General features: G+C 50.3%; 2 protein-coding genes across 10 annotated transcripts; one reads left to right on the forward strand and one right to left on the reverse strand.

Moving 5' to 3' along the window:
• Positions 1-3,395: 3,395 nt before the first annotated feature.
• TCF7 (transcription factor 7) lies at positions 3,396-35,943 on the forward strand. Of its 9 annotated transcripts, none has more exons than XM_032837752.1 (11): positions 3,396-3,662; positions 3,828-3,894; positions 4,399-4,523; positions 26,210-26,321; positions 27,109-27,199; positions 28,657-28,749; positions 30,253-30,372; positions 30,930-31,092; positions 31,179-31,286; positions 31,807-31,855; positions 34,220-34,420. In XM_032837752.1, exons 1-11 carry the CDS (start codon positions 3,411-3,413, stop codon positions 34,297-34,299), a joined length of 1,260 nt encoding a protein of 419 aa, XP_032693643.1. In that variant the 5' UTR covers positions 3,396-3,410; the 3' UTR covers positions 34,300-34,420. The 9 variants fall into 9 exon arrangements, with proteins under 9 accessions (XP_032693643.1, XP_032693645.1, XP_032693637.1 ...); XM_032837746.1 differs by lacking the exon at positions 31,179-31,286 and adding an exon at positions 32,932-33,004 and having other exon boundaries at positions 3,505-3,662; positions 34,220-35,943; XM_032837745.1 differs by lacking the exon at positions 28,657-28,749 and adding an exon at positions 32,932-33,004 and having other exon boundaries at positions 3,507-3,662; positions 34,220-35,943.
• Positions 35,944-42,959: 7,016 nt separating this feature from the next.
• SKP1 (S-phase kinase associated protein 1) lies at positions 42,960-58,558 on the reverse strand. The gene is made up of 6 exons (XM_032837552.1): positions 58,479-58,558; positions 55,227-55,323; positions 49,954-50,027; positions 46,162-46,305; positions 44,520-44,660; positions 42,960-43,860 (listed from the first exon to the last, which is right to left on the reverse strand). The coding sequence occupies exons 2-6, from the start codon at positions 55,321-55,323 to the stop codon at positions 43,825-43,827; spliced, it is 492 nt and encodes a 163-aa protein (XP_032693443.1). The 5' UTR covers positions 58,479-58,558; the 3' UTR covers positions 42,960-43,824.
• Between the last annotated feature and the right edge of the window lie 2,241 nt (positions 58,559-60,799).

Consider the following 60,799-nt stretch of genomic DNA (forward strand, 5'->3'; position numbering starts at 1 on the left):
CTCTTGGTTTTAGCTCAGGTCGTGATCTCATGGGTCATGAGGTTGAGCCCCAGGAATCAGGAGGTCCTGACTGGCTCCACACTAGGCGGGGAGGCTGCCCGAAGATTCTCTCCCTCTGTCCTTCCTCCCACTTGCACATGCCTGTGCCCACGTGTGTGTGCACCCACTCTCTCTCAAATAAACAAATCTTACAAAAAAAAAAAAAAATCTTTAGCTCTGACCTGGACTTCATGGGTGCAGAAGACTCCTGGGCCTCCCTGCAGAATATTCTGGCCCTCATCCTGAAACTGCCGGGTCACATCCGGAGCGGCAGTCACAGTAGATCCCACTCACCACCCTGTGGGGGAAACCCAGGGCCATTGTGACTGTATGGGATCTGAGTTGGTGCCCAGAGCACCAGTCTACCTCTCTAGGGTGGGCCCAGAGATGGCACAGACAGAGGTCTGACTACAGGGAGATGCTCTGGGCCCTCCTATGTAGCAAAGAGCTTGAGCTACCCTATACAAACCAACCAGAGAGATTCCCTAATCCTCCTGGTGGTCCCTCCAAGCAACATGAACCACTCGGAAAGTCAGGACTCTATTAGTCACAGCTCATTCATCACTATTTGTCTGCAGAGACCACAAAGCAGGTAAGAACCCCCTTCTGGAATTTAAGAGGTCATGATGGAACGCTGCTGTTGGGCCACGCCTGCCTTTGGTAGACAAGCCTGAGCTCTTTTTCCTCTGTATCTCGCCAAACTTTAGAGCCTTCCACGTCCAGATGAAGTCTGCCTCCTCCAGGAAGCCCATCTGTCACTCCAGGCACATTGATTCCACCATATCTCCTTCTGAGCTCCTTCTGCCCATGGTCTGCATAGACTAATAACCAACAAATTCGGCTCTAATAATTTCTCAGCTTCTCAAGCAGACAATGCCTTCTGGAGAACAGGAACTCTACCACTGCCTCCCCTCTCTCCACAGCCGGATTCCTGGGTTAGGTACATAGGTGATTCTCCCTAGCAGACATTCAAGCTGATTTCAGTGTGGCTATAGATATCTGATACTCAGCTTGCTTCTCCCTCCCTTACCTCTCCTTCCTCACACCCTTATTCTCCCTGCTCACCTGCCTCCTCCCCTGGTTCCACCCAGTAGGACATGATCCTGTAGCATAGTGGTTCCCAGACTTTGGGATTCCACAACCCTATAAAATGTCCAAAAAGATTTGGGGGTGGGAGAGAGACAAGGTTTTCTTCTGCCAAATAAGGACGTTTTAAAAAATCAATCTCCACCTTTATTTTAGTAAAGAAAGGCTGTTTTTACACCAATAAAGCAGAAAATCCATAATCTCTGATTAAACGCTAATACTTTAAGCTGAAAAAATTCAGCCTTATTGAGAAGAACAAACCACCTCACTGTTGCCCTGACTTCTCTCCTTTCTCCATGGGCTCCCACTGTCCTGTGTCCACTCATGGTTCTGAGGACCTTTGTCCTGGAGGAGGCTCCTGCTAAGCTGGGGTCACCCTGAAAGGCAAGAGGACCCCCAAAGCCTTTGAGTTAGGCAGATCCATCTTCCCATTCAGCTTTCCCAGAGGAGGCTCGTGCCCAGTTAGATCTTATAACCTCAAGGGCTGAGGAGGGGGAGGGCATGAGCCCCTACTCCTATACCTTTTCCCCTCTCTACCAGGCTAAGATTTGCTGGGGATCCCCAGTAGGGATAAAGTGAGACTCAGCAGCAAGCTCACACCCAGAAAAGGAAACTAGGGGAACCTAATGGGCAGGCTTTTCTCCACATCTCCATCGCCGAACTGAGCACTAGGAATCCCCACCCCCAGCCCCCGGAAGGGAGGAAAAGTGGGCACTCCAGCCATGCAGTAGGAGGCCCAGCCGCCCCGCTGAGCGGCCGCAGATAGGATCTGAACTCCGAGAAGGACGGCCCTGGTTCTTTGATCCGCAGCCAGCCAGGCTGGGCCCGGACCGGGAGGGGCGGCGCGGCCCTCTTCCGGCCCGGCTTTGCGCCGCTGCCAGGGGTCCCGTGGGCCTCCGAGCAGGAGAGGCGTCCAAGACACCCTCCTTCTCAAATACCCACTGTCCCTGTGCTCTAGGGAGAGATGGGGAAGTCTACACTGAATCCAACTCAGAAACCAGCTGGGGGGCTGCGGTTCACTGCACCGCGACTCTAAAGGACGTGTGTCTTTCGCAGATACAGTGGTGGAGCCGAGGCCAAGCGTGCTGTGGAGGCCTGCGTGGACATGGCCCCGGGTGCATTGTAGACATGATGGAAGCTGGCGCATGTTCCCGCTCTCCTCTGACCCTAATGGAGCCCGTAACCTGGATCTTGCGAGAGTCCGCGGGCGTCAGGCTCCGAGTCCATTGGCTCCATGGGAATGCGACTTCCCGTGTTGAGTTGCTTCTGATGACCCACACCTCGTCGGAATCCCGCGGCCCACGTGTCCGCCCAAAGCCTCCCATCCCTGGGCCCCAGGTTCTAGGCTTAGAACTGAGTTGGGAGGGAGGGAGGGAAGGAGGGGGTGGGTGGCTGAAGGATCCTCACGAGGTTTGGGGGATCCTTCCTCCTTGTTCTCTTGGCTCTGTTCGCGCCTCAGAGATGCCACAGGGCTGAGAGGCACGTCACAGATATGTGGTGCACGAGCCCCGCATGCAACAGGCATTCCATAAATGTGCGAGGGGAATATGCTCGTGTTAGGGTTGTATCTGGGCTGCCTGGAAGGAGGTCCCAGACCGGCCTAGGGTTGGAGAACAGGACAGAGAACGGGAATTTGAGGAATCCTAACCCTGAAAGCCGGGGTTCGCGCAGTCTCCAACAGCCTCCGACCTCCAGGAAGCCTCCAGTGTCAAGCCCTGGACGCACTGGCCGGCTCGCCGACGCAATTACACCTTGGCTTGCGTTCCAGCTCCCGCCTCAGGGCCTAGGGGATCCGGTCCCTCGGCACTTGGGGGAGAAACCTGGGTGCAGAGCGGGAATCCCTTATTGTAGGTGAGGAAGCTGGGTGAGGAGTCTCCTTTAGAATTCCCACATTTCGGAAGAAAGGTCCGGACGCCAGAGTGACGCCGGAGAGAGCGAGCCCTTTAAGATCGTGCGCGCTGCTCGCGTCCCAGCCTCTCCGAGGAGAGGAGGGGCTGGGCGGGGCGACTTTGCCCCCCGCCCACCCATAGGGCCCGCCCCCGGCGTTCCCGCCCCGCCCCCACCGCACTCGGCCCGCGGCGCCTTTGATGTTCGGACCCGCCAGCTCTAGGAGCCGCTCAGCCTGGCGCCCGCGCCCGGCGCCCGCAGCCCGCCCAGGCGGAGTCAGCCCGCGCTCCGCCCGCCGTGCTTCGGGTTCGGAGGTCCGGACTCCGGGCTCGCCGCCTGCCGGGCCGGTTCCGCGCCCCGAACTCCCGCGCCCCGCGCCCGGGCGGGCGGAGCGCACCATGCCGCAGCTGGACTCCGGCGGGGGCGGCGCGGGCGGGGGCGACGACCTGGGCGCGCCTGACGAACTGCTGGCCTTCCAGGACGAGGGCGAGGAGCAGGACGACAAGAGTCGCGACAGCGCCGCGGGCCCCGAGCGCGACCTGGCCGAGCTCAAGTCGTCGCTGGTCAATGAGTCCGAGGGCGCGGCGGGCGGCGCGGGGGTCCCGGGGGCCGGCACCGGGGCCCGCGGCGAGGCGGAGGTCGGGGCTGAGGTGAGCGCCGGCCCGTGCCCCGCGCCTCTCCCGCGCCCGCCGTCCCCCGCGCCCGGCCGGTCCCGCCCCGCCCTCCCGGGCCCCCGGGGTACCCATCTCTCAGACCCCTCCTGCCCCGGGCCGCGAGCTCGGCGCCCCTCACGGCCCCTCTGGATCTCCCCGCAGGCGCTCGGACGGGAGCACGCTTCGCAGAGACTTTTCCCCGACAAACTTCCAGAGTCTCTGGAGGACGGTGAGTTTCGGCCCGCCTCCCCTCCACCCGCTAAGGGTCCGGGTGGGACAGGGGGGCCTCGGAGGACGGGGTTGGGGGTCCGGAGGGCCACCCCCCACGGCAGATCTAGGAGGCGGCAAAGCCAGGGCGGGGGGGAGTGGGGGGCGGGTTTCCCGGGCGCCGCCGGGCTCGAGTCACTTCCGGTGCCCTGACCTTTATAGGAGTAAACAGACCCCCGCCATCTCCGCCTCCCCTCCTGCCCAGGTGACTGCCTAATCCCCAGCCTTCAGGAGAAAGCGTTGGCTCAGGTTCCTTGGCCAGAGGGCGGGCTGGGGGTCAAGTAGGGGCCGCCAAGGGGAGGCCTGAACTCGTGGTCCTTCGTCCGAACTGAGGCACCCGGGACCCGTGCCTTCTCCGGTCACACACGTGAGCGGGACCCCTCGGCAGTTCTTTCTCTGGAGAGCAGACTGCCTCCAGCCCGAGCCACCCTGTTGGGCACGTCTGACCCAGCTGTGGTTTTTCCAGGCCTGAAGGCCCCGGAGTGCGCCAGCGGCATGTACAAAGACACCGTCTACTCCGCCTTCAATCTGCTCATGCACTACCCTCCCCCCTCGGGAGCAGGGCAGCACCCCCAGCCGCAGCCCCCGCTGGTAAGTGGCCCCGGCAGCCTGGGGCAGGCCTTGTGCCTGTTACCTCCTTGACCAGGTATGTGGGACATGGGCAACAAGTGACTTCCGACTAGAACAAGATAGATGAGAACTGTTCTGGTGCCTTTTCCCTTACACACCCAGTGGGATCTGAACCAGGAGAACTTTGCTGAAGGAAGGAGAGAGACCACCCTAGGCACCCCCTTCTCTCCAGCTGTTGGCTTTTGTCTTCCTAACTTGCTCACAAGCAGGTGCAGGCCCTTGTCCTGGTGCTAGGTAATGCCAGGGTAGAGTCTTTTCCCAGAATTTTTGAGCTAACACCATCCCCTCCCTTCCCGAGGGTGGTGTTGGTAGTGTGATCTTAGCTGTGGGGTTTGCAGTTTGCCTACTCCCCCAGCCTAAGCCCCAAGCCTGGGTGTTTGGAGAAATGGGCAGAAAGGCTAGTGTGTTTCAGAGCTCCTCCTTGTGCAGGAGAAACAGGCTGTACTCACTCTCCCCTTATTGTCATGAATACCCCCTTGCCAGAGAAAGACCCTGAACGCTAGGTGTAGAAAGCAGGCTTTTATGAGACTGGTTTGCTTTCATAAGCTCTGGGAAGGGTTAGCAGAGGTATGTCAAATCAGGGGTGTGGGTAAGGGGCCCGTTTAATGATTTCACTAATTGAATATGTTTAAGCGCTTCAAAAAGATTCTGTTATTGTTACAAACCATGCTTTTCTGCCTCATTGGTACAGATGATCTAAGGGGTGAAGAGCCTATTCTGAGTGCATTGGAGCAGTACAGCTACACTTAAAAAAAGTTGAGATTAGTGGTTCAGACTGTCCTCAGCTGGCCTAAGTCGAGGGTGAGATTAGAGCGCCTGGAGTACACCAAGTGTTTGGGGAACTCTGGTGGCTGCAAATGGAGGCCCAGTGCGGGAGGCTCCCATGGCTCGTTGGGGGGGTCACCCCGAGGGAAGAGGATGACTGCCAGGCTGTTTCAGATCGGGAGGGAGGAGGCTTGCTTCTGAAAGCTGTTTTCATGCTGAAGCTGCTGGGAGGTGAGAAGACAGATTGAGGCTTCTCTCTAGAAACCCCAGAATGGAAAACTTGGTTAACTGTTGACTATAGAAATGAGCTCCTTGCCCCTTGGACTCCACGTTTCCTCATAGGCAGAAGCAGCATGTTGGTTGAGTGGTCCTTCTGCTCTAGGGTGGCTCTGTCTCTGAGGTGCTCACTTCTTGCAAGTCTATGGGGCGAGGGGTTGCCCTCTGACCTTGGCACCTGATGCAGAGCCTCTCCCCAGAGACCTCCACCCTACTCAAGCGGATGCTCAGCATAGATGCTTCCTGGGTTTCTTAGAATGTCTAAACCCTTAGATTTTGGGCCAACTTGATCTAACACAGTGCTGCCAAATTGCTGGCAGGTGAGTTGCTTGCAAAGGGTGCTGGGGTCACCGTGACAGCCTTGGGTAGACGAAAGGCCTAGGCCCTAGAACAGTCCTAGGAGGGGCAGCTCCCCTCCAGGCTCTTGTGATTCCACAGCGGTCCAGGGAAGAGGCAGGATTTCTGTGTTCCTTTCATGGCCTGGGCCAGTGGGAGAGTGCCCAGAGTGGGAGGGCCTCGTTCTCTTTAAGGGTGTGGTAACAGGACCATTTGGTGTCCTTAAGCTCACACTGGTCATAGTGTAGGCAGACGGATGGCCAACTCCAACAGTAAGGATTGGGGTGGGGGGTGAGGGCAGACACATCACTATTACCCTGGCCTGTGTCATTTGTTTTTTCAACTTGGGCATCTTTCTTAAGCTATAGCAGAGGCTTTTCTGTATATTACAGTCTCCTATAGAGGTAAATTCCCTTGCCCTACTCCCCACCCAACTTCAGCCTCCCACTGCCTGGCTTCTGGGAAACACTGGAGGAGGAGGACAAGCTCTGGAGCTGATGTTCCATGTGCTGAAACCAGCTGTTCTGTGGGGCTGGGGACAAGGATAGAGTCAAGGGCCTAAGTTGGGGTGACACCGGGTGGTGAAGATGTCCATGAATATAGGGGAGCCTCTTTTAAGCAAACCTGATAGTTAAAAGTGAATAGCAATATAGGGTAGTTGCTTGTATTAACCTGAAAAGTTGTGTGGACGTTTAAAATACTGTTGGTTTTAAAACGCAAATTTGATTGACTCGATGTTTTGGGAGCACATGTAACAGAAAAGATACTCTTATAGTGGGTCTGGAGTCCATTGTAGGGCCTTGAGGAAAAACTGCCTTTGGAGGTTTCTTCCCAAGCTCTGCTTTCCTAAACCCCTCTTTAGGGGGACGGATGTCATGCTGTCCAGCCCCTGCCCGTGGGAAACTAGGCCCCCGGCCCCCTTTGCCCTCTCTGAGAGAATCCAGGCAGTTGACAGTTGTGCTGAAGAGTTCTTAAGACCAGTCGCTTAACCTCCCCACAGAGTGGGGAAAGCCCATGCCAGGGTCCTCCTCTACCCGCTTGTGGGTGGCATGCCCACGTGGTTACCATGTTGGATGTGTCTAAGTGGGCAGACTCAAACCTTGCCGGGGTGGCGGACCAAATGACCACCTCACAGCCAGCTGCCAGTGGGTAGAGGAATATTTTTTTTCCTAAAAGGGTGCTTCTTTTCTGGTACGTGGCTTCTAGTGAACTCAGTTTTGGGAAGGGAGAATTAGGTCAAAGTTTATTTCATGGCTGATGTTTGTGAAGCATCTAATGTGGGCTTGCAGACTGTTCCTGGCCTCAACCAGTAGTCGCTCCTTGTTTTGTTTGGTCTGTTTTGCTCTGAGATTGGGGGTGGGAGTAGAAGGGCCAGTAAGCTTGTCCTGGGCCTGACTTTGAGGAAATCCTGGGATGAATAAGGCATCGCTCCCTAGGAAACTCAGCCTCTTGGATGGGAGAGACTGCCGGACTGGCGCAGATCTTCTCAGAAAAAAGATGAGGGCCAGTTGCTCTTGTGGTCCTTTCTGTGGGCTCCACTTGGAGTCTATGGCCTGGAAGGCTGCTGAGCCTTTTGCCGTTTAGATGAAATGTCCAGAATAAGCAAATCCGTAGAGATGGGGCACAGATGAGTGGTTGCCAGGGGCTGAGCGAAGACGGGAATGGGGGGTGATTGCTAATGGGTAAGGGGTTCCTTTTTGGGGTGATGAATGTGTTCTGGAATTAGACGGTGGTGATGCGTACACAACCTTGTGAATACACTAAAACCGCTGAACTGTATACTTTTAACAGTAAATTTTATGATATGCAAATTACATCTCAGTTGAAAAAAAGGAAAAGGCTGAGCCTTTTGGCTCTTGCAGAGACTTGGGCCGTTCCCCAGGCCTGACCTCTGCAGCTGTCCCGGTGTGTGTGCATGCCCCCCAAGCCATGGGCTTGGGCATCAGTTCCAATGTGGGGGAACCCAGGAGGCAGTGGATCCATGGTTGGGTTCCAGGCCATTGAGCTCACATTCCCAGGCTCCAGGGTCTGAGGTCAGATGAGGGCTGTGCTAACAAGCCCTGTGGGGAGCAGGAGGTGCAGGTATGAGCAAGACTTGAGCAGAGGAAGGAAGTGCTGCTGACACAAGCCACCATGTCCAGGGAAACTCTGCAGAGATGCACCCACCCAGCCCTCCATAACCTCAGAGAGAGGGAGCAGCCTGGTGTTGGTGGGGATAGTTAGTAGGGTTGATCATCAGCCCTGGTTGGAGTGAACCTTGTTAGAAGGGGTCTGGCATCAGGCCGGGCACCTGAGAGATCACAACCAGCCTCTGCCCCTGGGAGTGCCTGCTGAGTGGAGGAGACAGATGACCAGACTGCCCCGGTTGGCGGGGTGCTGTCACAGAAGGCCCTGCTGGGGCATCCTGGGTGGAGCTGGCCCCCACATGGGCTGTGGGCTGTGGAGGAGGGTCTGCCAAGCAACTTCCTGAAGGTGCAGATTTGGCCAGCACATGAGCACAAAGAGTACCAGGCTCTCCTCCAAACATGCCAGATCTCCCACTTCTCCACTTTAGTCTCCGTCTAAAGTCCAGCCTCGGCCATCACTCACCCAGAAGGCAGTAACGGCCACCTCAGGGGTCCCTCTGCCTTGACCTTGGCATCCCACCCCAAACCCCTGCCCTAACCCCCAACCCAGGCTCCACACAGCAGCCCAGCAAGAGAAGATCCCTTCTTCCTGGGTGGCCAGCCCTGCGGACGGCACCTCCTTGTCTGCACCATATTCTTCCTCTCTCCCTAAATAGCAGCTACTGCACTGTCTCCCTCTGCTTCAAACCCATCCTGTTCTTTCCACCTCAGGACCTTTGCACTTGTTCTCTCAGTTAGGAATTCTCTTCCCTAGCTCTCACATAGCTGCCACCTTCTCATTTGTCATTCAGGGCGGAATTCAAATATCACTTACCCAGAAACACCTCCTGTGAACGTCCAAGTGGGGCCCTATATCATTCCCCCAGGCCTTTGCTGTGTCACCCACCTTGGTTCTCCAGGCCATAGTGGGTGGCCTTGCTTTATGATGTACTCGTTCGTTGTACTGAGGCCAAAGGCAGCCCATTTGTCCAAAGTGTCTCTCTACCTTAGCTTCCTCATTCACACAGTGCGAGTGGTGAGCCCTCCTCCCAGAGTTGGAGTGTGGAGTGGAGGCAGCAGTGCCTGCATGTCCTGGGCTTGGGAGGTGAGGGTTTGGCCATTACTGATCCCTTTTCCCTTGCTCTCATGGCTCATCTGGGGCTAGTGGTGGCTCAGTGGTTAGACTCCCATCTGGAGGGTTGTATCTCTACTTTGGGCCCCAGGGGCCTGGGGGTCAGAGACCTGGGGACCAGCTTGGGACAGGGACACAGGTATATAGGCCTCTTTCTTTCTTTCTTTCTTTCTTTCTTTCTTTCTTTATTCTAAGAGAAAGAGTAAGCAAGAGAGCGGAGGGAGGGGCAAAGGGAGAAGGAGAGAATCTCAAGCAGACTCCCCGCTGAGCAGGGAGCCCCACATGGGTCTGGATCCCAAGACCCTGAGATCATGACCTGAGCTGAAATCCGGACTCAGACAGTCAACCAACCGAGTCACCCAGGCACCCTGTGTATGGGCCGCTTTTTTGCTTCCATACCTCACCTAGGAATTCTTGGGAGGGGGAAGTACTGTTCTTGGAGCCAGGATGGGAGCCCTCACTGCTCAGTCCATCCTGAGATCCTCTCCTACCATGCCCAAAGACTCATCTGAAAGGAACCCCCCTTCCCCAGCCATCTAGAAGCCCTTTGTGTAAGACGTTACCCAGACCGTTCTCAGACCTTGGCTCACATGGTCACCCGTGCCTGCACCCTGTCATGTCTTGCCCCAGTTCTTCCCCTGGTGTGGGGGTACATATTTGCACCCCCAGATGGTGCCCACCGACAGCATCTTTGTTATCTCTCAGGCAGCTTCTAGTTTGCTCACAGCTTGCCTTCCTTGCCAGTGGGAATGATGCTATATACAAATCACTCCTTAGTTTCCTTTTTGATTATTTTCTTGGAGCAATACGCTGAAGGAAAATTACCGGGTCAAAAGGCAGGAAAAATCGGGGGTGTCTGGCTGGTTCGGTGGGTAGAGCATGAGACTCTTGATCTTGGGGTCGTGCATGTGAGCCCCACACCGGGGGTAGGGATTACATAAAAGAATAAAATCTTAAAAATAAAATGGTAGCAAGAGTTAGAGCATTTTGCTCCCCTCTCACGCCAGTTTGCTGTGGGTTCCTTGCAGTGTCTAATCACTCAAAGTCCCAACATGGAGTTTCTTCTTTTCTGTTGTTCATTTAATAGGTTCATGGTGGGAAATGGGACTTAAAAGTTATTTTGACTTGCATTCCTTCCTGACTTGAAAGGCTGTGTGGTATTGGCTGTGGTATTTGGAAAATCTGCAGCCCCCAGGGTGCGGCTTTACTTTCAGGGTGCCATCTTGCTGCCTTTCAGGGTCAGGAGAGCACCACAAAGGAGGCTCCGCCTGCAGACCCCTGCCGCCACCATCCCCAGGGGCTGCAGTTACCAACCCCTGCCCACTCCTCTAGCTCAGTGGGCTGGCGGGGCCAACAGAGCCCTGGGTTGGTCACCAAGGCCCAGTAGTCTTCACCCAGTTGTCTTAAGGTTTTACTAAGCCAACTTCCATAGTTCTGCCTCCCTCCCCAGGTGCTCCGAGATGCAGGTGTGAGTGGGGCAGAAGAGGGACGGGCTTGATGGCAGCCTCCCCGAGGCTGCTCTCGACCCATGGCCTCCTGGGTCTCCTGAGTCTCCTAAGACCATAGCCCACCCCTTGCCCCTGCAGCAAAGGAGTTTCAGCTAAGCTATGAGAATGGACTCCGGGGGCCCTGCTTACAAGTCAAATGACTGCTGAGGTCAGGCTGGATGAGGGTGGGTCCAGCTGCAGGGAGGAGCAGGGGTGCTGCTGCCTCCCTAGGTCCTGAAGCCATACAGTGACACTCCCTCACGCCTTGTGACTGGCTGCTTCCTGCCGCTGTGTACAAACAAGACTCTGGTGGAGGAAACAGGTGTTTTATCAGGTCACAGGGCCCCCCTTCCCCAACAGTATAGTGCACAGATCTTTGGGTAACCACCTTCCTTCTCCCAGTGGGGACAGGAGGCCAGGTCAGGGAAGGGACCTATCCAAGGCCCCTTAGAGGCACAGAAAGGGAAGGCATTGTCTGGAAGACTCTTCCTCAAATACCATATCTGCCACTCCTTGGCTGAGAGGCCCTGCGTGAGTTCCTTAACTGCTGGAAGCCTGAGTTTCCCCAACTAGAAACGAGGAAAAGGAGGGTTCTGACCTCCTTGGGTTCCTGGGGCATGGATGGAGGCAGTGTGTGTGGTGTCCCTGGTTCGCGGCCGATGCTACGAGTGTAAGCACTGGGGCAGGGGCGGGCTACTAACACGGGGTAGAGAGCTCTCCTGCAAAGGGTGTGGTGCTAGGTGTCGGGGGGCCTTCTGAAGCTGAGCTGGGACGCAGCCCCCTCACCTGCTGTCCCTCAGCTCAACAGCTGGCTCCCCTGTGGCGGCATGGGGCACAGTGGCGCCAGGGCCTTGGCTCGCCTGTGACAGAGTGGCTGCTGTATCTAGAATCCTGGTTCCAGGCCCTTTCTCGCCGTTCTGAGCCCCTGCATGCTTGGCCTTGGCTCAGTACAGAGGGGCGATAGTCTCTACCCCACCGAGCTCAGTCCTCTTGAGGCAGAGACTCTCCTGGGGGCTCCCCATTAACTTCAAGGTTCTGTCCAAGTTGAATGAAAGGCAACAAGGAAGGAGAGGCTGGTTGGGGGGCAGCCAGAAGAGCTTCCTGAGAGGACAAGCTGGAACCCTGCGCACGTGAAGTGGGAGAATGCTCTGGGGGCTGGGCAGTTTGAGCAGAGAACAGAAATGAGTATGTTCTTGGTCATTGGAAGGGCACTGCAAAGCCTGGGGTCCATGAGGAGCACGAGTGAGGCTGGAGAAGAGCCAGCAGGGAGGGCCCAGCATGTGACCTTGATATGCTGGCAGCATGGTCCCACAGCCCAGGAGTGGCTGGTGGGCACATGCAGTGTGTTGGCAGCAAGAAGAGCCAGGCGGTGACTATTGGCCAATGGTATGAGTTGGACATGGATGGGGAGGCAGACAGGGCCAGCAGCTGGGGCAGAGTGGATGCTGGGAGGCCCCGAGCTGGTAAGAGGAGTGCGAAAGGTCAAGGGAGGGGGTAGGCTTTGGGCAAGGGAGACCCAGCGTGCTGACACACACAAGGCAACAGAGCCTCAGAGGTGGATGTTTGCATTTTCATTTGACTCCGAGTCTCTCTCTTTAGAGTCATGAGCCCAGAGTCTTGGCCTCCTGTTGACTGAGAGGAACTGAACCCCAGAGGTCAGGTCCCTTGGTCCGCTGGTGATTTGGCCAGGGCATGGAGAGCTCCTCTTCTCAGCTCTGTCTTTAGCAGGACTCTGGTCTGGGCAGGGTCTCTGAGAACCCCGAACATTGACAGCTTCTTCCTTCAGGCATGGGGTCCCAACACTGACAGATCCAGCATGCTTGGGTTTTGCACCTGGGCACCACTGCCCCCCCTTGAAAAGATGTGGCCTTAGCATGCATAGTCTCTCAGGTGGGTCCTGCGTGGGTCTGTCCTGGTCATAAGGTTTGGCCTGTTCTGGTCCTGCTGGAACCTTGGGCTCCCCTTGGCGCAGTCCCCTCATGCATGGAGGGTCAGTCCCTGCTGGATGGGGGCCATGGCCTGGGCTAGGGCCAAGATGGGTGTGAGTCTGGCCCTTTCTTGTGGCGGGGCTGCCGGTGGAGCTTGTTCTGTGGAGACTGACTGCCTGGGCTTTGCCAGAGACATGGCCTTAGAGCCCAGAGGAAGATTGGTGACAGAGCTTTTGTGCCATAGCCCACTCCACAGCCAGGGCTCCCTGGAGGTCAGAGGAAGCAGACTTTCTGCCAAATCCCATAAGCTTCCTCTACCCCTCCCATTAAGACGGCCAATTATTTCTCTCTCCAGAGACAGGAAAGTTGTTGGGGCCTCATACTGTCTGCTTCTCAATGACGAATGCATGGCTAAGGCACGGGTAGGCAGGACATGGCCCACCCCAAGAAGAGTGGGCTTTGGGGATTGGCAGGGCTGCCCCTCCCCACCATGTGTGGGCTGCCTACCCAGGTTTGGCACATCTCCCCCTCCCAGAAAGCCCAGTTTGCCCCTAAGGGCAGGAAGCCAGAGAACAGGGCCACCTTCCCTCCTGGCTGTGTGATCTCAAGCAAATCTGTTAACCTTTCTAGGTCTCCGTTTCCTTCTCTAAATTGGGAGTGGGCTCCCTGGCCAAGAAGGATTTCTGAGGTTCAAAGAAGTGTGGGCTGGAGACACCTGCCACTCAGGTGGGCCTCAGGGGGTGCTTGCTGGCCTTGCCAGGACTGCTCCAGGCCAGCTTCCCCATCAGGCAAGGAAGATGGGAGGAGGAGAGGGACAGGTAATGGGAGTCCAGGCTGAGGGCATTCTGACTAACTCTGACCTGGCTCTGGGGGTAGAGACCCAGCCTCCTGGTCTGCTGGGCCGCCATCTGAAACGCATTACCGATGCTTTGTAAACTCCACATCATTTGGCCACATGAAAGCCTAGAATCTAAAAATAGCCACTCCCAGAGGATGCCCCGCATTGGTGGGGCTCAGCTGACCTCTGCACGCACACCCACCAGCAGGCCACCTCCCTTGACAGGGAGCCCTGACTGGCAGGGCCACACCCACCCACCCTCCCAGTGTGGGCAGCCCCTGCCTGGGGCCACTTTATCTGGGCACAGATCTCATCCAGCTGGTCAAAGCTTCAGGCCCCAAGGCTTTACCCAGGGCAAAATGTCTGGAGGAAGCAGGAGGGAGGCAGCTGGGGCTGTGTTGGTGGCTCCAGGACCCCATTCCCAGCTCCGTACATGCCTGGAATGTCTGTGGGACACTCATTGTACCATCTTACAGATGAGAACACGGGGGCCCTGTGGAGGGGGAGTATTGGCCACTGTCAGGTGGTGGACAGGAGGGCCACTGGCTGATGTGCTGGCGTGAGAAGGGTGGGAGCCGGCCCAGGCCCCATAGTGTCGGCGGAGGGCTGGGCCCAGCAGGAAGGCAGGGCAGCTGCGGATCTCCAGGCTGCTGGAGTTGACTCTTTGCCCTGCTTTCTGTGGGTTCCTTCTCCCTATGGTCTCTGTGACCAACTGTAAACCACTCTTTTCCCTAAAAATAAACATGCTTATGGGATTGGGGGAAGCTTTGTAGCTATCAAAGGAAATAATAGGGTGTTTAAGAAAATTACATTGCGTTTTAAATAACCAGCATGAAAGTCATTAAGTTTGAAGTTTCATTCAAATCAGATGGCTCTGTGGCTGGCCCAGTGGCCAGGCAGGCAGAGGGTGGGTGGGCCCTCAGGGACGCTGAGAGACAGCCTGTAGAGAGCTTTGTGGCAGCAGCAGTGAGGTCTCTGCTGGGTCCAGCCAGGGTCCGGGCAGGGCGGCTGCTTGGGGTGTGCCAGGCTGCGGCAGCCACCCCACAGTTTGCTGGCCAGCTTGAAGCATTGTGCAGGCAGGAGCCGCCCAGCTGTGGTGGGCAGCCCCATGGGTGGGGCTCGGGGATGACCATAGTCTGCGGGGTGTAGGGACACATGAAGCTGTGGTTGCCAAGGCCAGGAGGGTTGATGGCTCTGGTGGTGGGGTTCCAGGGATGGTGATTTGGGTCAGAAAGGGCTGGAGAAGACCTACGGGGCCAAGGCCACATCTGTCCTCTCCCGCACTGGCCTCTCAGTCCCCGCACAGGGCATGGGATAGTGCAGGTGCTCAGCAAACCGTGGTTGAGGAAGTAACGGCAGCTTTAGTGGTCCCTGTGTCAAGAGCTCCCCAAGGGCTAGCCGGTGCCCAGGACTTTGGGTCCCAGTATGGAGACCCTTACAGGAAGCTGAGAAAGTGGTGACTGTTACTGCTCTCTCATTTTCCAGATAGGGAAGCTGAGGCTTCACCTGAGAAAGGTGAAGGATGTGCTGGGACCCGGAGGAATCGGGGCTTAGATTTGGGTCTTTTTTACCCCCAGGTCCATGCTCCTCAGTGCTCTAACACTTTGTTCTCAAATGTGTGGAGATGGGGGCACTGCAGGCCTCAGCGCTGAGTGGAACCCCCCTCACTGGGCTCGGGAGCTGCGTCTAGCTGGGTTCTCTGGCTCCAAGGACACACTTGGCCCTCAGTGCCCCTCACAGGCATGACCTCATGGCCCTGGGCCTGGGTCAGGGCAGGGTACTTTCCTCCTTGGACATCTGACAAGTCAGGGTTGTTAGGACCACGGGGGTTGTGTTTCGTGGTTGGAAGCAGGAGCCCAGGGTTTCCAGAATAAATGTTGCCCTGGTAAGTGTTTCCAAATAACATTTAAGATCAGTCAGGTCTGATGCCTGACGAAAGCGTGCAGGCTGAAATTCACTGTCTTTTCGTGGACACTTTGCTTTATGGCTCTGGTCCTTGCTTAGCTTGGCGCTCAGGGTCGGGCCATTCTGGAGGAGGTGCCTTCCTCCAAGTGATGGGGGGTTGGACCAGAGGTTGTCCTAGGCCCTGAGTCACTGGGAGTAGCCTGACTGAGGAAGCTGAGGTATCCGTGCACATGGGTGTGTCCTGTCACTTGTCACTGGGTTGCCTCCCACCCGTCCCACCATGGACACATCCTGCTGGGGCATTTCGAGAGCAATTTTTTCTGGCTTCTTCTGCCTCCATTCCCCTGGCTCTGGTCACTGAAGTCCAGTCAAGAGCTCAGCAGTCTGGCCTGATAGCAATCAGGCAGAAGTCCAAAGGAAATCAAGGGCCAGTGGACCCAGCCTGGCACAAAGTCCAGCTTTCCTGAAAAGCCTGGGTTAGGGACATGCTTGCTTTTGTCTTTTTTCTTCCTTTTATTTTGTTCTTTATTCATTTAATTCCAACATCAACCCCATGAGATAGGACCATTATGCAGATGGGGAGCCCAAGGCTTGGGGAGACCTGCACCTTCTAAGTGCTGGGGGAGTGATTTGAGCCCAGGCTTCTCTGTTTCCTGCCCTTACAACCATGCTTCCTTGCCTCTTAGACAACATACCTATCCACTCCTTCTTGGGAACAAAAAAAAAAGGATTTTATAGCCCTAGCTGGGTCCCCTTGGCTACCGCTACCCCCTCCCTCTGTACTCCTCATGCTCCCAAGGAATTTGGTATTTCCCCTTCTCCCGTGTATTTTTACACTATTACACCAGGTGACTATCTGTAAGAGCTGTCTTGTGCGGTTTTTGGAACCCCCTGACTCAACCTCATGAGGGGCTCTTTCTCTGAAGAGAGAGCCCCTGTGGCAGCTGAAGCAGTCCTGTGCTCCTTGGTCTGCGGACAGTGAGCCTGAAGGGCTTGGTGAGAGTCGTGAAGCTTGCATCAACTCCTTTCTGCCCCGTCCCTTGTTTCCTTTGGCATAAACTGCTGGGCTCAGTCCAGGCAGAGCCCGAAGGGTGGCAGAAGCTAATGGCAGGAGCTACAAGGATGAGACCCAAGGGAGCTTTCTGGCCATGGCCCCAGGGCAGGACTGTCCTCCTGGGGCTGGTAGAGACAGCAGACCAGAGATCCCCGTCATGTCTTTGCTCCTCAGAGCAAAGCTGGCTCCTGTTAATCAGGGCAGGAATGCAGTGCTGAGATCTCCAACTCTCCTCCCCTACCCACCCTGGAGGTTCCGTCCGCCCCCCGCCTTTTGAGGTGCTGCCTGGGCTCTCTGGGCTCTCCGTCCTAGGCAGCACGCTTGCCCTTCTAGACAGGCCCCTGTGAGAGCCACTGCCGTGGCCAGCGGCTGTCCATAGCCCTCCTCTTGTGTGGAGGGGTGAGCAGAGGCCAGACCCTGGGGGAGGAATGACCTCTCACGTTTCCTTTAGTTGTTGATGACTGAGAAACTGAGTCCGCTCCTACCAGGACAGGGCGAAGGCACCCTTCACGCAGGCTAGTTGAAGGTCAGAGGCACCCTCCTCGTCAGCGAGTGACACAAGAAAGGTTCTCAGCAGGGTGTTAACCAGTAGCGTCAGGGATCCTGGGTCCCTGGTGGGCTGGAGGTCTGAGTGGGGAGACTCAGAGTGAGGGAAGGGGAATCTGGGAGCCCCGGGTTTCACATGTGTGGTCTCCAAGCTGGCCCTGCTCCCAGCCAGTCTGTGAGGTCTGCCCCTGAGTGATGACGATCTCTGGCCTGGAACCCCATGGGGCTGGATTCCAATCCACATGCGTCTCTACGTGCCATGAGACTGGGCAAGTTGTTGAGCCTCTCTGGGCTTCGCGTTCCCTGTCTGCAAAGTCTGCCCATGCAGTAAAGTGCCGAGGGACGACCAGTCAGATGCTGGTTGGCGGTGGAGCTCTGCTGGGTGTTGGCTGTTTCTGCTGGGGGCTTGTCTCTAACTCTGTGTCTCTAACTCTGTGTCTCTGCTCTTTTCTTCCTGCCTTTCCTACAGAGCCTGTTGGCTTTAATCCTAGGGGAGCAAAATCTCTGGACTTCCCCAGGTCCCTCACTGCAGAGCCTTGCTTTCCCTCCGGCCACAGGCAGGCTGAGCTCCAAGGTGCTGCTGGCCTGCTCAGCCCATGGCAGGCTCCTGAGCAGCCAGGCTCGGGAGAGGCGCTGGCAGGGGGACTGCCTGGGCGGGGAGGGCGGGGAGGGCAGGGCAGCTGCACAGTCCCCACACCGTGGGGCAGTAGCATCAACTAGCAGCTCGGCTGCAGCAGCTCCCGGAAGCGTCTACTTTCCTCTAAAAACATCCTGTCCTAAGGGGCGTTCACCTCAAAGAGGAGGAAGGAAAACACAAGTAAACGAATGCACAGAAACCACGGGAGGCTGTGGGCCAGGCCACTCAGCTCAGCGAGGTTCACCTAGCTCAGAGGGAGCCTCGGGGCCAGGCTGGGTCTAGAGCAGGCCTGTGGTTTGCCAAGGCCTCATGCAGGGACTCTGGTCCTCACCTCTGCTGTGGCAGGGCCCCGTTATCTGATGTTGAGACCAGGCAGCTGGTAGACTGGCCACACACACCTGGCAGGGCTCTGTGCAATCATGGCAACGGTACTCTGCTGGCAGGTGGGACCGAAGCCTCCCGGTCCCGAAGGGTGTGGTCCAGCCATCCCCCAGTCCTCCAGCTCGGCCAGCCACAAGGCCACAGCTCCATGCTCTGTGGTGGGTGTCTGGCACAAGGCGTCCGGCACGCTGTGGGCGGGGAGCTTTCGGGCTGTCCTCTGGAGAGCACCATGTCCTGGGCAGCAGGGCCCTGAGTGGGGGTTGGGGATGAAATGGCACGGGCCCTGCTAGGGTCTGCCTGTGGAGGTAGGGTCTGCCGGGACCCACACACATCAAGGCCCCATTGATATGTGGGCAAGTCCCGTTTGGAAGGCCTGGATGGCTTGCTTTCTTCTTGGAAACTGACCCTCAGTGCCCCAGGCCTTGGGGGAGCTTCCCACTCTGCAGTTGGCTGGATTCCATGGCAACCACTGGTGCTGGACAGTGGGTGCCAGCTGCAGACACGGGTCTGGGGGGCTGTGGGACTCCCTGGTGGGCCCTAGAGGTGGGAGAGGAGCCAACAGGAACTGACCAAGGCCACAGTGGATGCTTGGGGCCAAGCCCTGGATGGAGCCTGGCTCTTGGCAAGGCAGAAAAGAGAAGTGAGAAGTGGAGGGGACTTCTGAGCATGGCCAGTGTGGGGGGCTTTGCAGGGGAACAGGCCAAGGAGCTGAGGCCCAGCCTATACTCATGCACCCCGAGCCATATGCCCTCGTGTGGGCCCAGGTGTCTGTCGACAGGAAGATGTACTTTTTCTAATTAGCACAAAGGCTCCATATGAACTAGCAGCAGCCTTGGTTTAGACTTTCCGGGTATTCTGACTGCCAAAATATTGCAGGCAGGAAGAGATTGGGGGCGGGGGTAGGAGGCAGCATGGGGTGTCAGATGTCAGACAGAAGGTCCCTGACTCCAAGCAGTGGCCTCAGCTCTTCCCAGCCTCCCGAGTACTGCTACAATCTTGTGCCCAGCTCAAGCCTGGGTGCTGTCCAGTGCTGCCACATCCTCCCCAAACACTGGCTCGTGCTGGGACACCCCCCCCCAGCCCCGCTAGAGAACCCCCCGCAGCCTTGAGGACCCAGCTTTAACTGAGGTAACAGAAACAGTGCAGGGTACTAGCTCCGATCTTGGGAAGCAGTGGAGCTAGACGAGTAAACAGTCGCCTCAGCACAGTAGGGTCGATGCTGTGGTCGGGAGCCACAGCAGGGAACCCCTGCTCACACGGGGAGGGGAGGAAGGGCTTCCTGGGGAAACCTCATTTGTGATGAGACCTGTGAGATGGGTGGGAATTGGCCAGGCCAAGTCAGGGAAGAGTTCTTGAGGCAGACGGATGAGCAGCCCCTGTGCCTGGAGCATGGGGGGTGTGCGGCGGGGGAGACAGTGTGGCCATCTGGCATCACCGAAGACCCCGAGAGCCCATCAAGGGCCCCCAGTACGGACCTGATAGAGGACTGGGCTGCATGGCTAACGGGCAGTCTTCTCAAGCTCAGAGCCTCACATGCCTGGTGTCTCGAATAGCTTGTCACCTGTGACATCTCCAGTATGCACGGTCCCCTCTGTGCACCTACCAGGAGAGAACAGTAACTGGACCAGTAGTCCACCTCTCTGTCTAGTCAGCCTCTGCCCTGGAGGGAACACGAGGCTCGAGGTGTGGATCTGCCACTCCCGTGGGTTCATCCCCACAGGTGTCTCTCTAGCTCCAGCACTGGGAGCATAGGGAAGAAGGGGGCTGAAGTGTGCTCCATGCGGATGAGGGGGGTGGGGTGGGCAGAGGTTCTGGGGCACCAGGGATTCTGGAGGCCTTTTGTTCAGCAAGTCTTAGTGGATGGGCCAAGTCCAGAACCCAGACAAGCGGAGATGACTAACAAGCCAGTTCTGCCTGCTACCTTGGGGGACCCCAGCCAGGTCACAGTCCTTTCCAAGGAAGGGACCCTTAGACTGAGGTCAGAATGCGCGGCAACGCATGGAGAGAGCAGGAGGAAGCATGGAGAATTACGAGGGGACAGGGAGGAGGTGGGCCAAGGCACCGAGGCAGGGAAGAGCGAGGTACCTGGGCAGGAGAGGGGCAGGCCTGCGTGGCCGTGCCAGGATGAGTGGCGGTACCGTGCCGTGAGGCCTTGGCGGGTCCAGCTCCCGCCATCAGGGGGCTCATGGTGCCAGCAGCCCTGGCAGGTAGGCAGGCAGGCAGGTGGTGTGGCCTGAACTGTAATTCCAGGGGCCCTAGAACCTGCCGGTGCATTTTGAGAGTCAGGGAAGCAGTGGCTCAGATAACTGAGCAAGCAACCAGGAGAAGGGAGCCGAGTGGGCTGGCACCCCCGGCCCTGCGCCCCTGGGTCCGTCCCTGAGAACCGTAGGCCTCTGTTGTACGGTGTGCAGCACCACAGCTCTGCCACTTACTGTGGGATCTCAGGCAAGCTGTACAGCCTCAGTGTGCCTCAGTTTCTTCTTCTGTCAGGTGGAGAGAATATTTATGTCCGTTGTTGAGCCTGTTAGGAGTTACACTCTGGAGGGCTCTCAGAACTCTGCCTGCCACATGGTAGCTGCCCACTTACCATTAGGAAATGCTTTACCCTCAGCCCGAAACATCTGTTTGGCCTGGCACCCAGGTGCTCAGTGATATGAGCTGACTGACCGTGTTTGCTGGTAGTGATCAATGGAGAATCTGTGGGTAGGGGGTGGGGGGCATGTGTCCTGGCACAGTCCCTGCCACAGGGAGGCCAGCTCGGGAGGCCTGCTTGGGAGGCCTGGTCAGGCCTCACGCACTCCCCACCCCCATGCGTGAGGCCAGAGGAAGCGGCAACTTTCTTCGCTGGGAAAGTGTTGTGGGGCTCAAGCATTTGGGGGTTTTCAGAGTCAACCGTCAGAGGCGAGGGAGTTTTCTCTGCTGGCGGTGGCAAGGGCTCTCAGGGTGCATGCGGCCTGTGAGCAGACCGCTGCGGTCTGCAGGGAAAATGCCGACTGTGTTTATTTTTCACCTGAGCCTGCAGGAAGTAGGGGGGCGAGGGGGTGAGGGAGGGCAGCCCAGCCAGGCCCCAGCTCAACCTCAGAGCAGAGGAGACCTGCCCCGGGGTCCCTTATTTCCACCACCTCCTGTCCCACCCTGCCTTTGGATCCCCCTCCCAGCTCCAGGCTCCTCAACAAGAGGAGCAATGCTGAGGCAGCACAGTGAGGAGTTTCCAGCCATGGGCTAATGAACGTGTCCCAGAGATGACGACCACCCTTGGGACACTGGATTTTGAGTCAGAAGAGTGCCGAGCAGGAAAAGCCACGCGCCAGCAGGAAGGATGGCTTCTGCTCAGGCTGTGGCAGACCCGGCCTCCCAGCCCCAGGGTCTCTGAGTCCTGGACTTATCGTGCGTGTGTGTGTGCATGTGAGAGAGTATGCGGTGGGGGTGTGCTGGCAGAGGCAAAGTCCTGAACAGGGAGTCCGGGCTGCTGAGTCTTTTGTGTTGGCATTGTACCACGCTGTGAAGGGCAATACTGAGGGGGCCGCTCCGTGCTTGGCATTCTGCCCGCAGGTGAGGGAGGTGAGCTTGTGCCCTCCCATACACTCAGGATCTGGTGGGGAGAGTCCGCCCAGGCCTGCCCCCTTCTTGTGGAGGTTGGGCAGTCAGTATCAGAGGGAGGAGAGGGGGCAGCTTCAGTCATAGGGCTCCCCATACACATCCCAGGCCCCAGGCAACCCCACCTTGTCTGGGCGGCCTGGACCTGGGACAGCCTTGTGCTGAGGCCATGGAGCGGGACGTTCCACGGGCTGAGGGGGGCTTGGGGCACTGGGCCCTACGCCAGATGGTTCCTCCTGGCTACCAGCTCAGACATGAGGGGGCTGGGGAGTGAGGCGGAGGGGCAGCCTGCATCAACGTGGGAAGGACTGGCCAGGCCCTCAGTGCCCTGCTCTAGAGCCCTGACCACCCCACGGCCTCCAGTGGATGGCAGGCTCTTTGCCCCACCCCTGCCCCCCTGTGGTTTGGCTGCAGACTCCTGTTTAATTAGAGGCTTTCCCCAGTTCCCAGTGAAGGGTGGTGGACAGGATGAGCCCTCTGACCATCAGGCAATGCCTCCTACCTCCCAACCCCCACTCAATATCTGTTCCACACATGCATCCCAGGCCACAGGCTGTAGGCTGAGCTGGATTTGGGGGTTTCCTAGGCCTGGCTGTGCTGCACGTTGGGCCTTAGCCAGCCTGGCCTAGGACAGTCAGCTCTGGTCCTCCAAGAGGTGAGACACCTCTCTGTGGTTTCCTGGCCAAAGCTAGCCCTCCCCAGAGATGGGGGTGGGGCCACCCTCTTCGTCCCTTGGAGCAAACCCACCCTACCCCCTTCCTGGGAGAGTGGGACTCTGAGACTGTTCTCCTGAAGCTGGCACCTTGGACCCCAGACTCTGGTTCTAAGACTTCCTTCCATGGGTCCCACTCCACCAGCCAAACTTATAGTTCTGGGGGGCCCAAGAGCCAGAGTCTGGGCCTAGATGGCAAGGCCTTCTCTGAAGTGGGAGCTTACATTCAAAAGCCCCCAGGCCAGAGGGACCTGTGGAGGGTGTTCATTCCACCTACTGGGCCAGGGTTCCAGGCGTTTGTGCCCTTCAGTGGTGAATGGTGGAATGCCTTCCACCAGAATCCCAGGTTCTTAAGAGACTGGGCCCTGAAGCTGTGGCCCTGTCTGTCATAAGGCCTGGTCAGGGCTGATGATGTCTGGCTACCACTGTCTTGGGGACCTATCAGGATAAAAAAAGCCCCAGAGACTTCCAGGAAGCTTCCCAGGCCCTCCCTCAGCCACTGCTCCCCCAAATTTGAAGGCAGAATTTTTGCATCTGTGATCAGTGAGGTAATCGAGACTGATTTTCTGATTGTCGTTATTCAAGGGGCAAACTGGCCCCAGGATCCTGTAATGAGAAGGTTAATATAAACATCAGAGAGCCTTCGAGCTAGGCTCCCTAGCCCACTTTACCTTGTGGCACACCCTAAAGTGAGCACTAGACCAACGAGAGGAGGAGGCTGGAGGCTGAAGCGCCCATGGGAAGTGCTGGGCGTGAGCAGGGAAGAGAGGGAGGGAGTGGGCACCTATAGTGCTTTGTAGGTTTTCTAAGTGCATTGGCAGCTCTAGGCACAGGAGTGCTGTGATCTGATTTACATGGTTGCTGGATGGAGGATTGATGGAGGGACAGGCGGCCACTGGAGTCATCCGGGTGAGAAGTGACTGTGGCTTGGACTGAGCTGGGGACAGGGAGAAGGAAGAAGCAGATTCTAGATTATTTTGAAGTAGAGCCAGTCGTATGACCTGACAGATTGGAGATGGGATGTGAGAGAGTCAAGGATATACTCCAAGGTATCTGAGCAACTGGAAGAAGGGAGTTGCCATTAAATGATGACGAGGGAGAACAGCATTTTGGGCAGAAAACCAGGGGCTCTGCTTTGGACATACTGAGTTTGGGCAGCATTTCAGATTTCCAGGTAGATGTGGTGAGTAGGCATTTGGGGAGTGGAGTTTCCTAGAGGAAGCAGGGGCTGAGATCGGAATGTCAGTCATCAGATGAAGACATGGAAAGCTGTGACCCTGGATGAGAGCACTCTGGGAATGAGGGGGAAATGGAAAGCCAAGGGCCCATCTTGGGTTAGGTCAGGAAGAGGAGTAGCCAAAAAGTAGGCCGACAGAGAAGCAGCCTATGAGCGTGGAGGCAAATCAGATGAGTGTGGCATTCTGGAGGCCAAGCGAAGAAACTTTCAAGGAGGAGGGAGAAATGAGTTGTGTTCAGTTCTGCTGAGACGTCAAGTAAAAGGAAGACTGAGCACTGAGTTCAGCAGTGTGGGAGATGCTGGGGACCTTGACAGGAGCTGTCTGGTGAAGTGACGGTGCCAAGGGATGGCTAGGCTGAAAGGGAGCCTGAGAATTAAGAATAGGAGCCGAGGATGGGGAGGGCTTCTGCTGCGTTTTGCAGCAAAGGGGAGCAAGACCTAAGCTGGTGGCTGAGGGAGGACTTAGAGCCGGGAGAAATGGCAGCCCATCGGTCCCCTGGTGGGAATGCGGTTGGGCCTGTGGAGAGCTTGGCACTATGCCTGGCATGTGGCGGGCACTCCGTACAGGAAGGATTCCACAGGTGTCCTTACAGCCCATAGCTGCCCCAGCCCACTTCCTCTCTCTTGCCAGCCCTTGCCAGCAAGCCTGAGGAGCCTACATTCTCTGCTTCATTCCTACATGCGCGCTCTGTCCCAGTTGTGTCTGGGGTCAGTGCTGCAGATAAAGAAAGCCCGAGTGTGGCATGAGCCTCCCAGCTTGCTCAGAAAGCCTTGCCTTAGAATAGCAAGGGGAAAGTCACCGCACCCAAGGCCTGGAGACACCACGGCCCAGTCCTCGGCCTCCAGGGCTGAGGTTGCTGGTGGGCTGTCAGATGGGTCTTCCATCCATAGGCAAATCCCCTCTGGCAAATTCAGACCAAAACTGGCCCATGAGAGGTCAGCACCACAGGGCCAGGGAAGGACAGTGAGGAACATTTCCTTTGTACATGTGAGGGGCTTCCTGCATGTTCCTTCCACATGACACAGCACCTGAGGAATTGAGCTCTTGGGTACTATGTGGCTTTACCCTCACAACAACCCTGTGATCCTCTCCTTTTGCCAAGGAAACTGATGCCGGCCACACACATTAGAAGCAGATCTGAACAGGCCAGCCAACTCCTCCTCAGGTTCACAGTGGAGAACCCTCCCGGATCTGCCCCAGGAAGCCAAGAGAGGGCTCTAGTTAGAGGTGCTCCCTTGGGGCTGTGGTGCCACCGCTACTGGGACATCAACCCATGTGCCTGAGGACAGAAGCTGATGAGGCTTTTCCCTGTGGGCAGATGAACGAGCAGGGGACCAAAGAGGTGGCAGTGTCAGCACCTTCCCCGAGCCCCGAGCTGGGAGCCCAGCTTCAAGCTCCCCTGGAGGCAGGAGTGTGGAGGAGAGGGCAGCCAGGGCTGCTGCCGGTGGGTGTGCGAGCTTGTGTCTACCTGGAAGCCTCACATCTTGGCTAGGGTGCAGCTCATACCTGGCCTCCCCTCTCGCTTCACCCTGGACGCCAAACAGCTAATCTGGGGGGCAGGGGGGACCTGTGCCAGGCCTCCTCTCCATGAGCTCCCCTAAGCTTCCCCAGACCTGGTGATGAAGGGACCATGAACATCCATTGCACAAGAGAGGAAACTGAAGCCCAGAAGTGTTGGCGAGTCTGGCTGAATTCACCCAGTGGGAAATCGCACCCACAGGGCGGGAAGGACCCCAGGCCACAACCTCTCACTACTCTCCTGCTCCAAGATGTCCCCGTGTTTCTTCTGTGCCATGAGTCAAAAGTCACTTATTTGTGCTCCTAGCCAGCAGAATCCCCACAGGTGAACTTTCCAAGTGGAAGCTGAGCCTCAGTGGTAGAAGATGTTTCCAGGATTCTGGCTTGTGCAGGTGTGCGCTGGGGAGATGCAGAGCTGTGCCTTGGCCCCAAGCAGCACCTCCCTGTGGCTGGGTTCGCGTGGGGAGCCCCCTTCCCAGTGTGAGTCATCTCATGACAGATCCATGTGACTAGTGTGAAAAGTAAGAGTCCTGTGTTGCTGAGGAAACAGGAAGTGTGGGGGCTGGGTGGGCTGGCCCTGGAGGGAGCCTTGGCTCTACCTAGCCCACCTGCTCCGAGTTAAAGGGTTGATGGGAGCCTTTCTTGTGCGCACAAATCCTGTTAAGCCTGAGGTGGAATAGTGGGTCAGACTCAAAACCCTGAGTCTGGGGGCTGGAGGAGGAAGAAAGAAAACTCCTGGCTGTCCTGGGGTAAGCCAGGTCTTGAGACCACTACCTGATGTCAGGCTGGAGGCCATGAGCAGCCCCCAGACAAGCCACAGGGCCTCAGAGAAACCGGGGGAGGAAGGAGTGGCTGGGGGATGGGGGAGGACTGCCTCAGACCCAGAGGGAGAAAGAATTTCCTGGAGAAGGGAGATGTGCCTCCTGGAACTGAGCGTGCAGAAACCAAGAGGCTCTCTAGGTGGGAGGGCTGCTTGAGCAAAGTCTGGGGGCCATAGGCAGGGCCACTGGACATTGCACGGCTTGAGTGGTGCCCCCTCCTCGAGGCCTGTGGTTTTAACCCTCACTTTCCTTTGACATTTGGGCTACCCGCACAGCTAAAAGAGGCTCTGTCTATATGTACGCCCCCAGCCCTGGGCCTTCGTCCTTTGGGTCTCCCCACATTCACATCGCGCCCCCCCCTCATTTTTCAGCACAACAAAGCCAGTCAGCCAGCCCACAGCGTCCCACAACTCTCTCCTCTCTATGAACATTTCAGCAGCCCACACCCTACACCTGCACCAGGCGACATCAGCCAGAAACAAGGTACGGATCTGGGAAGGGGAGGGACCTGACAGCCCCTGAGCCTGGGGCCAAGTCCTCAGCTTCTGAGTCCAGGGGCTAGGCCCTGTTTACAACTGGACGACCTGGGACTGGACAAACTCAAAGCCCAAAGAAAACATGAGAAAGATGAATGGGGAGCCTGAGGGCAGGTGGTGCCAGGTCAAACTTGGAAGACTTCAGGTAGGAGCCTAATCCCGAGTGGCCTCCCAATGCCAGGATGTGGGAGCAGGCATTTGTGTAAAGCTCAGGACAGTAAAACTTGAATCCTTCCCTCCCCCAGTGAGAAAATGGAAAGTGGTGGTTGTGATGGCTGATTCACCTCAGCCTCAGGGAAAGTCATTCTGAAATCAGCCATTGTCGGCTGTGGGAAACGTGCTGACTCAACCCTGGGGAGGCAGAGGGGGCGGGTGGATCCCAGGCTGCCCAGGCCAGGGGGCCTGCCTTCTGCACACAAAGCCAGACCAGAGTCCCCAGTGGAGAGGCCCCAGGTGAAGACCAGCAGTGGACCGGGGCACGGTGAGGCCTGGCCTTCCCACTCCTGAAGACTCCACCTCTTCCCCTGGTCAGCCAGTGTCCTTAAGGGTAGTCACCAGTCTCTCTGCCCTGTAAACGGAACACTGTCATCATACTGGCATAGTCCTGAACAAACCAGTATGTCTGGTCCTGTAGCAAATCTTAGAGGCCCCACCGGTGGCTCTAGGATGCAGTAACTAGCAGAAGTAGCTTCCAGGTCAGGCTAGATCACTCACGCGGCCCCTCTCCACTGTAGGAGTTCACAGGCCTCTGCAGACCTCCGACCTCTCTGGCTTCTACTCTTTGACCTCAGGCAGCATGGGACAACTCCCCCACACTGTGAGCTGGTGAGTGTGGGCCCGGTGGGAAGAGGGCACTTTGCGCCGGTGAGACCCATACTTGCCCTGTCATTTACCACCTCCCTCCATCCTGTTCTACCAGCACTCTGCTGCCAGCTCTGTGTCGGTACCAGGGGCTGGCCAGAAGTTCTGTCCATTTTCCAGATGGCCCAGTGCACTCCCCTTGACTTCTGGTCTTGGTCATGCCACACTTGAACTCTGCCTTGAGTAGTGTGGGGTGGGGGACACTGAGCTGCCCAGGGTTGTAAGAATAGGTAAGGAAGAAAAGGGAGACCTGCCTGGGCAGGGAGGGGACAATGACAGTACGAATGGCCATGAGACAGGCTTTTACCTTTCAGCCATGTGGTGGGCAAAGGGATACAATTCTACTTACCTCAGTACTTCCTGCCAACTGGTCCTTGGCTGAGCTCCCTGAAGAGCAGAGTTCTCTGTGTCTCCTCTGGTGCCTGCTTGAGCCCAAGCCCCTGGCCAGGGGCTTAGAGAGCCTTAGAGTCTGTAAAGGCTGGGCCAGCAAAAGCCAGCCTGAACCTTAAGTCAGCAGGCCAAAGGGCCCGTCTTCAGCTGGAGCTGAGTCTCAGCAGGCTGGTTGGCCCTTTGCTCATGAACCACAGTGTGAAGCGGACAGGTCTGCAGCCTCTCTGGGCTGGGGCAGTCACCCAACAGCAGGAAAGCATGGTTTCCCAGGAAGGAAGGGAAGGCCGGAGGCCCAACCTGACACCTGCCTGCCTGCCCTCTTCCATGTGCTCTTTACCCATGTTCAGCTCTCACTCCGTTTCCAGATTCTCCTCGGACAGTGCTCCAACTCTGAATACCAATCAGGACTTCACCTATGAATACCCCAGGATTGAAGTTGGCCAGGCAGGGTTGGCCGACCTCAGGCCCCTGCCCTCTCAGCACCTGATCACCCTAGTACGCTACCCAGGCCAGACCCCCAACAATTATAGGGCAGTGTTAGCAGTGCTTTCGCTGGGGGCTGTAAGAGCCCAGAGGGGTGCCTCATCCAGCTCAGCATTTCAAGGACTTTCAGAAGAGAAGGTCACATAGCCAAGCAAGGCCTGAAGGGAGACCAGGAATCCAAAGGGGGACAAAATAATCCAGTCATTTTAACAGTGGATGCAGAAGCCCTAAGGTAGATGTCAGCCCTGTATTGACCAGGAAATAAGGCTAGAGGTGAGCTGGGGGGAGGGGTGGGGGCGCGGCGCCTGAGCTGGATCCTGGGAGAAAGCTGTCATTTCTGCCCCTTAGGCGCCAGTGCAAGTGTGTAGAGGAAAACAGGAGCAGCACAGGTTGCCCTCTGGTGGCAGATGCCCAGTACATACACTGGAAGAGTCCTAGCAGAGACCGATTCCCTGCCCACCACGGGTCAGACCCAAGCACTGTGGGGAAGTCTGTCCCCACATCTGGCCAGTAGCCAGACTGCTAACAGCTGTCTCTCCCAACCACAGGCCCAGCCCTCCTCTCTACCCCTTGTCCCCTTCCTGCGGATATAGACAGCACTTCCCCGCCCCCACTGCAGCCCCTGGCGCCCCCTACCCCAGGTGAGTCCCACACCCTGCAGCCAGGCTCCTGCTTCCTGTTGCCCAGGCTTCAGTGCCCACACGAGGCCATGCCCAGGCCAGTGCTTGCCCTGTGCTAGTTGTCTGTCCATCCGTCCGTCTGTCATTCTGCAGCCCCTGCTGCTCTGTGCCTGAAAATGAAGCCAGTGGGAGAGCGAGAGGCTTAAGCCCAGGCCATACCGTGCAGCCAAGTGCCCTCGAGCAGCCGGGGACAGTGCCTGCACACGTGTGTTTGTGCTCCTGCCTCTGTGCGTGCCTGAGTCCGCCCAAGTGCAGGTGTGTGTGCCCTCACCTCTCCTGTGCCTCCTTGCTGGAGGGCGGGTCAGGCACACTCTCCTGGGCATTCCGTGAGCTCTGCCCAAGCTGAGGCACCACCTTTTCCATGTGTCTCCAACCTTGGACCCTTAGGGGCTCCCTGCTCAGAGAAAGGAGCAAGGGCACTGTGGTTTCCACAGAAGAGCAGAAAATCAAAGTGACAGGTGTGTGTATATGTATGAGTCCCTTCAATGCACTCACACTCCTTCAGTGACCGACCCAAGCCAGGGACAGAACAAGTAACTCAACAGACATGTCCAGCCCTACTGGAGTTCACAGCCCAGGGTGGGAGGTATGGACAGAGCACTAATTGTCAAATGGGCTTTCTGGGTGATGGGATAATCCTAATCAGAACCCAGCCAGGGCAGGGGCATGGACAGGGAGAGCTTCCTCAAGAGTCACATGTCCTGAGTAAAGTGGCCAAGGGGAACAGCACTGGTTGGGGATGGCGAGGGCTGTAAAGTGATGAAGAAGTGGGGAAAATGGGCACCTGGGTGGTTCAGTGGGTTAAGCCTCTGCCTTCGGCTCAGGTCATGATCCCAGGGTCCTGGGATCGAGTCCCGCTTCGGACTCTCTGCTCAGCAGGGAGCCCGCTTCCCTCTGTCTCTGCCTGCCTCTCTGCCTACTTGTGATGTCTCTCTGTCAAATAAATAAATCTTTAAAAAAAAAAAAAAAGTGGGGAAAAGATGGAGATTTTGTCAGCGGGGGTGTTCATGCAGAGTGGGGCAGGTCCTGTGGAGGATCCTGGGTTTTATTCTGTGGGCTATCGGGGAATTTCAGCAGGAGTGGCCAAGAGCACTCAGGTGTTTTTAAAAGTCCCTCTGAGTGTTGTGTGGAGAGAGGCCTGGAGGGTTCAAGCAGGAGAGGAAGGGGACTCCCACGGCAGTCACAGGCTCAGGAGGCTGAACTGGTGACAGTGTAAGGTAAGGGGACGGATTCCAAAGCTATTCAGGATTGACTTCATAGCCCCCTGAATGACATGCATGCAGATTTGTGCAGTGTGTCTGTGTGATCTGTTGGGAGCAGGTGTTTGTATGTATCTGTGTACCGTGTGCAAGACAGTGGGGCTGGGGTGTGCCCCCATCTTCGTGTACTGTACAGGGGCCTCCAGACATCCAAGGTCTGGCCCATACGTTCCTGCCTCGGTGTTAACTCTCCTTCTGCCTTTAGGTTCACCCACCCATCCCTGATGCTGGGCTCTGGTGTACCTGGTCACCCTGCAGCCATCCCCCACCCGGCCATCGTACCTCCCTCAGGGAAGCAGGAACTGCAGCCGTATGACCGCAGCCTGTGAGTGAGAAGGTGCCCAGTGTGGAGGGAGGGGAACAAGTGAGCAGACTCAGGAGCCCATCCATTCATCAGCCAGAGACACATTCTTCCCACCAGATTCTACACCTGCTGCCTAGAAGCTCTAGGGGCTGTCAGGGGCAGCCTCTGGTCAAGCCATCTTGTGGTTCTCACCACTGAAAGACCAAAGTTTTGTTTTTTTAAGTTTATTTATTTACGTAATCTCTTCACCCAGTGTGGGGCGTGAACTCACAACCCCAATAGCAAGAGTCGTACACTCCTTAGAAGCAGGAGGGAATGGATAAGGTGGGGAACAAAGATTTGAGCCAAAGGGGAGGGGCTGAGAAGTCCTTAAACATGTTTCTCTTAGCTGCAGCATTCCTGTAAGGAAGAGTTACATAGTTCTGATCATCCATTTTGGAGCAGCTGAAAAAGATACCATTTACAAAACCCTAGTTTCCATGCACTTACACACACACCGGACACAAACTAGAAAAAGGCAGCAGCATTAGGTGGACACTGGGGGGGGCTCCTGAGTGATCTGGATTTGTACTCCTTAGGAAGACACAGGCAGAATCCAAGGTGGAGAAGGAGGCCAAGAAGCCAACCATCAAGAAGCCCCTCAACGCCTTCATGCTGTACATGAAGGAGATGAGAGCCAAGGTCATTGCAGAGTGCACACTCAAGGAGAGTGCTGCCATCAACCAGATCTTGGGTCGAAGGGTGAGGCCACGGGCAGGAGGGCTGGTAGGGATGGCCCCTGACTGACGCCTTGATACACTCCATCTACCCCTTCTTCCCCACTGCAGTGGCATGCACTGTCTCGGGAAGAGCAAGCCAAGTATTATGAGCTGGCCCGAAAGGAGAGGCAGCTGCACATGCAGCTGTACCCAGGCTGGTCAGCGCGGGACAATTATGTGAGTGGCCAGTGAGGGACGGGGAGGGGAACCTTCAAAATGCCATGCCCCAGACCACTGTCCTAAAGCAGAGTTAAGGAGGGCAGGTGGTGGAGTGAAGGGCCCAAGGCCTCATGTGGCTAGTCTGAAGAGAGCCAAGCAAGGGAAGCTGCCCCTGAAGGTAGGCCCATGTCCTCTTTTCCCCTGGGATGTACTCTCCCCACAGGACTCTTGCCTGGTGTTTGGCCATGTAGGCAAATGGAGAGGAAGGGGCCTTCCTTGTAAGTTGTCTCCTCCATTCAGAAAGGAGACCAGCATGGGAAAGGGAGGAGGATCCTCTGTGCCATCCTCTGCACCTTGGTACCCTGGCAAAAACTGCCACCAAGAAATGCCAGGCCACCTCGGGAGGAGGGAAATCTGTACCCAAGAATTTCAGCAACAGCCAGATTTGGGCTGCAGGTTTCCCAACCACTCACTCATTGGAGTTATCAAGGGACCACCTCCCAAATCTGAGCAGAATCCCTCCCTCTGTTCCCTGCAGGGGAAGAAGAAAAGGCGGTCTCGGGAAAAGCACCAGGAATCCAACACAGGTGAGGCCTCCTCTCAGCAGTGGAGACTGCTCTCCAAGTGTGTATTCCATGAGCACCCTGCTCTGGCCCAGAGGGAGGGGCAGAACACTCAGCCAGACCTTTAGACCTTCTGGAAACAAGGCCCACTCCTCACAAGTCTGATCCCGCATGTGAGGAACAGCTGTAGGAAGTCCCTGTAACAGTGTAACATTGGTGTGTTGCCCTACTGCACCCTCCCACCTTTGCAAGCCCTGCTCCCAGCTAGCCTCTGCCACAGAAACTGAGCCTGTGGTTCTGCTGTGACCTGCACGCAGGCTGTGGGGGTGGAGGTGCAGCCCTGCCTAGGCCCAGAAGTCCCACTGCCTGCTGGTTGGTGCCTGGCTGTTACTTGGTCACCAGCCCTCCTACCCGACCCATTTATTTGGACAGTGCAGAGTGCTCTGTATGGAGGACTCAAGGAAGCCACACACTGCTTCAAGTCTCCTTCCTGTGGGTGAATTCATGCCCCAAGTCCGATAGTTGAATTCAGACTCCACATCTATGACGGTCTCAAGCTATGCTGCCCCCACACAGGGAAGCTCAAGGCTAGGACTGAGGCAGGGTAGAATCCTCAGCCCTTTTTCTGAGATATGGACTTAACTGTCCACCTGGTTTAAGCTACAGCTTAAATGCCTTGCGGGAGGGTTTGGGTTAGACAGAGTGGGCACTGACAAAAAGGAAGAAAAACTGGATAAAGTGGGCAGGGAAATGTGTGGGGTGGGCAGCCCTCAGGGCCTCCCCAGGTCTCCTCTCCCATGGCTCCCATGCTGCAACAAGAGCAGCTAACCTGATAGGATTCCCCTCCCTCCCTCCACTGTTCTTCCCACTGCCTCTCCTGCCTAGCTAGGTGCCCACCTTTCCTGATAACCTGGCTCTGGGTCCTGGGGCTCCCATGGGGGCTGGCTGTGCCATGGAGAGGCCCTCTGCCTATGGGGCCTATGGGGTATCTGTGACTGGCTGACACTGATGTTACCTCTTCTTTCTGGGCCCTGCTCTGCCCTGCTGCCTGCCTGCTCGCCCTCTGCCCTGCTCTGCCCCTCTGGCATGGCTGTGAGCAGACCCTGGCTCGCCTAAGAAATGCCGTGCTCGCTTTGGCCTCAACCAGCAGACGGATTGGTGTGGTCCGTGCAGGTGGGTTTGTCCCCACCACCATCCTCCCTTTGCTTCAAGCTGCTTCCCTGACTCTGCACATGTTCTGCTGGGCCTGTAGCCCTCCTTTGGTCCCCCAGTCCCAAAGCATACCCACAGATTGGGGAACCCATGTCTCCTAAGAATGAGGTGGAGTAAGAATGTTCTAGAAAAGGCAGGCAGATTCAAGGAGGTAGTTCTGGTGCCTATTGCCCAGGGTCCTTGGTTAATGATGGCCTAATGCTGACTAGCGTTAGCAGATCCTCAGCAGGCCAATCTCATGTGCCCCAATCAGTGGCCTGAGCCCCTGGCTACCAGGCCTAGAACTCACCATGGTCTACCAGTTCCCTCACCTCTTCAAGTTAGGATTCCTGAACCCTAAAAAACTGGGGGAAAACACACACACCCCCCACACCAAGGTGACTGTAGTAGAGAAGAGCCTGGATGCCAAGTGGTCATGTACTTCACCTTGTACCGGAAATGAGGGGACTGTAGAGGTAGGGAGAGAGGAAGAGGGGGTATCCCTGGGCTGTCCTAGCAAAAGGGTCATACTTAGGCTCTGTGGCACTAAACCCATGTGTTTCCCCATATAGTAATGTGTATGTGAAAGAAGGTATACATACCTACACCAAGTGACTGAAGTTTGCCTGGTTGAAGCTGAGGTCAGGTCTGGTAGTGCTGAACCTACTCCAGGCATTACATTCACAGACTCTAAGGAGTACTGTCCAGTCCCTCACAGTGCCCACCATGCTCCCTCTCCAAGGGCAGAGAGGAATTCGGGTAGTACAGACGTGTATGTATGTACACACAGTGGGAGCGTATCTGTGGTATTCTGTCTGAGCACCACCCAAGAATCCACAAGCAGTGCAGCCCTTTGCCTTAATGCAGATCTGAGCCCCACAGACATGTGAAGCAGAAGCTCCAAGGCCCAAACTAGGAGATAATTTTCCCGGGAAAACAGAAGGCAGCCCCCAGGGCCAGCCCACAAGAGGTTCCTGTGCCACCCTGTGGCTGTGCTGGGTACTACACCTGTTCCAGGTTTGGGCCAGGCCCAGCAGAACTGCAATGCTAGGTTTGAAGGCACAGGCACATCACCCAAGTCCTGGGGAGAGGGGACAAGAGGTCAGCTAGGCCTGTGCAAGGACAGCATTTTCTGGTTGTGGTGTATGACTATGAATTCACCCTCTGTTTACAGATAACTCTCTTCACTATTCCTAGGAGGAAAAAGAAATGCATTCGGTACTTACCCGGAGAAGGCCGCTGCCCCAGCCCCGTTCCTTCCGATGACAGTGCTGTAGGCTGCCCCGGGTCCCCAGCCCCCCAGGACTCGCCCTCATACCTCCTGCTGCCCCACCTCCCCACAGAACTGCTTGCTAGTCCTGCGGAGCCAGCGCCTACATCACCAGGGCTCTCGGCCGCTCTCAGCCTCCCAGCCCCCTGGACCCCCCCAGGCCCTCCCCAGCACCTTGCAGAGTACACAGGTGCAACGGTTGGAATCTCAGAGACAGGCAGCCTAGCATGCACAGGACACCTGGCTGCCTCCAGGGGCCCATCCTCTGAGAGGAAGCGACAGAGCCCCAAAGCACATGGAAACTGGCCAGGGGCCCTGTTACCTCCCTCTCCAGGACCAGGCCCAGGAGACTTCCGAGGCTGCACAACTTCTGCCTGAACCTGGGGCCATCAATCCAACTGCTCCGAGTGGCAGGAGTCAGATCTGTGTTGTGTCATCTGATTAAGGGCATCCCTTGTGCCTACAGCAGCCTGCATCTATCCCTTTTACCACTGTCTTGCTGGCCAGATGCCCCCTGCTGCCTCATCTGCTTTTTTGCTATAGATGTCCTAGATGCGAGGGACTGAGCCCAGCTGCTTTCCCTACCCTCCACCTCCCCAGCCCCACCACTGCCACACCCTCCCCATACCAGACACTTCATGGACTAATGAGCTGGTTTATGAAACAACACCTGAGCATGGTCACAACCACGTGCTCAAGAGGACAATACTTACGTCAAAAGGGCCTGGAGAAGCCCTTTTGACAGAAAAGGAGGAATCATTCCTAAGGTGGACCAGAAGGAAGCCTCCTGCCATGTTCTCAAGAGCTTGCAAGACGAGGAGGGAATGGAACAGTTAAATCTAGGCCTATCACCACAGGCAGCAGGAATAACCTGACACTACCTTATCAGGCAAGTATGGGCAGTGAGACGTACCTGGCTCTAGTTCAAATTACTTGGAAATGTTTCCAAGAGAAACTCAGCCTCGCCATAAGCTCTGATTACTAAGGTCCCAAGCTTTGGGTTGGGTGAACTCAACAGCTGAAAGAAATTACGGCCCAAAACCTAGCGTGCATCCCTCCCTACTCCTAGAAGCCCTCAGTCACAGCTCCATTTCCTACTTATCCGTGTCAGTCTAGGCAGCTCTTGGGCAGTTGAGAGAGAGGGCAAACCTCGTGACAGTCCGTGCCTACCTTCCAGCACAAAACAGGTCAGCTTCAGTTTCCTAATAGTCCTGCAGGAAGGACCATCACCATCAAAGCAAGAAGTCCAGAGAACCTCTAGTGGTAGTCAGTGGGTTTTCACCACAGCCTACTTTAACCCATTTCTGAGCCAAGCTTCAACCCTGAGCCTTAAAAAAAAACTTTTAATTTAACTTTTTTTTTTTTTTTTTTGCATCTTCCCTCACTGTACATAGCCTGATTCCAAAGAAAACGGGCTGTTCCTATACCCGTACATCCCTCAACAAAAGCCTTTAGTTCCTAGTTTAGCCACTGGCTTCTCAGAATCCAAAGAACATATATTCTAGTATAGTGTTGCAAGAAGTCTTGAGAGAAAGAAAAGGACTATTGTAGTGTTAAAAATATTTTTGTATTGTTAATGCATCATCCAACAAAAACTTTTTTAACATGAGAATAAAGATACTTTTTACTGGGTTTCTCTTTCAAAACTTGACACTAAGGAATAAGCTGTTTCAGTAAGAAAGAATGACACACTTTTTTTACCCACAGCCATAAAACTTGGGGCTTATTCTCTATCATGGGACACACATTCTCAAGACTTTCAATCTACAGAAACCAGTGATTACTTTCCTTACCTCCCCTACTGGAGGCTCAGGCCCTGCCCCTATCACAAGAGCTAATAAGCTGCTTCTACATGTAAACTCCCCAATCTTCGGACTTCACAAGTGATGCAAGCAAAGGCCACCCTGCATATGGGAATGGGCTGTGAACTGCCACCACACAACCAGTAGGCTCCATCTTCCCCTCCCATCTTCCTTCCGGAGAGAGAAAAGACCCAACATTCCATGAGCACACATCCTATTTTGAGGCAAACCGGAGTCTCTCCAAGCTGGTATCAGAAAACTTGAAAGAGCATTTCAATAGCACCCTTTCCTCCCAAAAGCTAATTAGGTACTTTAAGTATCTTCCTATTTTTATATAAAACCTCTCCAGTTTGATAAATCTACAGCCTACTTTTTAACAGCAGTTTCCATCATGTTTAAGAAAACTCCTCAAACCCATCATGAACATAAAAGGTGTAAAAGCCACTTCAATAGGTCACTCCAACATCAGATTAAAAGGCTGGGCAAGAAGAATATCCCAACAGTCAGCCAGTGGGTCACCATCATGCACTGTGATTTTCATGGCGTTCTATTTTTGAGATTTTATGTTTAAAAATATTTATAAATAAAGTCATCTTCCAGAGTACTGTCTGTCTAAAGTAGGCCACTGGAAGTTGTAATCCCAGACTTGCTTTTCTTCTGGAAGGGTGCAAGAGGAGACCATTCTCTTGACATCTGTCCCATTTTAAGAGTTCCACTCTGGCTCCTGGCCTACTTGTTTCAAAAACTACATTTTAAGGCTTATGCAAGACTGGGTTGGCTGCATCTGATCTGGTGTCTTATTTAGAGCACACTGGGTACAGGAACAATGCACGCTTTGTGAATGTGAGGGGAAAGAGGAAGGCTCTGGCAACTTGGTTAAAATCAAACCAGCCTCTTAAAAAAAGTGACTTCAAAGAGGAAACTCAAATCCTCCCAGATCACACCAGCACATTCCTGAGGCCACAGGTGACTTGAGAGTGCAGCCCTAAATACAATTTCAAATAGCACACCAGTCCCACCTCACTGCAAGCCAGGAACGAGCCCCATCTCTGAGCTCTCGCAAGACAAGATACCACAACTTCCCTTACAAATTCCCAGAAAACAGGCAAACCGGCTCGGCAGTTGCCAAAGCTGCTGCACCTGTGCTCAGAGAATCTGCTGCGGGCTCAGCATGGCAAGCTGGTAAGGCCTGCCCAGGTCTCTCAACTGGAATATGTTTTCCCTTTTTATATAGAAAGCCCTGTGGCTAGACTCTTCGGCTTTAACTACCTTTTGAATGTCCCGAAAGCACTCCTTCCTGCCCAGCTCTGAGTGTACTGTAAGTCTGGCTAGAAAGGCCACAAGTGCACGGAAACAGACTTGATTCTTTTTATTGTTCCAAAGAAGAAATGGAATCGGTTTCTCCATGCATTTCTAGAAAAACAGCCTAGCAAGGGCAAGGGTAACAAAGACCTGTCAGGCCTATATATCAAAGTAGAAGATTTGAGACCAAGAACAATTCCTTATTTAAAAAAAAAAAAAAAAGCTGACTGGCTTTTTTTTGACGTTAGAAAGGCTGCTTTATCATGACTTTCTCAGCTCTACCCAGAGTTTTGAGTTCACCACCGGTCCCTGAAAGCAGACCACCCAAAACAGACCCTGGTTCCTCCTAGGCTCCATCAATGCCAACTATTCCAATCACCTCTGTCCCAGAAACTCTACTTCAGGCTCTTGGACTCTCTACTGGCACCGAGCAACTAATGGACCTTTATTGGCCTCCTTGTCCACAAAGGGCCAGAGAGGTCTGAGAAGGGCAGGTGGGGATATTCCCATAGTCAGAGGCTAGAATAAAAGCCAGGTCAGGTCAGGAGAGATTTCAAAGGTAAGGATAATGTGTGATTAGGCAGAGAAGTAACTGGAAAAAGCAAATTCTGTCCTAGGGGTAGGAAATGTCTCATCTCTTAGCAGTTCTCAGGAGTTCAGTCACACAGGGTAAGGGGTATTTCATCAGCTATAAATCATATAGAAAATTGTTACTAGTTCAAGCTGATACTTCTTTCAAGTTCACCTGGGGTTTTGGACCAGATCTTCCTTTTCCATTCAGGTGTTCATAACTATCTAAAGGCTTGTTCTTTTAAAGCATGGGCAGTCAATTTTGGGGGTGGGCGGTGGGGGGGGCGGAGATGGTCAGAGGAGGGGAGGAATGGGTAGAGGAAGGGGAGAAATTAGAGGAGGAATTAGGTCAAAGGAACAAAGTCAGGAAACCAAGCAAGCAAGCAAAGGCCACTCTGGAAACTCCTCTTAAATGTAGTTTTTGACAGTGTAGTGCTCTCTGCTCCCACCCATCCTCTAAGCTTCCTGAGACAGAAATATCTGTAGAGCATTTGAAGCAAGTAAGAGAAGCTGTACAAGAGCATATGCAGCAGGACAAATAAGACTTTGCCCAATACAGGAGGTAAGTATTGACACTGAGAGCACTTTTATGGACTAGGCAGATTCTCAAGAGTGAAAGAGGAGTCAGGCTGGCATACAGATCAGGTGCTCAGTAAATACTTATGAAAATTTCAAGTTAAGCAGTGTCAGAAGGTCGTGAGAACTATACAGTGTACCAAGAGATACTATTGTAAGCAACTATATTCAATATTCCCGCCACAAAATGCCTCTCGGGATTGCACACACCAGATGTAGCCAATGGTGTAGGACGCCACAAGGCAGCACGTACGTCACCCGTGAGTTAGACTATCACTCAAGTCCCACACTGGAAATTCATCAAACGAGAGCTTCATAACCAACACCTTTATGACACCGATAAGGTTCATATCCACTGACCGCTCAACAATAAGGACAGTCTATCCTGCTTAGGTGTCCAAACGGCTCGATGCTGGGCCACTGGATATGTTCTAAACTTCTCACATCATTTGTCTTGCTATGCACATCCAGTTCTCTTACTCATTCTGCCTATCCGAGTAATTTTCAACAAGAGTAAACAAAAGCATCAATTAGGACTCCAACTGTAAAACCCCCCATCACAATTTTAGTATAGTACTAAAAAAATACTTAAGGGAGGACCTGGGTGGCTCAGTTGTTAAGTGTCTGCCCTCAGCTCAGGTCACGATCCCAGAATTCTGGGATTGAGCTCCACAACAGGCTCCCCGCTTGGCGGGAAGCCTGCTTCTCCCTCTCCAGCTTCCCAAACTGCTTGTGTTCCTTCCCTCACTCTCTGTCAAATAAATAAATATTTAAAAAATACATATATTTTAGTTCAACCACCCAATAACTATACTGCCTGACATGGGTCTGATCAACACTCTTCCTGGACAGTCACCAAAATGATATCACTAATCCAGCACAATGTCTCTTTCCAGCCTATATTCTCCAGCAGACCTGACACCCAACCCTAAGCTGGTAGTTCCAGACTGAGCACTGCTTTCCCCCTCACCTTGGCATCCCTCCATCTCCAACCAAAACCACCAAATTAGTTTCTTCTCATGGAAACTTTCTTAGACCCTTCCAGCCCTAGAGTCCCCATTTGCTCATTCATCTTGTTCTGTTCAGGAACGTTTTCATTAGCCCCTAATCCCATCCTGGCAGTATTTAAGTTTTGCCTCCTTAGCTCCACTGAAAGCTCCCAAGAGGAAAACCAGGTCCTACACTTCCTACAAAGGAGAAGCCAGGAGCTACACTTTAGAGATACAGCCATTTCATAGGCTTTCCCTTTACTAACAATCTTCCCCCTTATTCTCTTCTGTATTAGCTAGAAATCAGTTTTCATACAAACTAAATAACTGAAGATTATCTTTTTAAAGCACAAGCAACTTCAGAGGAAGACATTTTGATTCTTTCCCATTTAAATACACAGGGAGCGGGGCACCTGGGTGGCTCAGTGGGTTAAGCCTCTGCCTTCGGCTCAGGTCATGATCCCAGGGTCCTGGGATCGAGCCCCACATCAGGCTCTCTGCTCAGTAAGGAGCCTGCTTCCCCTTCTCTCTGCGTAATTGTGATCTCTGTCAAATAAATAAATAAGATCTTTAAATACACACACACACACACACACGTAGGAAGCTTTAAAAAAAAAAAGATCTGAAACATCTTCAAGTGGGAAGTGGTGGCAGAAGTTAAGCTTCCAAATATAAAAGCTTCTTTGGCCACAGACAGAGTGAACAATGCTCAGATCAAGAGGTCTGCTGCTCTCTCAGTTCTTAACTTGTGGAAGTTACTTCCTATCCCTGTATAAATCACCCTGTTAAGAGTCTAGGAAACCTATCTAATTTCTTAATTTCCCTTGGATCAGCAAACTATAGAACTGGTTCATTTTTAAGTCAACTAAGAGATCGGGGTGTCTGTGTGGCTCAGTCGGTTAAGGCTCTGTCTTCGGCTCAGAGTCCTGGGATCAAGCCCCATGCTGGACTCCCTATGTGGATTTTGCTTCTCCCTCTGCCCCTCACTCTGCTCTCATGCTCTCTCTCTCCCTCAAATAAATGGGTAAAATCTTAAAAAAAAAAAAAAAAAAGGTACACTAAGAGATCATGTGGTTTGGAATATCTGCCTGCCCTGAGTCACATGCTCATAGGACTTACTCTGCTTCTTCTCCAACTAGCTCCAGTCTAAACTCAGCATCACCATTACTTCATGTTACTGGGGTGCAGTCCTAATCGTCCCACCAGATTACAGTAAAGAGCTCGTTTAATTCCAGCAGCTGGTATGTTCCCACAGATGCAGAATCAACAGATCACAGCTGCAGTGCTGCTCAGGAATCTTTACCTTATTGGGATGACTTTGTGGATCTTTGGAAAAATATAAAAGTTACAAAGCAATACCCACCTTGTGTATTAAAGGTAGATTTATAAAGGCAAGCTAATAAAATATATAATAGCATTCAAATGACGTAACTTGGTTCTACAATGTAGGAATTATCAGAATCTGTTTGAGGGGGCATATCCTTAATCCATGACAATGTCAGGGAAAGACTAATAAGCTAGTATTCAGAAGGAGTTTGGTTTCCTCTCAATTATAAGTGACATAGTCAATGAAAAGCTGAAAAGCCAAAGAACCTGGACAGGAGTCACACAGGAGTCTTCATCACCAACAGCACCACTCTGCACATAACCACCAATTTCAACTTACCACAGGCCAGGTAGGCACTAAGAGGCAGAAACAGGAGTCCAGCCTCACAGTATGACTTCATGCCACAGTCTTAGTTCAGAACAGCTGGGAAGTGATCGGGTAGGAAAGAGTGTATCTCTGGAGATAGGTTTGGCTACTGTGGATAATGGGAAAAAGCCACTTGTTTTCCCTGGGAAAGGTGAGGGCCTAGAAAACTCTTGCTAGACTTTAGAAATAGTGAGCAACCAGCAGGCGAGAGCAAACAGGGCAGGCAGCATGTGGCAGCCAGCCTAAAGGGCCCCTGAACACCCTACTTATGACTGATGTGGGCACACAACACCCAAAAATGGCCTATTTTCTTCTGTGAGCGGTTAGATCTTTACCAAACCTGAGAGTTCAAGATTATCAGGATTTTTTTTAAAGATTTTATTTATTTATTTGACAGAGATCACAAGTAGGCAGAGGGGGAGGCAGGCTCCCCGCTGAGCAGAGAGCCTGATTCGGGGCTTGATCCCAGGACCCTGGGATTATGACCTGAGCCAAAGGCAGAGGCTTTAACCCACTGAGCCACCCAGACGCCCCATCAGGATGTTTTTTTTAAAGCCTAAGGCCATAGTCTACAGAAAATCAGGAAGGGAACAAAAATCTTAACTACCGTATTGTCTGTCCACTCAGTCTTACCTATTCAAAAAAATCCCAGTGTCCTTTAAATATGGGTAGTGCCATTATTTAGTCCTGTAATCCCAACCATCCTTGGGGGTTATACAGATTGAGAACAGAGAATAAGCTTTTGTTTCCTGGAAGCCGTTGTTTCCTTTCCAAACTAGACAAGTCATGTGTTAATGATCCTGAACTTTCAGTTAAGAGTTATATTTTTCATCATGCTAGCTAGAGATTTTGCTGGGGGTGGTCACACTCTGTGCAAGAACTGACCCTTATGGTGGTAATTAACAGGTGAGATACTCCAACTAGGACTGAATTCTGCTACCTTCCCAAGTGAACCCAGGACAACGGAAAACAAGCTTAATTCCTGAGAATAAATGGAATGAGGAATCCAGAAGAAGTCATAAGGGCTGGCAAACTTTTCCTCTCAAAGGCCAGGGAGTAAACATTTTAGGCTTGTTGGTCAAATTCAGTCTCCTATATTGAGTTTTTAATAATACTTTAAAAACATAAAACCAAAACAAAGACTGCAAAAATAAGTTGTGAGCTGGATTTCATCCACACATGGGCTGTAATTTGCAATCTCTGGTAAAGACAACAAATAGGAATTCATCTGAGACAGCATATGGGACTTTATTAAGTCAGATACAGATTCGGGGCAAACAAGAAATGAACTATAAAGGCAAACTACTATCAGCAAAAAATCTGAGCCAAAAAAGCTCACAGTAAACATGAAGAGAATGCAGTAAGACTACATGTGAATACAGATGATGCTAAATGGGAAAGCAAGAAAAAAGGGAACACAAGGAGGAAAGAAAGGGACATAATATTTGTAAGCCATCTCAAACACCAGGACAACTTTGTTCTACTGTAAACAGGGACAGTGCAGTTCTGTACAGCCACACACACCAGTTAAGAACTGAAGCACTAGTTCCAGTGAACCAGAACATGACAATCAGGAGAGACATAAGTCTATCAGAACCCAGCTGCTAGGTCAGCAGCCTCCAGCAAGCTAGGACATGAACTTCCTGCAAGCTGTCTCCGGCTACATGACCACACATATACTTAACTCATTTATAAGTGAAGAGACACAGTTAGGTACAAATAAGCAAACCATTTGCCACCTACTACATAACTTATTTTTTATTGAAAGTATCTTGCATTCGTGATGGATGCTTTCTAGGTTTTTCCAGACACTTTAACGTTAAAGGTTAAATTATTTTTCTTACATGCAAGTAGTGTGGAAGTTTCCCCCACATGGGATCACTGATTATAAAAAGATGACACACCGCATGGGTTATTTGTCTTTTTTAATCGAAAAGCTAACAGACTGGCTAGTTACATTTCCCCCCGAACCACAAATTTAGTAGTAACTCAGTCTCTAGCCAACATATTCAAAGCCAAGAATTAAAAATGCAAAAACAAGTCCTTAGATCCAATTAAGGGAGCCCTGCTACATACAGGCTAATCAATACCAGTGGTACTCCTTGACTCCAGGAAGCTGGAAGACACCCTAATAATCCCACTCAAAGCATTTACCTCAAGTAGCCTTTTTCCAGTTTCCAACTCATGAATAAAGATAATACGTTGTTAATTCTATTTCAGAAAACTTTTTTCAACTTGTTTTATTTACAGTGCCAACTTTTAAAAGGTCATTAAACTAAAGTTAACTAGACAATAAACTAGGCAGAAATCGCTTTACAAAGAGAGGGAAAGCCCAAAATGCCACCTTCTACAGAGAACTCACAGTTCAGGTTTATTTAGAGCAAAGAAAAAAAAACTTTTGATCGTACTAGAAGAAACTCAGCCATAAGTTTGGAATCTGTACTCAAACTACACATGCAAGGAGGGCAATATTCTGCTTAAACAACTGATTCGCTGCTGCCATTTGTCTACTGTTTGTCTAATATTAACAATTATAAACAGAGCAGTGCAACTAGTACTTGGAACAATCCTTACAGTGTTACAGTGTCAGGCATAACATTTCACTTCTCTTCACACCACTGGTTCTCTTTGCGTACCTAGAAGAGACAGATATAAGGAAGTACCTTAAGTAGTCTTAAGACTACTACCTAATGATTCATTAACAGCCTGTGAGGAGGGTCACAAAGGGACAGATGGAAAACTAGAAAAATATCCAGTTACGAGTATACCTCCTTACCCTTCTTCGCCTCCCTAGGTTTTTATTCTGCCCTGCTGAAATCATCAAAAAAGCAAAGGCAATGGGCAATTAAAGTTTCAGACACCAGAGCTAACAGCAAATTCAAATACTTCATTCACATTATTTCAGTTTGTAGCTGTGTCTCCCATTCACAAGTCTTAGCTTTCAAGTATCCTGGCAGAACACCCACAGGGGTTGCTATTCTGAAGTCACACAGTTATGGGTTACCTTTAAGGTCCCAGGTGCCCAAACCAGGAACTGTGAAGGAGGAAATACCAAAGAGCCCCTATGGTTGAAAACTAATTGTTCTTATGCTTATACAAGAGCAGTAGCATATAAGTGGTTAGACTCAAAGACAGGCCAGTCTCTCAACAAGAGTATTTTTATGACAGAGAAAGTACCTATTACCATCCTTCAAATCAAGTCTCCTTGATAGAGACACATCTTCTCCAGGCATGTTTTGAGTTTTGTTTTGTTTTTTTAAAGCATGTGATCAGAAACAAGCCGTGAGCAACCTACCTGGGCTTCCTCTTCTTCAGTAAAGTCATTTTTGATATTGAAGGTCTTGCGGATCTCCTCAGGAGTTTTCCCCTTGATCATATTGGCAACAGTCTTGCATGTTACATCAAGCAAACCTTTGATGTCTAAGTAGTTCGCAGCCTGGAAGTGATTGTTTTCATTAAAGTATATGTGATGTTTTAAACTAAATCCAAGGTTAGTGACTGTAAATCCATACCTAATTAAGCTAAAAATACTAGTTAAGATTGTGAAATTAAAGGGAAAATCAGCTTCTTCTGTGAAATATTTTCATACATCCCCTTCGTTACACCTTCTATAATAGGGAGTCTTGCTGCTGGCTTAAGCAAACCACACTACCTTAAATGGTGAAGAATGGCCACTACTTGTGGGTGTGTTTATGTGTGTTCTCATGGGCACACAAGCACCACATGGCAAATCTTGACAAAAATATTTAAAGAGGCAGAAGCAGTAACAGCATTGCATTTTACTGATCTTCTCAAAGAATAAGCTTTTGGATTCTTTGGTTTTCTCTGTTTTCTGTTTATATAGATTTCTGCTCTTACCTTTAACATTTCCTTTCTTTGGGTTTCATTTCATCTTTGATTAGTTTAAAGTAAAAACTTAGATCACGGATTTGAAAATTTTTTTCCTTTCCTTTTTTCTTTAATGAAACTTTTCTTCTTTTCCAATATAGGTGTTTCAGCTACTAACTTCCCTCTGAATACTACTTCAGCTACATCTCACACATTCTCATAAGTTGGGTTTTATTTCCATTCATATCAAAATACTTTCTGGCATAACATTTCTAATTCTCTCTTCCAATTTTTCTTTCGATTTCTTCTTTGACTCATAAGTTACTGAGAAGTTACTTAAATTTTTCCAGATAGCTTTTGCTCATGGACTTCTAATTTAATTTCACTGTGATTGGAAATCACAGTGTGCATGCCTTGAATCCTTTCAAATTTGAGACTTGTTTTTTACCTCTAACATGCCGATCTTAATTGTATACACCTGACGATGTATTCTGCTGTCAAGAGATTTAATGTTCTATAAATGTCTATCAGAACAAGTTTGTCAATAGTATTATTCAAAACTTCTATATCCTTCCTCATTCTACTTGTTTTATCAATTAAGGGGAGACAGCAGACAGTGGATTTATCTATTTATCCTTTGAGTTCTATTAGTTTTTGTTTCACTTTTTGGAAATTCTTTTAGCATTTAGGACTATACTAGCCTCTTAATAATGGACTGATCCCTTTATCATTATGCAATGACCCTCTTTAGCCTCAGTAATATTCTTTGCTCTGAAATCTACTTTAAAATATTCACTGCAGTTTTCTTTTGATTAGTAGTAGCGTAATTTACTCTTCCACCCTGTAAAACTAAGTGTGTCTTTAAAGTGGGTGTTCTGGAGACAGCATAGCTGAATCTTTTTTTTCTTAATCCAAAGTGATAATCTGTACCCTTGACTTGTGTCTAGACCATTTGCATTTGACGTGATTGTTAATATGTGAATTTAAATATATCACTGCATTTGAGTTTAGAGAGAATTAAAGTTCAGTAACAATGAATTTAACAAACTCTGTTACAAGTGATAAGGCTCTGAACTAGAGATATCTTAAAGAATGCATTAAAAACATACCAGAATAAGTTCAAACAGTGTTCCTTGGTCAACTTTCAGGAATTCTTGGTCCCAAACAGGGATATCATCTGTCCGCTTTTCTTTGTTCTCATCATCCTCAGGAGGAGGGGGGTCATCCTTGTGGTGGGTGCACCACTGAATGACCTGGAACAAAGAGAGTTCATTCCTTTGTGGTACTCGTTCCACTACCGGGGCAGAGTTATTCCTACAATGGGCTAAGAGCTAGCTAGAAGCTGACCTGAGTAAGCAAATTACTGGCTGAGCTTGAAAAGCAAAACCAAAGCTTGAGGAATCTTCACAACCCTAGAGGCTAAAACATCTTAAAAAAAAAACCAGGCAGAGAGATTACTTCGACCACATTAAAAAGCTCCTGCGCAAAAAAAAAAAATACATGAAGTCAGACAGGATTATGAGTGGAAAATATGTGCAACATGAATAAGCAGCAATAGATTACCCTCTAGAACATAAATCTTAAAAATCACTAAAAAGTGGGCACCTGGCTGGCTCAGTCAGCAGAGCACGTGACTCTTGATTTCAGGACCTTGAGTCTGAGCCCCACGTTGCTTGGAAAAAAACCAGTTCAGGTCATGATCCCAGAGTCTTGGGATTGAGCCTGCATCAGGCTCCCTACCCAGGCTCTCCCACTCCCCCTGCTTGTGTTCCCTCTCTCGCCATCTCTCTCTCTGTTATACTTGATCTTAGTTAGCCAAAAGGCCGAGAAGCGATCTCTCGCTCTCTGTTACAAAAAATAAAATCCTGGGGCGCCTGGGTGGCTCAGTGGGTTAAAGCCACTGACTTCGGCTCATGATCCCAGAGTCCTGGGATCGAGCCCCGTATCGGGCTCTCTGCTCCGTGGGGAGCCTGCTTCCCCCTCTCTCTCCCTCTGCCTGCCTCTCTGCCTACTTGTGATCTCTGTCAAATAAATAAACAAAATCTTAAAAAAAAAAAAATTAAAAAAAGTTAAAACAAAAAAAAAAGAACAAAGAAGTAAACATATATCAAGTTTCAGGAAGCAGGTTAGACCACATGTGCCATCAGAAAGACCAAAATCAACACTAAAAGTGTTAAGTTGTGGAATCTGGGTGGTAGGGTATTTGCTGTGTAATATCACTTTTCTGTATGATTAAATTTAGTTCATAGTACATAATGCTAGAGAAATAATGCTGAAAAAATGGCAGAGCTGAGAAATTATACTGTTAGGAGATAAAAAAAGGAAGTACTATTTCTGGAAGAAAAAGCCAAAATACGAGTCTTTATGAAATAAACAGTATCTTTTTAAGAAGTATTCCAGTTGTGTAAGAAAAAAACAGCAATTAGTATTAGTTTACATAGGCATTAAAAATAACTCTTAAAAGAGTATTAAGAAATTAATGTTGATTATTCTTACTTGAGGGGGTTTCAGGTCCGATAGAGACAAGGATGGGAGATTTTACGGTGTACTTTTACAGTTTTTAGATCATTTAATTATTAATGCATAAGCTTAAATATGCCTAAGACTTAATAATGCAAACAGATTTAAAAAACTTACTCTCAGAAGAGGCTCTATATCACCCAGCCCATCAACTGACCTTCTGTACTAACTCCTTGCTTATTCATTATGCTCCAGTCAGCACACGTGCCTCCCCACCTTTCCTCAAAAGGTAGAGCATGCTCTTGTCTTGGGGTCACTGCACTTGTTCCCAATGCCCACAATTCTCTTCCTCCACATATTCATCTCTTTATTCAAAGATCAACTTCTCGGGTGCCTGGGTGGCTCAGCGGGTTAAGCCTCTGCTTTCGGCTCAGGTCATGATCTCAGGCTCTCTGCTCAGCAGGGAGCCTGCTTCTTCCTCTCTCTCTCTGCCTACTTGTGATCTCTATCAAATAAATAAAATCTTCAGGAGAAAAAAAAAAGATCAACTTCTCAGTAAGACATTTCCTGACCACCTTATTTTAAAAATTGCTAACTCTCCACCAATCAACCCACTTATAATCCATAGCTTTCCCATCTGACATATTTCTTACATTATACATTTCCCCCCGTTTTAGAATGTTAATTCCCTAAGGGCAAAGATTGTCTCTGGTTCACTGCTATATCTCCAGCACCTAAAAAATACCAGCACTTGAATGAGTGCAAACATAAGTCCTTCTAGATGCACTTTACTTTAGTATAAAATATAATGTTAATTGCAAGACAAAACCCAGAAGCTCTAACTATATAAAATATAAAGCTTCTAAACCATAAAACACTGTAAAATGACATAAGAGAACACAAAGTGATAGAAATGCTATATAAATGACTCCTATAAAAAGCCCACTAAAGGGGCACCTGGGTGGCTCAGTGGGTTAAGCCTCTGCCTTCAACTCAGGTCATGATCTCAGGGTCCTGGGATCAAGTCCCGCATAGGGCTTTCTGCTCAGCAGGGAGCCTGCTTCCCCCTCTCTCCGCCTGCCTCTCTGCCTACTTGTGATCTCAGTGTGTCATATAAATAAATAAAATCTTTAAAAAAATTTTTTTTTAAATTTAAAATCTTAAAAAAAAAGCCCACTAGACTACAAAATGGATGAACGTTGAAAACATTATGCAAAGTAAAATAAACCAGAAACAAAAAGACAAATATTGTATAATCCCACTTTAGAAGGTACCCTCAACAGTCCAATTCATAGAGACAGAGAACAGAATAGTGGTTACAAGGGGCTGGAGGCAGGGAGTATTGAGGAGTTGTTTAAAGGGTACAGTTTCAGTTTGCAATGATGAAAATTTTCTGGAGACAGTGAGTCATGGTGATTGCACAGCAGTGCAAATGTATTTAATGCCACTGAACTGTCCACGTAAGGAAGTTAAAAATGGTAATTTTTATGTTATGTATTTATAACAATTTTTCAAAAGCCCGTAAAAAACACATGCAAGGGAAAACAAAGAAGAAAATATAAATGGTCAGTAACATGTGTAAAAAATGTTCAGGCTTAGAGAATCACTTTTTAACCCAGTTCAGGGCAATTAAAAGAACTGATAATAGTCAATTATGGTAAGATATGAAAAAAATATGCAGCACAGCTGCATCTCACACCAGAGTCAAGAGAAAGTAGAAGATGAAATTGCATATGGCTAATGACTTTTGAAAATCTCCGAGAAAAGGGCCAAATGGAACCACCATTCCCATTTCTAAGCCTAGTTAATTTCCTCTGCCTTGTAAAAATTGGGTGCTGTTTCTCCAAATGAGTATCCCATTAAATACCTGGTTCTGTTATGGAGCCATGTGCCCTGGAACACTAAGATTCTATTCTGTCAAGAGCCTTTTGTGCTTAAAACACAAGGTAAGGTGATCAAGGGTGGGGATACATTTGTTCTCAAGCTTCTTTGACGCTATAGCTATCCAGTGGACAAACAAAAAGATTTTTCCTTTTTGCTAAGCACATACAGCCATACTTCAGTAATTTAAATGTTACTCAAAAAGACTACAAAACTACCCCTGAAACAAGTAATACATTATATGTTAATCAAAAAACAACAAAAGACTACAGAACTCAGGGTGACTAGGTGGCGCAGTCAGTTTAAGTGTCCGACTCTTGATCTCAGCTCAGGTCTTGATGTCAGGGTGCTAAGTTCAAGCCCCACATTGGGCTCTGCACTGGAGATGGAACCTACTCAAAAAAAACAAAAACAAAAACTACACAAATCAAATATTCACAGGGCCTAATTAAATAATTACAACAGACATTTAGAGTCCTAATCCGCAGTATAGGAAGACCGCCCAGATGTTCAATGACAAAAGAAATGTGCATATTCAAGTACACAGTTTGTTGCTTTACCTTTTTTAATATTGCTGCATTAACATTTGGTAGAGGAACTGGATCATCATCTCCTTCATCGTCCATTCCCAAATCTAAGAAAACCAAGAGACTTGTCATTATTTCCCAATTCTAATATTTACACCAACCAAATATCTCAAACAAGTAACAAACATGAAAAGTATTCTACTTAAAATAGTTTTCTTATGAGCATTTAAAAACTAGCAGTTCCTGATAAGAGGTCCATAAACCACACAAAACTATATAAAGTTGTATGAGTAGACAAACACAGGAATATTACATAAACAGAATCCTTAATGAGGAAGAAAATAACAAAGGGACTGAGATGACTAGAAAGCCATGTGGGCTGGAGGCATCAAATCCAGACCATTATCCTTACTTTTTATACCAAAATCTCTAGATGGGCAGCATTTAGAAAAACAGAATAAAAAGCATTTCAAGTAACGGAATCTCAATCTGTTAAAACCCGAAGCCCAAATATGTATATATACATACACAACAAATCATGCAGCCACTGACAAAAATAAGGCAGGCAGCTCCATAAATACTTGGTAGGATTTCAGGATTAAAGCTGTTAAAAGCCAGGTATAAGAAAATGTTATCTGAATAAAAATGGGTATAGACATATATACTTATTTAAAAATATATATTTTTTTTAATATTAATAAATGAGATCATTTATTTGACAGAGAGAGCACATGCACAAGCAGGGAGAGCAGGAGAGGGTGAAGCAGACTCCCCGATGAGCAGGGAGCTGGTACATGGGGCTTGATCCCAGGACCCTGGGAACATGACCTGAGGCAAAGGCGGACATTTAACTGAGCCACCCAGGTGCCCCTACGCTTATATATTTAGATTTAAAATATCTCCAGAAGTATACATAACAAATTATTAATATTACGTGTAGGGAAGTTAACAACAATGTGGGTTGAGGGATTCAATTTCAATGTATACCCATTATTCATCATATACATATTATCTATAATTTTGAATCTACAGGTTGTTCCGATAAAAAGCCTAACTTTCAAATTCTCAAAGTGATTGGTTAAGTTCAAAGAAAAAAATTAAAATTAAAATCCCTATTATGTAAAGATTCTAAATAAGACTATTTTTTCACGCCAAATGTGTCTGTCCTCCAGTTTCTACATTACTTAAAAAAGAGCTGCCCACAGTTAATTAGTAGTTAGCAAGTACCAATATTAGAGACCAAAAAGTTACTTCAGCTCTATACTGCTTATAGCTGAGTATCAGTTATGCTGACATGGCCAGTGTTCAGTCAAACCATTTAAATTTTTGATAGCTAACAGGTGTCCTAGGCAGTGGAGAGTCAGCAATGAATATGGAAGGATAGAAAAGAACTGTAACAATTTTAGATAGAACTGCTCAAGATGTCTCACTGACAAGATGATACTGTGTAGTAAAATCCTAAAGGAGAGAGAACACCTAAGCAGTAGAAGTCATAAACACAAAGGCCTTCTGAGAGGACATTCTGGCATGTTCTATTAACACTAAAGCAATCTAGTGTTGCTAGAGCATGGTTAGCAAGGGTGAAAGAACTAGATGAGACCAGTGACAGGAGACCTGACGATAACAGGGTCTCGAACATTTTTGGCGACTGTGTTGGGAAGAGATGGCAGTGAGGAGCAGAGAAAAGAGGGAAATCAACTATGGGGCTGTCAATAATCCTAGCACAAGATGGTGGCCTATACAGGTTTACAGCTATGGAAGAAGAAATGATCCAATTCTCTATGCATTTTGATGGTAGAGGCAAAAAGATTTGCCAACAGATGGCAAGTACAATGTGAGTAAGGGAAGACTAAGGTTTATGACATGAGGAACTCAATGGATGAAACTGCCACTGGAGTTGCCATTAACTGATATGGGGAAGGCTATCAGAGAACTGTTATTTTGAAGGGCTGGGAATTAAGAACTTAGTTTCCTAAGTCTGAGGTACCTATAAAGGCATACAAATAGACCAAGCAGTTAAATACGCCAAGTCTAGGGACACCTGGGTGGCTCAGTTGGTTGGGCGGCTGCCTTCGGCTCGGGTCATGATCCCAGGGTCCTGGGATCGAGTCCCACATAGGGCTCCTTGCTCAGCAGGGAGCCTGCTTCTCCCTCTGCCTCTGCCTCTCTGTCTGCCTGTGCTCGCTCGCTCTCTCTCCCTCTGTCCCTGACAAATAAATAAATAAAACCTTTTAAAAATAAATAAATAAATAAATACGCCAAGTCTAAAAATCAAAAGAGGATAGTTTGGGGAACTGATGTATAGATAGCTTATAACACTATCAGTCTAAGTGAGATAACCAAGGAAACGAAGGAGTATAAGTATAATGAAAAGGTCCAATGATTAAGCCAGTCCTCGGGAACTACCAGCAATAAAGATGAGAAGACAAAAAGCTCAGTAAAGTATCCTGGAAGTGGAATGTAGAAGGGGATGATCAAATGGGGTCAACTGGTCTAGATGAGAAATCAAACAGAAAATGATGCACTTGAGAACATGGAGGCCATTGAGCTTATTAGCAAGAGGTTTCACTGGAGTGGTAAAGAGCAGAGCAGATTCAAAATTTATTTTGTTGGAGAGATGGATCACTCATTTAGTCTCCTCCTTTCTACCAATGTTATTCCCTGATCCCATCTCAACCTAGAGTAAAACTATAAAAATGACTGTGTCAATTTGGACTAAGCCCACTTTTGCTTTTCCTGTACTAGTATGAACTATTCTTAATCAGGAAAGAATAAGAAGTTACACTATATAAAATACTTGTGTTTGGGGAATCAAGATAGTACAGGAAATATAATACAGAAGACCAACTGGTTTAGATCCAAACATTATTTGGAAGAAGGCTTGTAAGTCGTATTAAAAATAAGGGCCTTAGGATCACTTCTCTAGTATTTAAACTAAGAATGCACAAGGTCTTTTCTACTTTTAGACTGAATACACAAGTATCAACAGTCATGCCTTTAAGCTATTTAGTTTCAAGGACTTCTGAAAGACAACTGTATCTTGATACCACATCCTGGACCTGAACAAATCAGTCAATCCACATGTACCCATGCCAAGATTTTCACTTCTGATTATCCTATGATTAGGTTTTATTTCTGTTTTCTAAGGCACAAAAAACTCATAATCAGAGATAATGCAGATGCCAAATTCAACTGACTCCAATCCTGAACAGGCTAGAATTCTATATAAACCACTAGTACTTAAAGCCAATCACCTTTGATGCCCAAAGGCTATGGAAGAAAAGAATCATTTAACTGTTGCTGTCTATCACTCCGCTTGCTTCAGTGATCAAAGGGGGCACGGAAAACCTTCAAGGAGCCCTATGTTCTTACACTAGGCAAATGCCTCTTTGAAGCAGCACAGGAGAGATCAGTGTGCCAGACACCAACGAGATGAAATAAAGAGTACTTTCACTGCCAAAGCAAGTATTCAGGCAGCAATTCTGGTATCAGTTTCCACATCTTCTAGATAAAGCCTTATTCACCTGCCTTTAGGGACATCTGGATTGCTTTCACACTCTTTATTAGTGACCATGCCATAGTTCTTCACTCAACAGGTACTTGATGAACCGTGACTGAAGGATGTACCAAGGCGTTTACAACAAAATAGAAGCCATCTATTTATTTAAGTTACCAGGATACAGAACTCTAAGCACCACATGATTGGTACTAATTACCAAAAGAGTTACACCTTTGGCTTTTATCAGCAAACAGAAGTCACCAGCTTAGAAAATAGAAGACACACACTCTGCAATCTAGCTTCTGCCTCTACCACACCTAATAAATGCCAGTTAAGAAATCCTTACTATGAAATTCCAAATGACCAGAGTGCAGTACATGAATGTGATAATCATTCTGATCACCTCAAAATGCCTCCCTCTACCCTTGGCTTCCATAAATCTTACTCCACTGATTCTCCACTTCTGACTTCTACTTGCTTAATACCTGCCTCCCGTCCCAATATAGCTGACTGCCAACCTCATTTACTCCCATAAATACTCCTATAATCCACCACACAGTCTATGTATCTCCAGAAGTCCACAGCTCAGAGGCCAAGATCCACATACTACTCAACTGCCTAGCAGACTGATAGAAAAATCTTCTGGGAAGTGGGAGGGCGGACGGAACATACCTAACATGGTCACCTCAAAGTCACTTTCCATTTCTCTCAAACCCATTCTTGAGTTTTACCAACTACAGAATCACAATCTCATTCCACACCAATAAACCCCAACTAAAAACCTCAACTCTCCTTTTCGCTAACATAGCTTGTTTACTTTACTTCAAAATAATCTCCCAAAACATTCTAATTTTACTAGATTTGAAAGTACCATCTCACTAGCACTATCCACTGTAGTTTCTCCATAAGCTTGAAAAATAACATCAGCCAAGATGGAATCCAGCACCCCTTGGCACACTACACTAATACACTAATTACACTAATTACATGTGACAGCCTGCCTTGTTTGGTGTCTTTCTCCCTTTCTAGTTTAAAAATTCTTCAAGAACAAAGACTATTTCACACTTACCTTCCTTTGACCCCCATAGCTAGTGCTTCACAGGTAACTTTTCTCTTAAGCAAAGGCTACATGAAAACCTTTCATATCTGAATACCAAAGAGAAGTCTTATTACTGTTAGTTTTTTTTCCACCAATGCTAGAAATCAAATTGTAATGTCTCCATATACTATTAATGTCTACCATTCCACTGGTTAATATTAACTATAACTAAAGTTTCAAAATGTTTCAGGATCTGTTTTCTAACTTTACCTCTTCAATGTGCTGTGTATATGCTTTGTAGCAGTTTCAGAGGAATGACAAAATGGACAAAATGGAAAATTTGGTTAAAAAAAAAAGACATCTCAGTTTACCATCTACTCAGCTTACTTCTCTGTTGAAACAAAGTACTGTATTTAGATACCATACAGGAAGGTATCTCTTTTTCAGAGCCTTTTTTCTCATTAGAAACTGTGAATCCAAATTCACTTGAAACAGAATTGGGCCATTGTCTGATGCTTGGAAATCACTTCAATATTAGCTTATGGTCTTCCCTAGATGAAAAAAATCCATTATTTCAGACAATGCAGAAAGGATGTCCCGTATCAGAAAGATGCAGTTAATTCTTTAATTTAAAAAATGTAAACTTGACTCCTTCATACTTTTGAAGATTTAATGACAAATTGAGCCATGTATAAATTCAATGTTCACGGTTATCTCCAACTAAATATTACTTCCTCTTTCCCTGGCCAAATCTTCTAATAAACTTACCTTCCAACATGGTCTTGATAGTCACAGACTGTTTGGCGATTTCAACATCAACTTCAAATATCTCTCCATCGGAACTCTGCAACTTAATTGAAGGCATCTAAAAAAAAGTATTATATTGAATTTGAAATTTAAGAGAGATTTGTTTCATACATTTCATCAACTAGTCTGTTTTTAGAAATTATGTATAAGGGGAACCTGGGTGGCTCAATGGGTTAAAGCCTCTGCCTTCAGCTCAGGTCATGATCCCAGGGTCCTGGGATCGAGCCCCGAGTTGGGCTCTCTGCTCGGCAGGGAGTCTGCTTCCCCCTTTCTCTCTGCCTGCCTCTCTGCCTACTTGTGATCTCTGTCAAATAAATAAATAAAATCTTTAAAAAAAAAAAGAAAGAAAGAAAAGAAGTTATGTATAAAATCCTAAGGCCATGTAGTTATCTATATAACCCTGTAAAACACTGCAAGTGGTTATTCACAGGCCAGCACAGAAGTGTTGCTATCAATTTTTTCCAAGTATAGCTCCTAGGAACACAAGTTTTTAAGGCTTGCCCTACTGAACTTACTACTGATACAAATTTAAGAGTTACATTCTACATTTTTTTTTACATTCTATATTTTTAATGCAAAATATATTTAAAATAAACTTATTCAGTCTGTGCCTGCATTTTTAAAAAAGTTTATTTATTTTAAAGAGAGCAGGAGAGGAACAATGCATGTGTGCACATACCCACATGAGGGAGGGACAGAGGGAGCAAGAATCTTAAGCAGACTCTGTGTTGAGCATGGAACCCCACACGGGGCTCGATCCCATCACCCTGAGATCATGACTAGAGCCAAAACCAAGACCTGGAGGCTTAACCGACTGCATCACCCAGGGACCCCTTTGCCTGTCTTTCTGCTGTCACTGAATATGGACTATTCTCATCTTTATAGTTAGCTGCCACAATCAACCTGCAAACCAGAGGGTGGTCAGTCCAAAATAAACAAAGCTACCAAATAAAATACAAACTTTCCAATAGTGAGACTTACCATTGAAAAATGAGTTGTGATCCAAACAGGGTATGAGAGTCTTGTTTTATGTTTGCATCAATGTAAAATATACAAAATATTATCTTTAAGAATAAATCTAATCTGCTAAACCAAATAAGGTACTTAAATTTAACAGGCCTTTTTATCTTTCATTACTGACTGTCCAGGTGTCCAAATTTTTCTGCTGAAATCCTCATAGAAATTACCTGTTACTTGCTTCAAAAATGTATTTATTAACTCAGATTAACTGTGAATCATTGGGAAAAAGATACCTCTTAGATAAAAATTAGCTAAGCAATTAACTAAAGGACTTAAGTTCTAGCAAAAACTAAAACAAAACAAAAAACAATTCTTTACAATTTAAAGTTCTAAGCAATCAATCTATTTTCAGATTCTTGAGGGAAGAAAGAAGGGCAGCAATACCTGATAATTACTTCATAATCCCTTCAAATATCAAATACAGATTTTAAAAGGACCATGCTTCTCAGGTATTCATTATCCTGCAATGTCACTATTAAGACTGTAGAATTTGGCATTTAAAACATTCCCTACACCTATTTTAGGATCAAAGCCTCCATTAAATCAGTTAAAATATTCATTTGGCTTTTCTTAGACAATTATTTCCATCTCCCAAATAAGCTGTTAGAGGAAGGAAGCAAAAAGGTAAAACTATGTTTTAAAATCAGCCACTGATATATCCTGCTCTCACTCATCCATGTTTGAAGAGAATCAGATTTCACTTTTCAGTTCACAAATATGTCTGTTCCTCCATGTTGCTTAGTGCCTGCCAATAATGCAGTTGTCCTATTCAATAGAGAAGGGCCCAGAGCATAGGATCTTCCCTGTGACAAGGCAATAACAAAAGATACCCCCCAAAGAAATATTTTAACGTGAACCCAATTTTTAATTACAAAACATTCTATACTCTTTTTATATTCCATAGTACTGGAATGAACACTGAAGAAAGACAAGTCTGGCAATACAGTTGATAAAATTTTAAGCACGATGACCATTTCATATTTCTTTCAAATAACTCTTGGTAAATAACCAGATCTGCTTAGTCATAGTCAAATTTCTGTACTAGGTTACTCTTAAGGGAGCTGAGATCTTATTAAATAAGCAGGCAGCAATGGATTAATCTGTAATCGAATGTATTTTGTGATCCCCAACTTAACACTCAAAGAGAAACTTTTTTTAACGTCATAGAGCTAGAATTCAACTCAAAACTGTATTGATAACAGACGAGATCTTGATTTGACATGGCTTGCAAGACAATTCCTAAAGTTCCTTATCTGGAAAATGAATCACCCTCCGTGAATGGCATGAGGTAGATTCTATCAACAACGTAAAGAAAACACCTGTGTTTTCAGTGACCCGAATTCTGACACCTTTTGAAAGCTGAATGGACAAATATGCACTGCTCTGTGACACAGATACACTCTATTGTGAGGCTCTGATGAAAAACCCAAACCCGACCCCAAAACCCAAACCTGAGACCCTTGTCCAAGTCAACCTCCAATTCTTGTAAAACTTAAAGTGTCTGGCTTTGAAAGAATTGGGCTGTCTAAAAGTCACACCACTATGATGAGAACATCTGCTATTTCAACAGTTGTTTCACCAACTCCAGGCTATGGCAAAATAATGGAGAAAAATATTCTGAAGGAGCAAGCAGCCTGCTGGGCAAACGTGCAGCCCAAGCACCGGTGACTAGTAACGCCAGATAAAAGGAAGAGAAAGGATGCGAGCGGAAAATCCAGCGCTCCCAGACTCTCACCGCCACGCTCCTTCCAGACACCAAAACAACAAACGCACGCCCACGCCAGCCTAAGGGCCTCCACTCAAAGCCCCGCCGCCACCCCCACCCTGGGTCCCGGAGGCCGGCAGGCTCACGGCCAAAGGAGGCTCCGGGCCGCCGCCTGGGCCTTGAAGCCGAGCTCCCCGCAGGCGGACACTCGCCCCGTGCGAGGAAGGACCAATCCCGGGCCCGTCTCGCACCTTCTCCCGCTCGCCCGCCAGCCCCTACGCCCACGAGGCGCTATGAGGACGCGCGGCCAGGAGAGGGGCTTGCCGCCACCTCCCGAGAACAGGGTGGGCGACGGGTTCCACTGGGCCTTAGAGAGGCCAGGCCCAGTGCTTCCCGCCTCCGGCAGGCCCAAGCCTCAGCCGTGCGGCCACCCAGCTCGCCAATCTACAGCGCCCCCGCCCCTTCCCGCTCGGTCGGCGGCCACTCACGGTGCTAGGTCTCAGGCCGACTGCGGGTCGGAGGCTGATAAAAACACAGCGGCCTCCGAAACGTTGGGAAAAAAGCGGAGAACAAGGCCACTACGGCGGTGCGGCGCGGCGTCGGCCTTTATAAGAGCGGGCGCAGGCGCGGAGGACCCCGGCGCCCGTGGCGTCACAGAGCGGTGGGGCTGGCCGCCGAGATCGCCTGACGCAGGCAGAGGACGGCGGGGCGGGCAGGCGGCGGGCGCGACGGCGCGGGGGCGGGGCTTCGTTCTCACACAGCCCCCCGCACCCCCGCCCCACCCCACGGCACTCCTGCAAGCGCGGCTCGCTGTCCTGAAAGCAGGAACGCGGGGCTGACTGGGGCACTCTGCAGCCTGCAAGGGTCCTTCAGGCAGGGGCTGGCCTAAGCCGAATTAAAGACCCCAGTCCTGAAAAGCCTAGAAACTGCGAGTGGGTGTGTGGCGCGGAGGACTTCGTGTTGAGGAGGGTGACCCCTTTCGTGATGGGGTGTGGGAACCCGGAGGAAAAATGGCAGATGGGCAATGGCAGTCACCGCTCTGGGATTCCTCTTAGGGTGTCAGTGATATCCCCTGGATCTGGCATGCGTTAGCTCACTCTCCACAATGACCCATGAGGGGCAGTGTGTTGCCCTTTCCCAGCCTTTTTTTTTTTTTTTTTTTTTAAGATTTCTTTCTTTCTTTCTTTTTTTTTTTTAATTTGACAGACAGAGGCCACAAGTAGGCAGAGAGGCAGGCCAGCAGGCTCCCCGCTGAGCAGAGAGCCCGATGCGGGGGCGGGGGGTGGGGGCTCGATCCCAGAACTCTGGGATCATGACCTGAGCCGAAAGCAGAGGCTTTAGCCCACTGAGCCACCCAGGCGCCCCCCTTTCCCAGCTTTATGCCTTAGAACAGATCCAGAACAGCACAGTGTAGTGCTCTTTAGCCTTGTTGCCTACCGTTGTTTTCTAAAGAGGCCTCCAGGCCACAAGAACCGTTGCTGCAGCGAAACCCCAAGTCTGGAAAGGAGGCCTCCCTAGCGGCGAAAATCCATTCACTCAGCAGTCAGGTACTGAGCGAAAACGTGTGTGAGGCAGTCCTGTATGATTCTGGGGGGGAACCAGGCAGCCAGGGTGCAGCGTGCACAGAACTCTTGTATGGGATGCTCCCTGAAGTCCCCTGGGTCCATAGGATGAAACCAACGCTAAAGGAAAGGGGTTAGAGTTCATGGCAAAACACTGCCCCCCTCCCCCCAACCCCGCCTCATGCCATCCAGTCAGAGCTTCTGAGGGACTCCACCCCATTGCTGCTGGGTGAACATTGCCACCCCTCCCTAGGAGACTGAGGCGCCTGGTCTCACCTAACCACCAGGCATGTGATGGGATTCCTGACGCCAGGGAGACAAAAGACACTTCCACACAGGGCCTCCTAAAGAAATCAGAGGCCTGCACCTCTTCTGGGATGGGACTGGGCAGGGAGGCCAAGCAGCTTCTTGGGTTACCAGGTCTTTGTCTACCTGCTGTGGTATCCAGTGTCTGCCAGGTGCCACCGCTGATGGCAGGGAGATGAAAGGACCTAAAGCTCTCATACTTTTTTTCCACAACACAGCCCTCCCCTCTGCAGCTCAGGATTCAGGTCCCCTAGGCAAGGCCCACTGCGGCCCCTTTGCTCCGGCACCCATGGCATTCAAGGGGGCACCTTGCAAAGTCTTGTTAAACATCCTGAGCAGGAAGGACTGAGCAATGCCGGGTCACACACCCAGCCTGAGGACCCAGCATGAAGTAGGTGTATTTTTCCAACTATATCTGGGGACCCCCAATATTAGAATCACCAAGAGATGCTTCTTTTTAAAATGCAGATTTCATTTATTCATGTATGCTCTTATATTCATAGATTATCTCAGGAAAGACACATAAGATATTGTTTGCCTCATGGGGAAGGGAACTAGGTGCCTGGGGTACAGGGGTTGGGGTGATTTGTTCATTTTATATCCCTTTCTACCTTTTGGATTTCAATCCATATGAATATATTACATATTCAAAGAATGTTTTACTTTGGGACACCTGGGTGGCTCAGTTGGTTAAGTGTCTGCCTTCGGCTCACGTCATGATCCCAGGGTCCTTGCATCAAGCCCTGCATCGGGCTCCCTGCTCCATGGGGAGCCTGCTTCCTCCTCTCCCTCTGCTGCTCCCCCTGCTTGTGCTATCTCTGTTAAATGAATAAATCTTCTGGAAAAAAAAGTTTCAAAAAATAAATTGGCATCAAGTCAAGAAAAATGCAGACTCCTGGATCCGCACTTGAGCTAATGAATCTGATTCCCTGGTGGCAGGT

The sequence above is a fragment of the Lontra canadensis genome, unplaced genomic scaffold, assembly GCF_010015895.1.
Source record: "Lontra canadensis isolate GAN:19392208 unplaced genomic scaffold, GSC_riverotter_1.0 scaffold99, whole genome shotgun sequence".
Classification (NCBI taxonomy): domain Eukaryota; kingdom Metazoa; phylum Chordata; class Mammalia; order Carnivora; family Mustelidae; genus Lontra; species Lontra canadensis.

Bases quoted from the DNA above. Each gene is read 5' to 3' on its own strand.
- TCF7 (XM_032837748.1), top strand. From the start codon at position 4,428: ATGTACAAAGACACCGTCTACTCCGCCTTCAATCTGCTCATGCACTAC. The intron at 30,373-30,929 runs GTGAGTGAGAAG...TGTACTCCTTAG, and splicing joins CAGCCGTATGACCGCAGCCT to GAAGACACAGGCAGAATCCA. The intron at 31,856-32,931 runs GTGAGGCCTCCT...GGCTGTGAGCAG, and splicing joins GCACCAGGAATCCAACACAG to ACCCTGGCTCGCCTAAGAAA.
- SKP1 (XM_032837552.1), bottom strand. From the start codon at position 55,323: ATGCCTTCAATTAAGTTGCAGAGTTCCGATGGAGAGATATTTGAAGTT. The intron at 46,306-49,953 runs GTAAAGCAACAA...TCTTTGTTCCAG, and splicing joins ATGCAGCAATATTAAAAAAG to GTCATTCAGTGGTGCACCCA. The intron at 43,861-44,519 runs GTAGGTTGCTCA...TGTCTCTTCTAG, and splicing joins CTGAAGAAGAGGAAGCCCAG to GTACGCAAAGAGAACCAGTG.